Raw genomic sequence first — 67,166 nt, 5'->3', positions numbered from 1 at the left:
GCTACTTTCTGTTGTGTAGATGTCCATGAAGAGACAAGCAGCAAATAAACCAGTGCCACAGCTGGGTGTGTGTTGTTGATCCAGTGTGCGGTTGTTGATTCCATATGTGGTGGCAATGTGATTGGGCTGTTACCTTTTGGGCCAGGTGGTACAAGTAATGTCACCAGGGTTAGAAACAGAAATTCCCGTGAGCCTGAAATCGTGTTACTAAATTATTTACCCATGATTTCTGATAAAAAACCAATTTTTGGCCTACATATGATTACAAAGTAGCAGAAATAAATGCCAAATCACTTTCCACAAAGGTCAACAGAGAAAATGAACCGAAAGCGTATGGGCAAAAAATAAATTTATTTCTGATCATTCTCAATGTGTTTGTTTGTTTGTTTTGCATCTCAAAATTAAATTAGAAGTAGGCAAGTTGAATTGTTTCCCAAGAAATATGAAATGCTTTTATGTTCAAAAAATGAATAATAGGGAGCCGAAATGGGTTGCCAGACTTGTTTATGCCAGATATTGCTGAAAGTTATCCCAAAAATTCAAGACGGGTTAATTAAAACTCAAGAATTATATGCTTTAATGAAATTAACGGCTTACCAAAACAATCAAGACATTTATTGGTTGGAATTTCATTGGTCAAGAGTAATGTCGATAATTGCTAATAATCTTGGTATATGTTCATAATATTTATTTATTTATTTATTTAGATTTTTATACCGCCCTTCCCTACAGCTCTGGGCGGTTTACATAAAACATTGTAGAACATTTAAAAAGAACAATGTCAATATAACAGATAACAATGACATACCAACTAGAATCATAGAATCATAGAATCATAGAGTTGGAAGAGGCCATACAGGCCATCTAGTCCAACCCCCTGCTCAACGCAGGATCAGCCCAGAGCATCCTAAAGCATCCAAGAAAAGTGTGCATCCAACCTTTGCTTGAAGACTGCCAGTGAGGGGGAGCTCACCACCTCCTTAGGCAGCCTATTCCACTGCTGAACTACTCTGACTGTGAACATTTTCTTTTCCTGATATCTAGCCTATAGAACAGTATTTCAACAAACAATAACATTGACAATCCATGAGTAGGTTCAACCTCTCCATCTGGGGGGGGGGGGGGGCTACCTGTAGATGTTTTGAGTCAGTCAGCCTCAAGTGAATGCCTGGCGGAAGAGCTCCCTTTTGCAGGCCCTGCGGAATTGTGGAAGTTCCAGCAGGGCGCTGATCTCTTCGGGGAGCTCGTTCCACCAGGTGGGGGCCAGGACTGAAAAGGCCCTGGCCTTTGTTGAGGTCCGACGTGCCTCTTTAGGGCCAGGGATCCGCAGCCAGTTGGAGGTGGCGGAGCGTAGAGCTCTTCTGGGGGTATAGGCAGGGAGGCGGTCCCTCAGGTACGCTGGGCCCAGACCGCGTATGGCCTTAAAGGTGATTACCAAAACCTTACGTTTAATCCGGAATTCACCTGGGAGCCAGCCAAGTTCTTTTAAGCTGATAAGTAAGCATGCAGTGCTTTCAGTATCTGAGATTTTTAAAAATGTACTTTTGAAATTTGTTTCTGGTTCTATATTAATTAAAAAAGAAGAAGAAGCGGAAACTAGCTAAAGTCTGTGACAAAGAAACCTTGATTGAGTTAAAGGGAAACAGCTGGAATGAGGTAATTCATAAAGGGTTTTATCAGGCAGCTGCAACATTTGCATTCATACATAATTGGTGTTTGGGCATGGCGGAGCCCCCATGTTAAAATGAGTTTGATGATCGGGTATGCGGGGATGGGAAAATTGCGGGTTAGTTAACTTAACTTGGGAAGAAATTAAGAAAATAATAGTTCCAGATGTTGAGATAGCTCTGAGGGCTTTCTGAGAGGATTAGCAAACTGCCAGAGTCCATAGATTCCTTTGAGTTGTTCCTGGGTGAAAGAAAGGTTGCTGATCAGGCCCCCTGAGAAATTAATTGTTACTCTTAGGGATGGATCATTTGACTCAGATAAGCCTGAACATATTTAAATCAATGCTGATTCAAGTACTTTTGGGGCTTATCTGGGTCGAATCAAACATCCCATCAGTTGAAATCAGCCGAATTGGAGAAGCCTGAATTGATCCAGACTTGATTCGGCTGATTCAAGATTCAGCTGTTTGAGAAACAGATCACCCAACAGCAGACCCTGAAGACTAGCTGTTGGCAGGTTCTTTAAATGCCTCACCCAAGGTTGTAGACAGCCCAGCAGGTTCCTTAAATGTCTCCCCCTCCCAGGCTGCAGACAGCCCATTCTCAACTGCCTGGAAAATATCCGGGAGGTGGGAAAGAGCCCACTAAACTAAGGTGACCAGATTGTCCCACTTTTGGAGGGACATCTGGGGGCACCTGGCAAATTGTACTTACATTGAAATTAAAATATATATATACTAGCAAGAAAGCCCATTGCAACCAGGAATGCAATGGGCGCTAGGACCCAGGGGACACCAGGAGGTGCTTTTTTTTTCTGCTGCGTGGAGCTGTGAAAGGCTCCTACAGGTTTTTTTTTTTTCTGCTGCTTGGAGCTGGGAAAGGCTCCTACAGGGTTTTGTTTTCTGCTGCTTGGATCTGCGAAAGGCTCCTACATGGTTTTTTTTCCTGCTGCTTGGAGCTGGGAAAGGCTCCTTCAGGGTTTTGTTTTCTGCTGCTTGGATCTGCGAAAGGCTCCTACAGGGTTTTGTTTTCTGCTGCTTGGATCTGCGAAAGGCTCCTACAGGGTTTTGTTTTCTGCTGCTTGGATCTGCGAAAGGCTCCTACAGGGTTTTTTTTTCTGCTGCTTGGAGCTGTGAAAGGCTCCTGCAGGGTTTTTTTTTTCTGCTAGCTCTCGTGGGCGTGCCGGCTTGGAGCTCCTACAGGGGTTTTTTTTCCTGCTGCTTGGAGCTGCGAAAGGCTCCTACAGGGTTTTTTTTTCTGCTGCTTGGAGCTGTGAAAGGCTCCTGCAGGGTTTTTTTTTTCTGCTAGCTCTCGTGGGCGTGCCGGCTTGGAGCTCCTACAGGGGTTTTTTTTCCTGCTGCTTGGAGCTGGGAAAGGCTCCTTCAGGGTTTTGTTTTCTGCTGCTTGGATCTGCGAAAGGCTCCTTCAGGGTTTTGTTTTCTGCTGCTTGGATCTGCGAAAGGCTCCTACAGGGTTTTTTTTTCTGCTGCTTGGAGCTGTGAAAGGCTCCTGCAGGGTTTTTTTTTTCTGCTAGCTCTCGTGGGCGTGCCGGCTTGGAGCTCCTACAGGGTTTTTTTTTCCTGCTGCTTGGAGCTGGGAAAGGCTCCTTCAGGGTTTTGTTTTCTGCTGCGTGGAGCTGTGAAAGGCTCCTGCAGGGTTTTTTTTTTCTGCTAGCTCTCGTGGGCGTGCCGGCTTGGAGCTCCTACAGGGTTTTTTTTTCCTGCTGCTTGGAGCTGGGAAAGGCTCCTTCAGGGTTTTGTTTTCTGCTGCTTGGATCTGCGAAAGGCTCCTACAGGGTTTTGTTTTCTGCTGCTTGGATCTGCGAAAGGCTCCTACAGGGTTTTTTTTTCTGCTGCTTGGAGCTGTGAAAGGCTCCTGCAGGGTTTTTTTTTTCTGCTAGCTCTCGTGGGCGTGCCGGCTTGGAGCTCCTACAGGGGTTTTTTTTCCTGCTGCTTGGAGCTGCGAAAGGCTCCTACAGGGTTTTTTTTTCTGCTGCTTGGATCTGCGAAAGGCTCCTACAGGGTTTTTTTTTTTCTGCTGCCTCTCGTGGGCGTGCCGGCTTGGAGCTCCTACAGGGGTTTTTTTTTCTGCTGCTTGGAGCTGCGAAAGGCTCCTACAGGGTTAATTTTTTTCTGCTGCCTCTCGTCGGCGCGCCGGCTTGGAGCTCCTACAGGGTTTTTTTTTTCTGCTGCCTCTCGTCGCGCTAGCGGCGAAAGGCTCCTCCGGGGGTGTTTCTTTTTTTTCTGCAGCTTCTCGGCGGCTGGAGTCTTGTGTTGTGTTTGCGGCGGGGGCTTCCTTGGGGCCGGCCTGACGCGGTGAGAGACGCTTCGCGCCTCTCACCACGTCAGGCCGGGAGCAACTGCGAGCCGCGCTGAGCGCGGCTCGCAGTTGCTGGGGCTGGGAATCGGAGGGACCAATCGGCAGGCGCTTCGCGCCTGCCGTTTGGTCCCTCCGGTTGTCTGTCATGAGGAAGGGTCCAATCCGGACCCTTCCTCATCCCGGACACATCCCGCCCCAGAACCCCTTACTGTTTTATTTAGTCCGTGGCGCCCGCGGCGCCACGGGCGGTGTACAGATTACAATAATATTTTTGCGTTCTATGCATTCTATGAAAAATTTTGTTGCTCCATATAGACCAAATTTTAATCAAGAACTGCCCCACCCCCCGGTCAATAGTATCCCGCTTTATCAATGTTAAAATCTGGTCACCTTACACTAAACAGCTGATCCTGAGGCTAAAGAATTTGGTAGGCTCTTTAAATGTTCCTTCTAGCCTGCAGAGAGCCCGCTCTCCAGAACCTCAGAGGGGTTTGCAGCAAGACTTTTAAAGACCCCACGGAACAGCTGATCCTGAGGATCAGTTGTTTGTCAGGGTATGGAGGCGTTTAAAGGGACTCAGTTCCCTTTGAACGCCTCCAGAGCTGCCAAACAGCTGATCCTCAGAGAAGCTTCTCTTCACAGCAGGACAGGTAGACAGTTCTTATCTCTCTACTCTCTTTCTATAGAAAGTCCTACTTTTCTTCCCAATGAAACTGTTTTATTCTTTTAAGGAGCCTGGTTCTGCACATCTTCGCATGTTTAAACTCTGCCAACAGTTCCAGCATGGAGGCAGGATGGGTAAGGCATTTACATGCCCCTCTGCTTTGCCATGCAGAATATGATTACATCCCTGCTGCAAGGGGTTCTTCACCAAAGCCATGTGACCCGTTTTCCTTTGAATGGACAACCCCTAAGTATCATCTGTGATCCTTCAAAGCAGCCTGACATCCAGTCAACTCAGGATGTGCCTCCAAGAAGGCAATTTAAGCTATATTTTGCACCTCCTTCTATGTTGAAACTTCCATCCCTGGGAATGTTATGGGCTAACTCCTCATCTTCCAGTCAAACTTGGACGACAGTTACCGTCAAATGGCCAAGTCCAATTTAAACTTGGACTTAATCCAAGGGACCAAGCCCTATGAAGATAGGTTGAGGGACTTGGGAATGTTCAGCCTGGAGAAAAGGAGGTTGAGAGGGGACATGATAGCCCTCTTTAAGTATTTGAAAGGTTGTCACTTGGAGGAGGGCAGGATGCTGTTTATGTTGGCTGCAGAGGAGAGGACACGCAGTAATGGGTTTAAACTATAAGTACAACGATATAGGCTAGATATCAGGAAAAAAATTTTCACAGTCAGAGTAGTTCAGCAGTGGAATAGGCTGCCTAAGGAGGTGGTGAGCTCCCCCTCACTGGGAGTCTTCAAGCAAAGGTTGGATACACACTTTTCTTGGATGCTTTAGGATGCTTTGGGCTGATCCTGTGTTGAGCAGGGGGTTGGACTAGATGGCCTGGATGGCCCCTTCCAACTCTATGATTCTATGAGTCTATCACTTTCCTGGGGAAGTGGGTTCCTATGTCAAGCTATGGAACTTCCCTGCATGAAAGGACTAGGATACTCCTGCATCCACTTTCTAGGATCCTCCCTTTTCTCCTCAATACTCTGCCGAATTCTGCTGCATGGACGACTCATGATCCTCTGCTTCCCATGCATAAGAGGGGCATTGCCCCTTCTGAACTTCTCTCCTTGGGCTAGTCTCTTCAGTGTGGTGTGGTTAAGAGCAGCAGTCTCTATGCTGGAGAACCGAGTTTGATTCCTCACTCCTTCATATGAAGCCAGCTCAGTGGTCTAGGGCCAGGTCCATTCAGAGCTTTCTCAGACCCACCTACATCATAAAGGGTCAGTTGTGGATAGAGAGGAAGGCGACTGTAAGCCACTTTGAGACCCCTTCAGGTAGGGAAAAGCAGGGTCTGAAAAGCAGCTCTTCTGGAATCCATGTAGAGAATTTGGAGAAAAAACCCATAAAGGTATCCATAAAGCATTTGAATTAAGCCATACTGATTTTAATTAAGTGAAAACTGAAATTAAGTTGAGCGCGCAGAAAGTTGTGCATTAAATTGTGCATGCTCTTCCTTTCCTGGGCCCCTAGTGATTGCAGTGAGAACAGGAACTGGCAGGGAACAGGAGAAACAGTTGCCATATCCAGGGTGGGAAACTTCTGGAAGTTTGGGAATGAGGCCGGAGAGGACAAGGACTTCAGTGGGGATAAAGCCTCTATTTTTCTCCAGGAGAACGGATTTCTGTAGTCTGGAGTTGAGCTGTAATTCCGGGTGAACCCCAGCTGCCACCTCCAAGTGGGTGGGGCTGGCAACCCAAACTTCATGGCATCACATCCCTCCCCAGACTCCATCTTTCCAAATCTCCAGGAATCTCCCAACCTGGAGCTGGCAACTCTAGAATGGAGAAGAAGAGTTAGTTCTTATATGCCACTTTTTCTACCCAAAAGAGGCTCAAAGCGGCTTACAATCGCCTTACCTTTCCTCTCCCCACAACAGACACCCTGTGAGGGAGGTGAGGCTGAGAGATCCCTGATATTACTGAAGAAGAAGAAGAGTTGGTTCTTATATGCCGCTTTTCTCTACCTGAAGGAGTCTCAAAGTGGCTTAGAGTCGCCTTCCCATTCCTCTCCCCACAACAGACACCCTGTGAGGTGGGTGAGGCTGAGAGAGCCCTGATATCACTGCCCGGTCAGAACAGTTTTATCAGTGCTTTGGTGAGCCCAAGGTCACCCAGCTGGCTGCATGTGGGGGAGCGCAGAATCGAACCCGGCATGCCAGATTAGAAGTCCACACTCCTAACCACTACACCAAACTGGCAGGAAGAAAGAGGTGACAGGAGCATTCCTTGGGGCAAAACCAAGAAAACGCGCCAATAAACGAGTCACCCGAAAGGACCGCCGCGGCTGCAGATTAACGTGGCTCGCTGCTACGACCCAAGCTGCCATGTCCAGTTCCTGATAGGCTTTTCCGGCTCTGTTCGGAACGAGCCAAGTTTGGCCTCTGAATGAAACTGCCGCGGCTGCAGTTCCAGCAGCCCGTTTGCTGAACGGAGTACTTTTCCACCCGCAGTGGAATTTTCCTCCCCGGTTCCCTCCGGCCTGGGAGGCCGGCCGGGATTCATCGCAGCTACCTGGGGCTTGTTCCCAGCCAGGTAGCGGCACTCCTAGGCTTAATCGGGACCAATCAGCCTAGCCCCACCCACTTGGAATATTGTCTGCAGGGAAGGAGCCCGTCAGGACCAACCAGTTCCTTCCTACTCAGCCGATCACGAGCCGGAGGACGGGACGCGTTGGGCTGGGTTGCAGGGAGCGGGCCAAAAGAGGCTATGCCCTTGCGAGCTCAATGTTTCTGACGCTATTTTACTGGATTGTCCTTTGCACGTGGTCCAGCGGAGGCATGTTAGGCCCCTTCTGCCTACGTGGCGAACTCATCAAAAAGACTTGATCTTATAATTTCTACTGAATGATATCGATGTCAAGATTTAATATGGCTGATTTTTTTGTCTACGGTTTTAAAATCTAAAACGACTGGTGCATTATGACTATGCTGTTTCTGTTTCCCCTGCTCCTAACTTGCTCCTATCTTGTTTTATGCCAATAAAGTTATTGTGTATGTGTGCGTGTGTGTGTGGGGGGAGGGGGAGGGGTTAGAATCATAGAATAACAGAGCTGAAAGGCACCTCCTGGGTCATCTAGTCCAACCCCCTGCACTATGCAGGACACTCACATCCCTATCGCTCATCTACTGTAACCTGCCACCCCCTTGAGCCTTCACAGAATCAGCCTCTCCGTCAGATGGCTCTCCAGCCTCTGTTTTAAAAATCTCCAAAGATGGAGAACCCACCACCTCCCGAAGAAGCCTGTTCCACTGAGGAACCGCTCTGACTGTCAGGAACGTCTTCCGGAGGTTTAGATGGAATTTCTTTTGAATCAATTTCATCCTATTGGTTCTGGTCCGTTCCTCTGGGGCAAAAGAGAACAACTCTGCTCCATCCTCTCTATATGGCACCCTTTTAAATACTTGGAAGATGGTTATCAGATCCCATCTTCTTCTATCAGATTCTTCTTCAGTAATCTCAAGGCTCCAAGGAGTGCCCTCCCCCTCCTTCACTTCGCCCTGGCTGCCTGGCAGAACTCTCTGTTTTGGAGCACATACAAAGAGGCCTATTATCTGGCCTACGAGAACAGTTCTCTCCTTTGGGACATTCCAGCCCTCGCTGAAACAGGCCCACTGAGCTGCCTCACACATCACTTTCCACTTCCAGTCTTATCGCCATGGTTTCTCCACCTGCCCCTTTTTTACACCTGGCCTTGCCCTGCTTGCATCATGTCCCATTCCCTTGGAGAGGTCCCTGGCCTCCTGTTGCTAAGCAACCGCGTCTCCACCTGCATCCTCAGCATCCTGTTTGTTCCCCTGCCTGCATCAAGGCAGGTGGAAAATGAGAAGGGGGAAGAGGGAAGGTTTTCTTCCTTCCCTTTTCAGAGGGATGCTGTACACTAGGGGTTCCCAAACTTTAAAAAAATCTAATCCTCCATTTAAAGCTGTTTATTCCTGTGGCCATCACTACTTCCTCTGACGGCGAATGCCACGTTTTAATCACTCTCTGTGTAAAATAGTATTTATTTATTTATTAGATTTCTATACTACCACTTCTTGAAAGACTCGTGGCAGCGTACAAATAAATCATGAAACCCCATAAACCCCATTCAACAATCCTTCCCCAAGCAATGCTACTAGATGTTGAAATTCCCTGACCCACGCCCACCCAGACGGGTACCCCAGGCGGGAGTCGCAGGTGTTAATGCAAGGACCTGGCCTCACAAAGGTGCCCAATTGATCTTAGCCCTGGCCTCACCCAAAGACCTGGCGGAAGAGCTCCGTCTTATAGGCCCTGTGGAACTGTGAAAGCTCCAACAGGGCCCTTCGCTTTTCTGGGAGCTCATTCCACCAGGTCGGGCCCAGGACCGGGTTGAGGCCAGACAAACTGTCTCGGGGCCAGGGACCTCCACAGCACCCGTCCTGAACCTACTGCCCATCTTGAGTTCTAGCACCTTGGGAGAGGGAGAGGAAGTTCTCTTTTGTCCACTTTCTCTCTCCATCCAATGCATAATTTTATATATCTCTCAGATGTCCCCCATCAGTTGTCTCTTTTCTAAACTGAGAAGTCCCTGATTCTTTCTTTCTTTCTTTCTTTCTTTCTTTCTTTCTTTCTTTCTTTCTTTCTTTCTTTCTTTCTTTCTTTCTTTCTTTCTTTCTTTCCCTCTCTCTCTCTCTCTCTCTCTCTCTCTTTCCTGTCTGTCTGTGTCTGTCTTGACTTATTACCCGCAACTCCCAGAACTGGCTTGTGGCAGGGTACAATATGTCCATATAAAACCTTTAAAACCCCATAAAAACTTGGCTGTCTTCAAGTTTTGGGGATTGCATTTCCTGGCTAATTTAACGTGTTTTCCTCTTGACAGTGTTCTTCCATCTTTAATGACCGCGTGTTGGATAGAAGCCTGCCGGGGGCTGTCTTGTCTGGGGTGCGGACCCCATGAGAGATACAGCTTTACCTGTTGCGTTTCTGTCTGCCAAACGCAGAACCCCCGTTTGCGGGGTAGGGTGGGAGAAAACTGTGTGGTTACCTTAAATCGTACCTAAGGCCCAGAGACAAAGAAGGATGATTGCAGAAAACAACCAGAGGTAAAGGTGGGGAAGCCGGGTGGTCTCCAGAGATGGTTCCTAGCAACGCCACGGACAAACAAATTTCCTCTCTTGCTTACCGCTTGCATCCGTCTCTGGGGAAAGGCCCCAAAGTACATCGAAGAGAGGGAAAGCACCACACTCCTCTCTGCCTTTCAAGGGTGTAGCCGAAAGGTTTTTTTCTCATCCGGTGAGTCCCTGTGATCTTACATTATATTTGATCTTTTGTTAATTGCTTCTCCTGAAATTGCTTCCTATATGCCGCCTGACTGTCCCTGTTCCTGGAATGGCTCATTACAAAGAGAGCATTTGTCTCATGTTGGTATTTTGAGAAGAGTTGTATCTTTTTTATAACCTGCTTTTCACTCCCCAAACGAGCTCCCTTCCCTTCATCGCCCCAACAAAGTTTAATTCAGGGTATCAGCTTTCGCAGGCATGCACAGTTCTTCAAATTCAACCTTTCTGCAGGGCCGCAGGAAGCTGATACCCTGAATTAAACTTTGTCGGGCTTCAAGATGCCAAATGGACTCAAACTTAGTTCTCACACCTGTTTGTTGGCTCTTGGTTGTAGTGGTTTAGGGCAGCTGCTTCTAATTTGGTGAGCCGGGTTGGATTCCCTGCCCCTCCACAGGCAGTCAGCTGGGTGACCTTGGGCTAGTCACAGTCCTGATAGGCTGTTCTTACAGAACAGTAATGTCGAGGCTTTCTCAGCCCACCTAACTCAGAGGGCACCTATTGTGGGGAGAGAAAGCAGGGCATAAAAAACAAGTGCTCAGTTAAATGTGGCTAGGAATGAGGGCTTCTAATCTGGCGAGTCGGGTTTGATTCTGCACTCCTCCACAAGCAGCAAGCTGGGTGACCTTGGGCTCGCCACGGAATTGATAAAGCTGCTCTGACTGAGCAGTAATCTCAGGGCTCTCTCAGCCTCACCCACCTCACAGGGTGTCTGTTGTGGGGAGAGGAAAGGGAAGGCGACTGTAAACCGCTTTGAGACTCCTTCGGGTAGAGAAAAGCGGCATATAAGAACCAACTCTTCTTCTTCTTCAGTAATCTCAGGGCTCTCTCAGCCTCACCTCCCTCACAGGGTGTCTGTTGTGGGGAGAGGAAAGGGAAGGCGACTGTAAGCCGCTTTGAGACTCCTTCGAGTAGAGAAAAGCGGCATATAAGAACCAACTCTTCTTCTTCTTCGGTAATCTCAGGGCTCTCTCAGCCTCACCTCCCTCACAGGGTGTCTATTGTGGGGAGAGGAAAGGGAAGGCGAATGGAAGCCGCTTTGAGACTTCTTCGGGTAGAGAAAAGCGGCATATAAGAACCAACTCTTCTTCTTCTTCAGTAATCTCAGGGCTCTCTCAGCCCCACCTCCCTCACAGGGTGTCTGTTGTGGGGAGAGGAAAGGGAAGGCGAATATAAGCCGCTTTGAGACTCCTTCGGGTAGAGAAAAGCGGCATATAAGAACCAACTTCTTCTTCTTCTTCTTCTCTGTTAAATGTTTATCTTACCTCTAACGAGTCCTTCCTAGAAATGATTCTCATCACCCTCTCTCTAGCTATACGTAAGGTTTGAGCAAGTCTATTTCGATGTTTTGGATGAAGTGTGCCTGCCCACAAGAGCTTTTACCCAGAATTAAACCTTCTTGGTCTTCAAGGTACCAATCAGACTCAGTTCTCACATCTGTTGGTTGCCTGTTTTATTGCTATGCTAATTTGCTGCTGTTGGCAGGTCATGCCACCTTAGTGATACTTATTGCTCAGTGATTTATGTGTCTGGATGCCAACTAGCCCTTTCTGGCAACTCCCCCCTCCCCTATTTAAGGCTTGAAAAGTGTTTTAATATATTTGAAGAGGTGTGCATCTGCACATGGTAAATCACTCAATCACTGGGCTGAATCTGCACTTACTTAGTTTGTTATGTTGTGGATCCTGCTGAATTCAGATTGATTTGAACTCGGGTCTTCCTTTATCCTTTATTCTGTGTGCGAATTCACTGCTATTTACAGGTCTTACCGACTGCATTAATCCAATCTTACCCAGCTTCATTGTTCAGTTACTTATGCATTTGGACTCAAACTAGCCCTTCCAGGGAACTAACCCCCCCCCCCCCCCATGTAGGGCTTATTGCATGCACGTGAAAGCTTATATCCAGAATTAAACTTTGTTGGTCTTAAAAATGTTCCACTCGATTCAAATGTTGTTGATGTGGAAACACATCTACTGGCATACTCCCTGAAGCGGAAATGACTACGGATGTGATGTCTGTTTGTCCCACCCCAGGGAGCGCACCTGTAGATGGAAAGGAAGACAGACAGTGGTGGCTGGCCAAGTCCGGCAATGAGTTCCACTTGCTGCACCATTGCTTCTTCTGCCACCCATCTTTTTTGGCCTGTCCCGCCATCAGGAGGTGGAGGTGGAACAACGAGCAGGACTCAGTGCTGGGTCTGGACAGCTGCTGTGCCTATTCCTATTAAACCTGCACTCAAGATGGCAAGGCTGGCCATAGTATTAATTTCATCTCTCCTCTCAATCTTCATGGTAATGAGGTAGGCTAGGCTGAGAGTGAATGGCCCATGCTCTCCCAGCAAGTTTCCGTGGGAGTGTGGGAATTTGAACCTGGGCTTCCTTGATTCTATTCTGTCTCTAGGCCATTTTGATGACTACTTGGTGACTCCTTATGTCTGGGGCTCATAGGGCCAAAGTACGAGCTTAAAAGGTATCTCTTAGTATTTCTTATTGTTCGCTTGGCCATTTCTTTCAAAGGGGTGAGTACCAGCTCTGAGCTATGGGTATGTGTTAGCACAGGATTTAGGAGACTCGAGTTCAGATCTGCATTTGCTATGAAATGACCTTTGGCTGGGCACTATATATTCACTTGCCTACCTCACTGGGATGTTGTGAAAACAAAGTGTGATGTATACTTGGAAGACTGCTTGGGAAAAAAATGGGATGGAAATACATGAAACAAATACGTGAAGCCCTGGCCGCTGTACTCTGATCTGAATAAGGGCCGCCAATGACAGCCTCAGATTCTAATCAGCCCCCCCCTCACAAACTGGCGGTAGAGAACGTCACCCCCCTCCGTAGATGAGGGTGCGGAGAGCAAATGAGTAGATTACGCCATCGCTGTTACAGTTACTGTAAATTATTGGTTTTTATTGTCATTTTATGGTTTTAGGGGACGGGGTTATGTAAGCCGCCTCGAGCCTTCGGGGGGAGGCGGGGTATAAATATAATAATAATAATAATAATAATAATAATAATAATAATAATAATAATAATAATAATAATAATAATAATAATAATAATAATAATAATGTCAAGCTCCAGCTTTGATTATCTTGCCTCCCCTCCCTCCTCCCTCTAGAGGTGGGGGTTGGGGTTTTTCCACCATGTTGTGGACTATTAGTTTTACTGTATTGGTATTTTTCTGTCCATTTTTAACGGGGTTTTAATGGGGCTTTTAACTGGACATCTGTAACCCGACATGAGCCTGCTTGGGAGTGGCAGGTAACAATAACAGTAACAGTAACAATTTGCATCCCCAGAGCTTGGGAGTGCCTCTGAGCACGGGCAGAACAATTTTCATTGCCACTGGGTAGCTTTTTCATGCCATCTCTCCCGCACCTGTTTGTGCACAGGATCTCAAATTTCCCTAGCGAAAGGGAGTGCTGAGCAGTAAGCTTTCAACGGCCTCTTGAGATCAACCTCCTGTTGCTCAGAGATCTCGGCCCCTTTTGCATTACTGCTCTACACTGAATGTTCTTTGTTCCTGTCCCAGTTCCAAGTAAAACGATACAGGGTCAGGGACAGAGGCTTCCTACAGACAATTTCCTCCCGTGAATGAGCCATCTCTCAAGTAATCTGGCCATTTCACACAGCGCCGTACAATCTCCCCTGAACTTTGTTTTGACTATTCTGCTGGACCAATATGATGATGATGTTAGCCATGCAGTTGTGTCTGACTCTTGGTGAGCCTATGGATCAACTGTCGCCATGTTTTTCGATCTCACACCACTTATTTTAGTTGGATACTACTACTACTACTACTACTACTACTACTACTACTACTACTACTATTACTATTATTATTTCAATTTATTTCCCGCTGCTCCCAAACGGCACGTTGCAAGTTACAAAGTCTGAATAAAATCCCCAATAAAACCCCAGACAAAAAACACAGATCCATAAATACAATTAAGAAAAGATACGCTGAAGAAAACAATGCAGCCACATTACATTCCCCCCCACTAAGACTCCCATAGAGGGAGGCGGGAAGAAGGGGGCAGATGGAATCCGCAGCTGCCATTCACACTGCTCTATCCTGGAAGGGGGCCATGCAGATCTTCCTTGCCACATCGGGCTCAACCACAGACCTGGAAGAGCTCCGTTTTGCAGGCCCTGCGAAACACCAGAACCTGGATAGCTGGTGTCCATTTTGATCGTATCTAATCACCGTGTTCTTTGTCGGCCTGCTTTCCTTTTACCACTAACCAGTCCTAGCACAGTTCCTTTCTCCAATGAATTGGATTGCATGATAAAGCCAAAGTCAGTGAGGCGGAGTTTTATGATTTTGCCTTCCCGTGATAGACCAGGTTTTCTGCACTCTCGTATTTTCTTTTTTGTGAATTTTGCTGTCCACGGAATCTGCAGAAGTCTTCTCCTGCACCACAGTTCACACAAATCAACTCTCCTCCTGTCCGATTTTTTCCTCGTCCAACTTTCATAGCCACAAATGGCTACTGGAAATATGATAGATCAAACTAATCTTTGGTAATGAGGCTTACAATCTTGCTATTCCATGCTTGGGTCAACCTTATCATTGCTGAGCAACCCAGAGCAATTCGACACTTAATTTCCATTTGTGATCCAAAAAAAAAATACATACAATCTCTTCGCCATCAATTTCTATTGTGACATGTCTGTTTTTTGCAGGGATATAGCTATTCTTAATGGGCACTTTCCTGCACACTAAAATTCCCAAATCCACTTGCAAATGGCGGCTGAAGGGGATCAAAACCGCATGATTTAGCAGGTGTGGAAGTGCCTGATGTATTGCTATGGTGCCAAGGCATCTCAATAGTGTTCTGTATAGAATAGTAAATAAAAGAGCTCATGGAAGATCGCATGGCGAAAATGCACGGGGGGGGGGGCAGAATGCACGGTGCTGTTGGAACCACTGAAGGCATTCCAAACAGCACCCAAGAGAGATTCAGAAGTAGAATGCAGTGGTGAAAACAGAAGCAAACTGTTGACCCCAGGAATGGCTCTGTCAAGTCTGTGGGTTTAGAGATGGACAAGGACACCAGAAGTGATGCAAGCTTAAGACCCCAACATAGTTAAAAAGTAACTGAGCCAAACCGAAAATCCCCAGAGACACAAGCAAATGCTGGTTCTTCCCACCAGTGTATAAGAACCAACTCTTCTTCTTCTTCTTCTTCTTCTTCTTCTTCTTCTTCTTCTTCTTCTTCTTCTTCTTCTTCTTCTTCTTCTTCTGTATGCGATTGGCCAGTTCCAGTTTAAACTGACTGGATCTGGCAGACGGGACCTAGCATCGATCAATTACATTGTAAAGAACGATCCTGCCTTGGACTTCAAGTTTGGTCCTCAGCAGGTCTGTAGATGCAACAAGCTAACTGGATCCAAACAGCTCTGGAGGCAAAGGGAAATAACGCCCATTCGCAGCCAGTTGTTAAAACAATTGTCTCTGAAATAACGCAAAAAATCCGGTCGCAACTGGCTACCAAAACGGATTATGAAGGCTGTTTTTTTGTGGGTGTGCTAGTTAGAATCTATATTCAAACACCTTCTCAGCCAAAGCTGGAGGCATCGCCATGGCCATCTCGGTCTGGTCTACCTCGTGGGGATGTTGTGAGTGCAGAGGAGCACTTGCATGCTCCCCGGTGCTCACTGTGGGAAGAGCATGGTAAAAATGCCTGGAGCTTGGTCTGAAAGAGGTTTCGGTTTCAAACTGCCAGCTGTTCACTGGCTTCCAGATGTGCAAGTCCCTTTCGACCCTGCTCCACACGTTGATTCGAATTCAGAGTTTAGAATTAGCAGCACAGTTTCATAGCTGGTAGCTCCGGGCCGGACAACGCCCTCCCCATCCCACAACAGTTGCTTTCTGAGTCAGAGCAGGCATCCGGCTCGATGATTCAAGAGGCTCCTTTGGATTTTGGCTTGGCACACTCCGTGAGGCCTCGACCTTCACTTGTGAGCAGGGATTTTATTTCTGGCTGCTTGGAAAGCACAGCTTCCTCTGTTTCACTTTAGTGCAATCTAGAGCAGCTTTTATCAACCTTTTTTACAGTTGAGGAACAATAAAAGTGGGTATCTGAGGGAGTGTGTGGGCACACGAAAAGCTCATACCTTGAATAAAACTTTGTTGGTCATAAAGGTGCCCCTGGACTCTAAATTTGTTTCCCTGAAACATTCTTCAGGCTTCGAGAAAGCCCAGAAGTGGAGCAATCATGCAGAATGTGGTTGGGAGGAAGAGCTGTGGACACGCCCACCCGGGGCCCCTCCCCTTTCTTCCCCCTCCAGGCCCATCATGGCCATTTGGAGCAGGGGGTGGGGTCAACATGACCCTATATGGTCATATCAGCCAATACATGTTTTATAAATTTGAAAAAATATATTAAAAATGAATTCACTTCCACCCATTTGGGAAACCCTTCCAGGGCTGTCAAGAAACCCCAGGGTTTCACGGACCCCTGGTTGAGAAACCCCAATCTAGTGGCTGAAGGTGGCCATCTCTGATTGCCAGCCCTGCTCTGTTTCTTGAAGGGGATTTTCTTGCCCTGTGGCTGGCCCTGCAGAGAGACTGGCTGGCCCCTGGGTGAGGCAGGAGGCTGGACTGGAGGGACCCTCCCTGGTCTGACCCAGCAAGGCTCTCCTGTGTCCTTATGAGGGGAAGGCCTCGGCCTCCCTGCCCTGTTGCTGGCCCTGCAGAGGGACTGGCTGGCCCCTGGGTGAGGCAGGAGGCTGGACTGGAGGGACCCTCCCTGGCTTGACCCAGCAGGGCTCTCCTGTGTCCTTATGAGGGGAAGGCCTCGGCCTCCCTGCCCTGTTGCTGGCCCTGCAGAGGGAGTGGCTGGCCCCTGGGTGAGGCAGGAGGCTGGACTGGAGGGACCCTCCCTGGTCTGACCCAGCAGGGCTCTCCTGTGTCCTTATGAGGGGAAGGCCTTGGCCTCCCTGCCCTGTGGCTGGCCCTGCAGAGGGACTGGCTGGCCACTGTGTGAGATCGGAGGCTGGACTGGATCAACCACTTCTCTGATCCATCTGGGCTCTTTTGATGTTTTATATTTCCTCAAACAACATCAGGGTTCTTTAAAGGCCAGCCCAGCCCCTCTTTGGTCACAGTTTTACTGTCTTTCTGTCACAGTCCTTTATCCAGTTCCTGAGCGATTAATGCCCCACCCACTCCTTTGCTAAAGCAAATACCAGTCATCTTTTCAAATGTCCATTTATTTCTGAGCTTAGAGCGCCCTTTGTTCCTCTCATGTATTGGGGCAGTGCCCAGTGGGCATATTGATCGGCAGTGACTCATTGCACACAATCCCATAGATCTCCTGGTGGGCAGGCTTTAGCTGTTTGAGCTGCGTGAGTGAACATGAAGTGCCGAAACTAGGCCTGTATGTCCGTGACCGTCCACTGTGACTGGGGGCCGGGGGAACGATTTATTTATTTACTAACTTTATTTACATCCTGCTTTTCACCCCTACGTGGACCTGAAGCAGTTTACGTCATTTCCCTCTCCTCTCCTGTATTCACACAACACCCCTGCCAGGTGGCTCTCCTGATGTCCATGGACTACAATGACCATGAGGCCCTGCCGGTTGGCCGTGTTGGCAGCCACTCATGGTAATTGTAGACCCTGGACATCTGGAGAAAGGCACTGTTTGGCTGCCCCTGGTATACCCTGCCTTGACTTAGAGCAACTCTCCTCTCCTCTGTTGTATCCTCACAACAACCCTGTGAGGTAGGTTACCCCGAGAACCTTGCCCAGCCAGTATGAGTGAGAATTCAAACTCAGATTTCCCTGATTCTACCTGGACGCTTTAATCACTACACCACACTGGAGTAGGATTGCCAAATGACCACAAATCCCCCAATGGAGTGATCTTCTACTTATGGTGTGACCCGTAGAAAGCATTGCATTCTAGGTTAATATTGGCAGATTGAGGCTGTTGCTGTCTTGCCAACCTCCAGGTGGGGCCTGGAGATCTCTCAAAATCACAATTGACAAACTACCGAGAGATCAGTTGAAGAATCATAGAATCATAGGGGGCCCCACAGGTCACCTAGTACAACCCTCTGCTCAATTCAGGGTCAACCTCAAGCATACATGATAAGTTATCTAGATGCTGATTGAAGACAGTCAGAGAGGGGGAGCTCACTACCTCCTTAGACAGTCAATTCGTCTGCTGAACTACTTGAGTCCAACCGACTCAGAACACCTGCTGGTCCCCCCCAGACGCCCCCCCATGACTCTCTCAATGCTACTGTTAATTGTTATTTATATTATAAATGTGGTTTTGTAATCTTTTGATGTTTTATTGAATCATAGAATCATAGAATCATAGAATCATAGAATCATAGAATCATAGAATCATAGAATCATAGAATCATAGAGTTGGAAGGGACCTCATGTGTCATCTAGTCCAACCTCCTGCACTATGCAGGACACTCACAACCCTCTCGCTCATCCACTATCACTTGCCACCCCCTTGAGCCTCCACAGAATCAGCCTCTCCATCAGATGGCTTTCCAGCCTCTGTTTAGAAATCTCCAAAGATGGAGAACCCACCACCTCCCGAGGAAGCCTGTTCCACTGAGAAACCGCTCTGACTGTCAGGAACTTCTTCCCGATGTTTAGACAGAATTTCTTTTGAATTAATTTCATCCCATTGGTTCTGGTCCATCCCTCCGGGGCAAGAGAGAACAACTCTGCTCCATCCTCCATATGGCTCCCTTTTAAATACTTGAAGATGGTTATCAGATCCCCTCTCAGTCATCTCCTCTCCACTCTAAACAGACCAAGCTCCCCTAACCTTTTTTCATATATCTTGGTCTCCAAACCCCTCACCAACCTCTTTGTTGCCCTTTGGTGAAAGTTGCTTTGATTTACTTACGTTCCATGTAAGTTATTTAACGTTCAATGTAAACCGCCCAACGCTGCAAAGAAATGGACGGTAAAGAAATATAAATAAATTAGCAAACAAACAAACAAATATTCAGTTTACAGTTCCCCTGGAGGAAACGACATTTTTGGAGACCAGACTCTATGGTATGCCATCCACGCTAAGGTCTTTCCCCAAACCCAAGAAATTTCTCAACCCGTATTTAGCAGCTCTAACAGCCTTTGCAGGGTCTAATAAAAAGAATGTAGCAATGACAGCGTGGGAGGCTAAGGATGCAAGAGGCAGGCCCAGACATGGTTTGTCACAAGCATGCACATAACAGCTGGTTGCCAACTTCCTGGTAGGGCCTTATCAATCTCACCGAACCAAATCTGATCTCCAGACAGCAGAGATTGTTTCTGGAGGAGAAGCGAGAGCAAAATATTGGGTTTTCCAAGGCCAACTTCCGAAAATAGCACAGAGAACCTGCAGAATCCCCTTGGAGAAGACACAGGTGGATGCCAATTTCCTCCCCTGCCAGTGTCTCCCAAGGCCACCATCCCTCTGCTTCTAGACTCTCTATCTTGGCTTGTTAGCAAAGGAGCAAGCAGGTTTGCTAATTGGTCGCAAAGGCTAAAGAACGGAGTCGGTAGTGGAGAAGCCTTGTCCATAGGGGGAATGGCTTGGGTCTACTCAACTTTCAAATAGGTAGATTCAGAAGCATGGTGAAGTGTTGGCATTGCAAGGAATTTGGTGGAGAACCGTGAAGGGTTATTGTTAAGCTGTTAAACAGCTAAGCTGCTCCGGTGTGCTCACTAGTGACACCAAAAGGTCATGACTGGGATTGCAGGGACTTCAAGCCTGGGAGAGCCTTTTGTTAAAGCCACCACCCACTTCTGGCTCTCCAGGAAGAGAAGGATCTTGGCTGGCCAGGCGGAAGGAATCTTCCATTTGTCTCTCAGCTCTCTCCATTGGCTGATGTATGGGCATGCATTCCTGCTTGCAGCTTAGCCACAGGAGCTTGCTATGTGTTTCTTTGTAACTACTCGCTTTTGTGCACTGTATAATCGTTCTATTAAAGATTATTATAATCTTATTATAATCTTTCTACTAAAGGTTATTCATTTTAAACCTCAAAGCACTGTAAGTCTGGATCCGTGCCTAATCTATAGAAGGTAATCAAAAACTGCAAACGCTCTGTAAAACCTCCATTCTTCTGGAGGGATATAGGGCCGCATCTAGCCCAAAAGTCCCAATAAGGATGAAGGATGGAGTGGGGGCAGAAAAGGCTGAGGGACTTGGGAATGTTCAGCCTGGAGAAGTCAGGGCGAGGAGGGAGAGCCAGTTTGGTGTAGCAGTTAGGAGTGTGACATGCTTCTAATCTGGCATGCCAGGTTTGATTCTGCACTCCCCCACATGCAGCCAGTTGGGTGACCTTGGGATTGCGCTGATAAAGCCGTCCTGACCGAGCAGTGATATCAGGGCTCTCTCAGCTTCACCTCCCTCCGCAAGCCTCTTTGAGATTCCTTCAGGTAGTCAAAACCTGCGGTTCAAAACAAACCAACCAACCCACAGCTCTTCTTCTTGGTACAGAAGTTAAGAGTGGCAGCCTCTAACCTGGAGAGCCGAGTTTGATTCCCCATTTCTCCTCCACATGCAGTCAGCTGGGTGACCTTGGGCTAGTCACAGTCCTGTTAGAGCTGTTCTCACCGAGTAGTTCTCTCAGAGCTCTCTCAGCCCTACCTACCTCACAGGGTGTCTGTTGTGGGGAGAGGAAGGGAAAGCAATTGTAAGCTCCTTTGAGACTCCTTCAGGCAGCGAAAAGCAGGTTATACAAACCAACTCTTCTTCTTCTTGGTCTGAAGGAACAGAATGCCGTTTGAGTCCCATGGCATCTTAAAGAGTGACAAAGTTCATTCAAGGCATAAGCTTCTGTGTGCAGCCACCTCTACTGTGGGGACATCTTGATTTTTCCAAACATATCTCTAATCTAAACACCTGCCGATCTCTAGCCATTTGAATCAGCAGGGGTGAGGCTCTCGTGGAGTAAACCGAAGGAGCCTTTAGCAGTCTCCTCCTGTGCAAGGAAAGGGCTTGTTCAGTGATCCCTGATATGAAAATGAGGATGTATCAAGCTTATCTCATCTCTGCTTTCGTCTGGGAAATGTCACAGAGTACGTACTGGCAGAACAGCAATAGTGGTTTCTTAGGGAGAAATGCCAAAAAAAAAGAGACTCTCCGTGCCAAAGAGAGGCATTTTGTAGGCTCTGCATTCTCCCATCGCAGAGATCCCGTAGAAAAGCTTTGAACCGACAGAGACTTTGGAAGTTCTCGCTGCAGGGTTAGGCCCATTTCCCACGAACACCTTCTGGTAGCTTTTCAGAAAAAGTTTTCACTTCCAAAAGGACATGCTTTAGGATGCTTTGGGCTGATCCTGCGTTGAGCAGGGGGTTGGACTAGATGGCCTGTATGGCCCCTTCCAACTCTATGATTCTATGATTCTATGAACAAAATGGAGAGGGGGCAGAAGAGAGTGACAAGGATGATCCGGGGCCTGGCAACCAAGCCCTGTCAGGAAAGGCTGAGGGACCTGGGAATGTTCAGCCTGGAGAAGAGGAGGCTGAGAGGGGACAGGATGGCTCTTTTGGAGTATCTGAAAGGGTGTCCCTTGGAGGAGGGCAGGGAGCAGTCCCCGTTGGCAGCAGAGGACAGGACCCGCAGGAAGGGCTTTCAACTACGTGTAGAACGTGTTGGATATCAAGGGCCATTCCGCACGACTTAAATGTAGCAGAATTCTTACCTTTGGGAAACGCTACAAATTCAACGTTCCGCATGACGTCACACACAATCTGCAACACTCCTGCAACACTCCCGCAAAAAGCGCTTTGTTGTAGCGCTTTTCGGGGAATTGGGAAAAGTGGATTCCCCCTGAAAAAACCACTATACTTCTGCGCACAAACCAGGAAAAGATATGTGCGTTCTCAATGTCGCGGTAGAAAGAAAGTCCCTCCCCCGTTCTTGCCCCGAATTTCCGGAGAAGCGATCGCCTTTCCCCCCCCTTTACACCTGCGAAAGCAACGAACGAGCAAGGCTTCTCTAGGGTTTTCTTAGTTCAGTTTTGGCTCTTATAACCTCATGCTGAGATCAGAATAAGGAACTGATTGAACTCCCGGGGCCCTGGTTTCCTTGAACCCACGATCTACTGCCTAGATATCAGGATAAAACATTACACAGACAGAGTAGTTCAGCAAAGGAATCAACTGCTTAAGGAGATGGGGAGTTCCCCCTCACTGGCAGGCTTCAAGCAGGGGCTGGACAGAGTCTTATCATGGATGTTTGAGGCTGGCCCTCCATTGAGCAGCTGGTGGGACTAGATGGCCTGTAGGGTCCCGTCCTGCTCTATGGTTTGATGATAGAGGACTGTTCTGTCTGTTCTGGAAGCAGGCAGGGAGGAAGTCTGCTCAAATGTTGTGAATTTCATGCATCCTGCAAGGGGTTGGACTAGATGACCCTGGAGGTCCCTTTCAACACTATGATTCTATGATTCAAAGGAGCAGGAATCCTCCTGGTGAGGCAACCAGTACACTGACATCCGATCCCATGCACCATTTGTACCTCTCTGGTGCATTTGTACTGCAGCTACAATAAAACTCCCATACATTCCTCACTCAGGGGTGAGAACGTCACTTGTGGTGTGTTGGGGGGTAGCATCCAATATATATATATATATATATATATATATATATATATATATATATATATATATATATATATATATATATATATATATATATATATATATATATATTTTGTTGTTATGTGCGAAGTCGTGTCCGACCAATCGCGACCCCATGGACAATGATCCTCCAGGCCTTCCTGTCCTCTACCATTCCCTGGAGTCCATTTAAGTTTGCACCTACTGCTTCAGTGACTCCATCCAGCCACCTCATTCTCTGTCGTCCCCTTCTTCTTTTGCCCTCGATCGCTCCCAGCATTAGGCTCTTCTCCAGGGAGTCCTTCCTTCTCATGAGGTGGCCAAAATATTTGAGTTTCATCTTCAGGATCTGGCCTTCTAAAGAGCAGTCAGGGCTGATCTCCTCTAGGACTGACCGGTTTGTTCGCCTTGCAGTCCAAGGGACTCGCAAGAGTCTTCTCCAGCACCAGAGTTCAAAAGCCTCAATTCTTTGACGCTCTGCCTTCCTTATGGTCCAACTTTCGCAGCCATACATTGCAACTGGGAAGACCATAGCCTTGACTAAACGCACTTTTGTTGGCAGGGTGATGTCTCTGCTTTTTAGGATGCTGTCTAGATTTGCCATAGCTTTCCTCCCCAGGAGCAAGCGTCTTTTAATTTCTTTGCTGCAGTCCCCATCTGCAGTGATCTTGGAGCCCAGGAAAATAAAATCTGTCACTGTCTCCATTTCTTCCCCATCTATTTGCCAGGAATTGAGAGGGCCGGATGCCATGATCTTTGTTTTCTTGATGTTGAGTTTCAAGCCAACTTTTGCACTCTCCTCCTTCACCCGCATCAACAGGCTCTTTAGTTCCTCTTCACTTTCTGCCATTAGAGTGGTATCATCTGCATATCTGAGGTTGTTGATATTTCTCCCTGCAATCTTGATCCCAATTTGTGACTCCTCTAATCCCGCATTTCTCATGATGTGCTCTGCATACAAGTTAAATAGGCAAGGTGACAGTATACAGCCTTGCCGAACTCCTTTCTCAATTTTGAACCAGTCAGTGATTCCATGTTCAGTTCTCACTGTTGCTTCTTGACCTGCATATAAATTTCTCAAGAGACAAATAAGATGCTCTGGTATTCCCATCTCTTTAAGAACTTGCCACAATTTGTTGTGCTCCACACAATCAAAGGCTTTAGCATAGTCAATGAAGCAGAAGTAGACGTTCTTCTGGTACTCCCTAGCTTTCTCCATGATCCAGCGTATGTTGGCAATTTGATCTCTAGTTCCTCTGCCTCTTCGAAATCCTGCCTGTACTTCTGGAAGTTCTCGGTCCACATATTGCTGGAGCCTAGCTTGTAGGATTTTGAGCATAACTTTGCTAGCATGAGAAATTAGTGCAATGGTGCGGTAGTTTGAACATTCTTTGGCATTGCCCTTCTTTGGAATTGGAATGTAAACTGACCTTTTCCAATCCTGTGGCCATTGTTGAGTTTTCCAAATTTGCTGGCATATTGAGTGTAGCACTTTTACTGCATCGTCCTTTAAGATTTTGAATAGTTCAACTGGAATGCTGTCACCACCACTAGCTTTATTGTTACTCAGACTTTCTAAGGCCCATTTGACTTCACATTCCAGGATGTCTGGCTCCAGGTCAGTAACTACCCCATTGTGGTCATCAGGGATGTTAAGCTCGCTCTTGTATAGTTCTTCTGTATAATTTTGCCACCTTTGTTTAATCTCTTCTGCTTCTGTGAGGTCCCTACCATTTTGGTCCCTTATCATACCCATCTTTGCATGAAACGTTCTCTTCATATCTCCAATTTTCTTGAAAAGATCTCTGGTCCTCCCGATTCTATTGTTTTCTTCTATTTGTTTGCACTGTTCATTTAAGAAGGCATTCTTATCTCTTCTAGCTTTTCTCTGGAATTCTGCATTCAGTTGGGTGTATCTTTCTCTTTCTCCCTTGCCTTTCACTTCCCTTCTCTCCTTAGCTATTTGTAAAGCTTCCTCAGACAGCCATTTTGATTTCTTGCATTTCTTTTTCTTTGGGATGGTTTTAGTTGCTACCTCTTGTACAATGTTGCGAACCTCCATCCATAGTTCTTCAGGCACTCTGTCTATCAAATCTAATTCCTTAAATCTATTTGTCACCTCCACTGTGTATTCGTCGGGGATATGATTTAGTTCATACCTGAGTGGCCTAGTGCTTTTCCCTACTTTCTTCAATTTAAGCCTAAATTTTGCAACAAGAAGCTCATGATCTGAACCACAATCAGCTCCTGGTCTTGTTTTTATTGACTGGATAGAACTTTTCCATCTTTGGCTGCAGAGCACATAGTCAATCTGATTTCTGTGTTGACCGTCTGGTGATGTCCATGTGTAGAGTCGTCTCTTGGGTTGCTGGAAAAGAGTGTTTGCTATGACCATTGTATTCTCTTGACAAAATTCTACCAGCCTGTGCCCTGCTTCATTTTGTACTCCAAGGCCAAACTTGCCTGTTATCCCGGTTATCTTTTGGCTTCCTACTTTAGCATTCCAATCCCCCATGATGATAAGCACATCATTTTTGGGCGTTGCTTCTAGAAGGTGTTGTAGGGCTTCATAGAACTGATCAACTTCATCCTCTTCAGCAGCAGTGGTTGGGGCGTAGACCTGGATCACTGTGATGTTGAATGGTTTGCCTTGGATTCGAACTGAGATCATTCTGTCATTTTGGGGATTGTATCCCAAGACTGCTTTTCCTACTCTCTTATTGATTATGAAGGCTACTCCATTTCTTCTGCGAGATTCTTGTCCACAGTAGTATACCTGATGGTCATCTGAATTAAATTCACCCATTCCTGTCCATTTTAGTTCACTGATTCCTAAAATGTCGATGTTCAGTCTTCTCATTTCTTGTTTAACCACGTCCAGCTTGCCTTGATTCATGGATCTGACGTTCCAGGTTCCTATGGAATAAAAATCTTTACAGCATCGGACTGTCTTTTCGCCACCAGTTACTTCCACAACTGAGCGTCCTTTCGGCTTTGGCCCAGCCGCTTCATTCATTCTGGCGCTACTCGTACTAGCCGTCTGCTCATCCCCAGTAGCATATTGGACACCTTCCGACCTGGTGTCGGAACATTATATATTATATACATTATATATATAATGTACACAATTGCACCTATTGGAGCTGTGCAGTGACCTCCAGCAAGCAAGTCCTCTTGGTTCAGATTTCTCACTAAACTTAGTTCATTGAATGAAAAGTAACACAAAGGAGCCTGGGAAAAGTGTGTGTGTGTGTGTGTGTGTGGTGGGGGGGAGATGCTGAACCAAACCAGACTTTTTTGGAAACTGACAAGACACTATTTCTGTATTGGCAAATGCCAGGGGATTCTCTGCTCTGTTACTGGCCACTGTAAAAAACAGGGGAGAGTCACATGCTGTCATGATATTTTAATTAATTTATTATTTGATTTCTACCCTGCTACCTCTCAAGGACATTAAAACCATAAAACCCCTTCAAACCCCAAAATAACAACCCCCTCCCAAAAGACAACAAGAATGATGGGAACGTTCTACCTCCCCCCCCAACAGCCCTCCTAGGCGGGACACCCAGATGATAAAGCGGGGACCTGATCCCATGGACTAGCCTAGTTGATCTTAATCCCTGGCCTCACCCAAAGACTGGCAGCTCTGTCTTGCAGGCCCTGCGGAACTGTGAAAACTCTGAAAAGGCCCTCAGCTCTTCCAGGAAGCTCCTTCCACCAGGTGGGGGCCAGGATCAAAAAGGCCCTGGCCCAAGTCGAGGCCAGGTGAACCACCTTGGGGCCAGAGACCTGTACTGAATGTACAGAATGCACAGTAGAAAGCACTGACATGGAGGTTTTGCTTAAAAATTAGGAAGCCTTTTCTGATGTGGAGGGTTGGAATATGCTGCCTCAGAGGGTGGTGGAGTCTCCTTCATTCAGTTTTGAGGAGGAGATGGGATGAGCACCTGTCAGGAAGATGTGACTTTTAAGTCCCTGAGAAGCTGGGGGGCTGGACTGGATGGCCTTTTGGGTTACCTTCCAGCTCTGTGTGATTCAGGCATGTTGAAGATAGCAGGGATGGTGTCAAAAGAACTTCCTCGGGAAGGAACAGCTGCAGCTTCCGGGTGTTCTTCAAGGGAAGCCCCAAGCAGAGTGCATGGCAGTAGTCTAGTGTAGATGGAAGAAGGGCAATCCATCGTCACACCCCGCCCCCACCCCAAGTGTCAAAAAGTGCTGAAACTCAATGGATTTTGATTAGTTTTGCATCAAAGTACATGTCCTTTTTTTCTGTGGCTTTTGGTAGGTTCAAAAACACTTAGAGAGCTAAATGTCAATTTGTGCAGTTAGCTGATGCTGCTGAGGAGTGCATTCCCCACTGCCAGCAATCTCAAGGGAATATACACCCAATCTTTTCTCCGCGTTTCCACCCTTTTTAATTGGGCAATTTCCCCCTCCTTCTTCTGAAGTCTATTTCCCAAGCTCCTTTTATGTCATCCTCCTCTGAGGTCTTCCCCCGCTACTGTGCCCCACCCGGCAAGGTGTCTGCTTTCTTATATGCCAAAGACGCCATGCCTTTTAAAGAAGAAATGCCCAGAGGGGATGACAGTCTAGATAATCAGAAGAGCCCTGCTGGGTCAGACCAAGGAGGGTCCCTCCAGTCCAGCCTCCTGCCTCAAACAGGGGCCAGCCACTCCCTCTGCAGGGCCAGCAACAGGGCAGGGAGGCCGAGGCCTTCCCCTCATAAGGATACAGGAGAGCCCTGCTGGGTCAGACCAGGGAGGGTCCCTCCAGTCCAGCCTCCTGCCTCAAACAGGGGCCAGCCACTCCCTCTGCAGGGCCAGCAACAGGGCAGGGAGGCCGAGGCCTTCCCCTCATAAGGACACAGGAGAGCCCTGCTGGGTCAGACCAGGGAGGGTCCCTCCAGTCCAGCCTCCTGCCTCACCCAGGGGCCAGCCAGTCCCTCTGCAGGGCCAGCAACAGGGCAGGGAGGCCGAGGCCTTCCCCTCATAAGGACACCGGAGAGCCCTGCTGGGTCAGACCAGGGAGGGTCCCTCCAGTCCAGCCTCCTGCCTCACCCAGGGGCCAGCCAGTCCCTCTGCAGGGCCAGCAACAGGGCAGGGAGGCCGAGGCCTTCCCCTCATAAGGACACAGGAGAGCCCTGCTGGGTCAGACCAGGGAGGGTCCCTCCAGTCCAGCCTCCTGCCTCACACAGGGGCCAGCCAGTCCCTCTGCCGGGCCAGCAACAGGGCAGGGAGGCCGAGGCCTTCCCCTCATAAGGACACAGGAGAGCCCTGCTGGGTCAGACCAGGGAGGGTCCCTCCAGTCCAGCCTCCTGCCTCACCCAGGGGCCAGCCAGTCCCTCTGCAGGGCCAGCAACAGGGCAGGGAGGCCGAGGCCTTCCCCTCATAAGGACACAGGAGAGCCCTGCTGGGTCAGACCAGGGAGGGTCCCTCCAGTGCAGCCTCCTGCCTCACACAGGGGCCAGCCAGTCCCTCTGCAGGGCCAGCCACAGGGCAGGGAGGCCGAGGCCTTCCCCTCATAAGGACACAGGAGAGCCCTGCTGGGTCAGACCAGGGAGGGTCCCTCCAGTCCAGCCTCCTGCCTCACCCAGGGGCCAGCCAGTCCCTCTGCATGGCCAGAAACAGGGCAGGGAGGCCGAGGCCTTCCCCTCATAAGGACACAGGAGAGCCTTGCTGGGTCAGACCAGGGAGGGTCCCTCCAGTCCAGCCTCCTGCCTCACCCAGGGGCCAGCCAGTCCCTCTGCAGGGCCAGCAACAGGGCAGGGAGGCCGAGGCCTTCCCCTCATAAGGACACAGGAGAGCCCTGCTGGGTCAGACCAGGGAGGGTCCCTCCAGTCCAGCCTCCTGCCTCACACAGCAGCCAGCCAGTCCCTCTGCAGGGCCAGCAACAGGGCAGGGAGGCCGAGGCCTTCCCCTCATAAGGACACAGGAGAGCCCTGCTGGGTCAGACCAGGGAGGGTCCCTCCAGTCCAGCCTCCTGCCTCACCCAGGGGCCAGCCAGTCCCTCTGCAGGGCCAGCAACAGGGCAGGGAGGCCGAGGCCTTCCCCTCATAAGGACACAGGAGAGCCCTGCTGGGTCAGACCAGGGAGGGTCCCTCCAGTCCAGCCTCCTGCCTCACACAGGGGCCAGCCAGTCCCTCTGCAGGGCCAGCCACAGGGCAGGGAGGCCGAGGCCTTCCCCTCATAAGGACACAGGAGAGCCCTGCTGGGTCAGACCAGGGAGGGTCCCTCCAGTCCAGCCTCCTGCCTCACCCAGGGGCCAGCCAGTCCCTCTGCATGGCCAGAAACAGGGCAGGGAGGCCGAGGCCTTCCCCTCATAAGGACACAGGAGAGCCTTGCTGGGTCAGACCAGGGAGGGTCCCTCCAGTCCAGCCTCCTGCCTCACCCAGGGGCCAGCCAGTCCCTCTGCAGGGCCAGCAAGAGGGCAGGGAGGCCGAGGCCTTCCCCTCATAAGGACACAGGAGAGCCCTGCTGGGTCAGACGAGGGAGGGTCCCTCCAGTCCAGCCTCCTGCCTCACACAGCAGCCAGCCAGTCCCTCTGCAGGGCCAGCAACAGGGCAGGGAGGCCGAGGCCTTCCCCTCATAAGGACACAGGAGAGCCCTGCTGGGTCAGACCAGGGAGGGTCCCTCCAGTCCAGCCTCCTGCCTCACCCAGGGGCCAGCCAGTCCCTCTGCAGGGCCAGCCACAGGGCAGGGAGGCCGAGGCCTTCCCCTCATAAGGACACAGGAGAGCCCTGCTGGGTCAGACCAGGGAGGGTCCCTCCAGTCCAGCCTCCTGCCTCACCCAGGGGCCAGCCAGTCCCTCTGCAGGGCCAACAACAGGGCAGGGAGGCCGAGGCCTTCCCCTCATAAGGACACAGGAGAGCCCTGCTGGGTCAGACCAGGGAGGGTCCCTCCAGTCCAGCCTCCTGCCTCACACAGGGGCCAGACAGTCCCTCTGCAGGGCCAGCAACAGGGCAGGGAGGCCGAGGCCTTCCCCTCATAAGGACAGAGGTGAGCCCTGCTGGGTCAGACCAGGGAGGGTCCCTCCAGTCCAGCCTCCTGCCTCACACAGGGGCCAGCCAGTCCCTCTGCAGGGCCAGCCACAGGGCAGGGAGGCCGAGGCCTTCCCCTCATAAGGACACAGGAGAGCCCTGCTGGGTCAGACCAGGGAGGGTCCCTCCAGTCCAGCCTCCTGCCTCACACAGGGGCCAGCCAGTCCCTCTGCAGGGCCAGCCACAGGGCAGGGAGGTCGAGGCCTTCCCCTCATAAGGACACAGGAGAGCCCTGCTGGGTCAGACCAGGGAGGGTCCCTCCAGTCCAGCCTCCTGCCTCACACAGGGGCCAGCCAGTCCCTCTGCAGGGCCAGCAACAGGGCAGGGAGGCCGAGGCCTTCCCCTCATAAGGACACAGGAGAGCCCTGCTGGGTCAGACCAGGGAGGGTCCCTCCAGTCCAGTCTCCTGCTTCACCCAGGGGCCAGCCAGTCCCTCTGCAGGGCCAGCAACAGGGCAGGGAGGCCGAGGCCTTCCCCTCATAAGGACACAGGAGAGCCCTGCTGGGTCAGACCAGGGAGGGTCCCTCCAGTCCAGCCTCCTGCCTCACACAGGGGCCAGCCAGTCCCTCTGCAGGGCCAGCCACAGGGCAGGGAGGCCGAGGCCTTCCCCTCATAAGGACACAGGAGAGCCCTGCTGGGTCAGACCAGGGAGGGTCCCTCCAATCCAGCCTCCTGCCTCACCCGGGGGCCAGCCAGTCCCTCTGCAGAGCCAGCAACAGGGCAGGGAGGCCGTTTCTTTTATATGCATGAAGAAACAACCATAACGGTTTCCGGATAATTTCCGATTTCAGTGACTTCTTCAGTGGTCGAGTCCTCCAAAATCAGTTTTTTGTACAATAGTGGAACAATCCTAGAGTCTTTCCTTATGTAACTGGTTTAATATCAATAGGCCATTGGCTCACATTCCCCGGTACCTTTGAGCCAATGGCCTATTGATAAAAACAGTTATATAGAGAGACCATGTCAGTTCCCTCTCTTTGTCAAATTCCAGTGCACGTCAATCATACCACGTAAAAACCTTACTGTCTTTCCGACGACGTGCCAAACCTCTGATTGGTCCCCACTAGGGAACATTCCCCCCAATAGGGCCGTAAGGCAGTCCCTGACTGAGGGCCAATAAGAGGCTCTTCTTCCCTGATCCTCTCTACCACTGGAGGTTAGCCCAGGAGCTGGGAATGTCCATGTTTCTCCATGGTTATGTTTCTTGCCCAAGAGGCTCGTGGCTGTGGGGAGAGCTTGAGGTGCATGTGTGTGTCCTAGGTTGCTGCCTGGCCCTCATCCATGCTCTGCAGGAGAAAGGGTGCAAGGTGAAGGGTGTCAGTCCTCATGTAAAGAGTCCAGTGGCCCAGCCGGTCAGCTTGGCTTCCTTGCTGTGCAGGTGCCCTTCTGCCCTCACACTGTTATACGGTCTGTTTTAAAAACACGCTTTGGTACCACTACTACTACTACTACTACTGCTGCTGCTGCTGCTGCTGCTGCTACTACTACTACTTTGGTACTACTACTTTGGTACTACTACTACTACTACTACTAGAATTGAAAGGATACAGAGGAGAGCGACGAGGATGATCTGGGGCCAAGGGACCAAGAACTATGAAGATAGGTTGAGGGACTTGGGAATGTTCAGCCTGAAGAAAAGGAGGTTGAGAAGGGTCATGATAGCCCTCTTTAAGTATTTGAAAGTATTTGGAGGAGGGCAGGATGCTGTTCCCGTTGGCTGCAGAGGAAAGGATGTGCAGTAATGGGTTTAAACTACAACTATATAAGAGCCTCTTGTGGCGCAGAGTAGTAAGGCAGCAGACATGCATTCTGAAAGCTCTGCCCATGAGGCTGGGAGTTCGATCCCAGCAGCCGGTTCAAAGTTGACTCAGCCTTCCATCCTTCCGTGGTCGGTCAAATGAGTACCCAGCTTGCTTGCTGGGGGGTAAATGGTAACGACTGGGGAAGGCACTGGCAAACCACCCTGTATTGAGTCTGCAAGAAAACGTTAGAGGGCGTCACCCCAAGGGTCAGACATGACCCGGTGCTTGCACAGGGGACACCTTTACCTTTTACCTTTACAACGATATAGGCTAGATATCAGGAAAAAGATTTTCACAGTCAGAGTAGTTCAGCAGTGGAATAGGCTGCCTAAGGAGGTGGTGAGCTCCCCCTCACTGGCAGTCTTCAAGCAAAGGTTGGATACACACTTTTCTTGGATGCTTTAGGATGCTCTGGGCTGATCCTGTGTTGAGCAGGGGGTTGGACTAGATGGCCTGTATGGCCCCTCCCAACTCTATGATTCTATGACTGTATAAATACAGTTTCATAGAAGCTACAGCAGGGATACCAATTGTAGGTTGGATAATACCTGGATATTTGGGGGGTGGGTCCAGATGAGGGCAGGGTTTGGGATGGGGAGGGACTTCAGTGGGGTCTAATGCCTGAATGGAGTCGCCCTTCCAAAGCAGCCATTTTCTCCAGGGGAACTGACGTCTGTGGCCTGCAAGTCGGTTGTAATAAAGGGAGATCTCTAGCTGCTATCTGGGGGTTGGCAACCCTAAGCTCCAGGCTAGGGAATTATCCTAGAGGTCTCTGGGGAAAGGATCTAACTTTTTTCTAATGTGCTTCATTTACCTACCCACAGCACATACTGGGGAGGCGCTGAGGTTCAATCCTCACTCAGCATGCAGAAGGTCCTAGGTTCAACCTCTGGCCTTTCCAGTTAAACGGATCAGGCAGAAGGAGATGGGGAAAACCTCCACTTGAGATCCTGGAGAATTGCAACTAGCCTCAGTAGGGGCTGTGGCTCAGTGGAAGAGCCTCTGCTTGGCACACAGAAGGTCCCAGTTCAATCCCCAGCATCTCCCGTTAAAAGGACCAGGCAGGAGGTGATGGGGAAGACCTTAGCCTAAGGCCTTGGAGACCTACAGCTAACTTCAGTAGGGGCTGTAGCTCAGTGGAAGAACCCCTGCTTGGCACACAGAAGGTCCCAGGTTCAATACCTGGCTTCTCCAGGTAAAAGCATCAGGCAGGAGCTGATGGGAAAGATCTCTTTCTGTGACCTTGGAGAGCTTCACCTAGGCCTAGTCTGAACACATGAGATAATGCACTTTCAATGCACTTTAGAAGTAGATTTTCCTGTTCTGCACAGGAAAATCCAGCCGTGAAAGCACATTGAAAGTGCATTATCTATTGTATGCAGACTAGGCCCTAGTCTCAGTAAGAACTATGGCTTATCTGCTCGACAAACGGGAAGGTCCTCGATTAATCTCCAGTTAAAAGGACTCAGCAGTAGGTGATGCCAAAAACCTCTACTTGAGCCCCTAGAGAAATGCCATTGACCTTAGTAGGGTGTTGTGGCTCAGTGGAAGGGCCTCTGCTTGGCATGCAGAAGGTCCCAGGTTCAATCCCCAGCATCTCCAATTAGAAGGACCAGGCAGAAGGTGATGAGAAAGACCTCTGCCAGAAACCCTGCAGGGCAAGAGTGACTTTGGCGGTCTGATTCTGTAGAAATTAGCTTCACGTGTCCATGCGTTCCTGTGGGCAGACAGCATAAGAGGGAGCTCTTGAATCCAGCCTCGGCCAACGCCAGCGAGATATAGTCACCCCTCTTGCGTCCTCCTGGTTGCCTGTGTTGAAATTCACACTGTTAAAACTGCCTGTTCCTCAGACACCCCACCCTTGAACAACGCAGGCCCACACCCCGCCCCTAAAGGCAAACTGCTTATTTAAGGGAAACCAGATCAGCTAAACTCCCTGGGAACTATTTAAACATTCTGCGGGCACGCCCCTAATTAACTACCGAGACACACTTTACGTAAACGCTAGCGTGGACATCAAGGCAGCCAGACTCTTGATTTTCCCTGTTTTGTATGGCATAAGCCCAAGGTTTATGTCCAATGGCACTGGGAAGGTTTGGGGTTTTTTGCACCCTGCTTTTCACTACTGAAGGAGTCTCAAACTGGCTTACAGTCGCCTTCCCTTTCCTCTCCCCACAACGGGCACCCTTTGAGGTCGGTGAGGCTGAGAGAGCTCTGAGAGAACTGGGACTGGCCCGAAGTCACCCAGCTGGCGCATGTGGAGGAGGAGGAGGAGGAGTGGGGATTCAAACTCGGTTCTCTGGAGTAGAGGCTGCCATTCTTTACCACAAGGCCAAGCTCGCTTGCTAGGGATACCAGCCGCCAGGCGGGAAAACAAACCGATGACCACTCGGTTGTAAGATAAGTCAACCTCGGTTGTAAGGTAGTCGAAGATAGCTGAGGCTCCCAAATTAGCTGGGATGGGTGAAACTATCCAAAACAGCGGCTGAAAACGACACCGGGTGAATTGGTTTTTTCGATGGGCCTTTATTGTATTTATAACAGGCAGAATATGTCGAATGTAGACAAGAACCAAAAGCGAAAAAAGAGAGAGTCTTACCCCCAAATAATGAAAACATAATCCTAGTATAAGATTCAGTTCTATAGTTTAAAATCTCTTCTGGGGGACGGTCTACCAACAGAACATCATCTTGGAAGTGGTTTTCGGTCTACCCAAATTGTCAGTACTGGAGGCAAATAAGAAAGCTGGGTGGCCATCAGGTCCCACCTGGCATCCCTAAATCCCCCCTCCCAAGCAGCCCTTTTCTCCAGGGGAACTGACCTCTGAAGTCTGGAGAGGAGCTGTAATTCCAGGGGATCCCAAGGCCCCGCCTGGAGGCTGGCATCCCCACCATGTATGCTCAGTATTTAACTTTGTTGGTCTGAATTGTGTCCCTGGACTGAAATGTTATTCAGAAACTCAGAAAACCTTTATTGGCACACAAAAACGTTATTCTATTGCTTCCGAGCCTCACGGTGACCCATCTGCATCTGGTTACAGTATAAGGAGATCCTTCCACACCCCCATGATTTTATTGAATGTGGGGAGTGCGGATTAAGGGGATCAGGCCACTCCTCTGGAGGAGGGAGGGATGCCCAAATGTGTCAAGCATTTGGAAGGAGGATTTATGTTAACCCCCCCCCCCAAAAAAAAAAAACAACAACAGGGAAATGATTCAACCTAGGACTGCAGCCCTGGTCAGAATTGCAGCTGACCTTTTGGTAGTTTTTTTTTTAAATGTGGAGGTTCAGTTATGAATCTCCCCAATCTTGTTTAGTGAAGGTTGTTGGCAGCATTTAAATATGTACAGAGGAGAAGCACCAGCTACTTAAAGAATAGCTTGATTATTAAGAGAAACAACTTTGTAAAGAGAATGGCTAGAGATAGTCCCTAACAGTCTAACTGACTGTTGTTCTGGAATGCAGAGAGGAAGTGGACTCAAGGGAACAGAAAGTCCCCAATTGAGCCAATCGGGAGATGATTTGAAAAATACCAGGCAGTTCCTGATCTAAACATTTTAATTATACATCTCTCCCGATGCCCCCATAGGATATTCTTCATAGAGTCATAACATCACACAGTTGGAAGGGACCTCCTGGGTCATTTAGTCCAACCCCTTGCTCTATGCAAGACACTCACAACTCTATTATCCATTGTAACCTGCCACCTCCTTGAACCTTCATGGGCTTGTTGTATCAGGCATACTACAGATCTTGCATATCCCAACAGAAGTTGCAAACTTTGGGCTGGGAAATTTGGGGATGGAGGCTGGAAGAGCAGAGATCGGGGAGGGAGCTCAGCAGAGATCCGATATGTAGCATCCACTCTCTGAAGCTGACATTTTCTCCTGCGGAACTGATCTCTGCATTCTGGAGATAACTTATCATTTTGGGAAAATTCCAGACCTCACCCAGAGGTTCAACCCCCCCAAAGATGCCAAGGCTAACTTGGGTAGCAGGCATATATCAAAGGTATAAACAGCCTTTCTCAAACTTTTTACCATTGAGAAACCCCTGAAACATTCCTCAGGCTTCAAGAAACCCAAGAAGTGACACGATCATGCAGAATATGGTTGGGAAGCAGAGCTGTGGACACGCCCACCTAGGTCCCCTCCCCTTCCCACCCCCTCCAGGTACATTTTGGGAGGGCGACGGTGGAGTGACATGATAGTACAGGGTCATAGAATCATAGAATCATAGAGTTGGAAGGGGCCATACAGGCCATCTAGTCCAACCCTCTGCTCAACACAGGATCAGCCCTAAGCATCCTAAAGCATCCAAGAAAAGTGTGTATCCAACCTTTGCTTGAAGACTGCCAGTGAGGGGGAGCTCACCACCTCCTTAGGCAGCCTATTTCACTGCTGAACTACTCTGACTGTGAAAAACTTTTTCCTGATATCTAGCTTATATCGTTGTACTTGAAGTTTAAACCCATTACTGCGTGTCCTCTCCTCTGCAGCCAATGGGAACAGCATCCTGCCCTCCTCCAAGTGACAACCTTTCAAAAAAGAGGGCTATCATGTCCCCTCTCAACCTCCTTTTCTCCAGGCTGAACATTCCCAAGTCCCTCAACCTCTCCTCATAGCACCCAATAAATGCCTAGCAAATTTTAAAAAATATTAAAATTAACTCCCACCAATTAAGGAGAACCCTTCTGGGGCCGTCAAGAAACCCCTGAAACCTTGGTTGAGAGAGCCTGGTATAAACCAACATCGAGTTTTATACAGTGTACAACTCTGTAATATATTTAAATACAAGTAAACTGGCATAGGATTGCAGTGTAATACAGAATACATGGGAATATAGCTACTCTATTGTAAAAAACAGTCCTTCTCCTTAAACCAGAGCATCCAGGCATCTGGAGAAGGGAAACCAAGTTGTTTGTGTTTAGGGAAGCTGGCTAGTATCTGTCTCATTTTGCTCTCTGTTCCGGAGTTAGCTTCCTCAAGCCTTGAAATTCTGTGTTAAATAAAAATACCATGCAACATATAAAGGCCTGATAAGAACATTCTAATAATAAACATATTTGGTGTACAGCAACAATTGACTCATTCTTGCCCATGTTTGTGAAACAACATGCAATTTTCAAAAGATAAGAGCTTCCTGTGTGCGTAGTAAACTCACTTTATTGAGGAGAGAAACAAACTTGGTAAACGAAGAGAGAAAGAGAGAATCCCAACAGTCTAACTGTTCTGGAGGCAAGCAGGGAGGACGTGTGCTCAAAGGAACAGGAAGTCTCCAGTGGAGTCAATCAGGAGGAGATTATTTGAAATAGCACTTCACCTGTTCTCCAAGAATTATCCAAAATACTGGAGAAAGGCTCAGAAATCACACCTGCAAGTTCTTTTAGTACCTTGGATGCATCTGTCCCAGAAGATTTGGCTTCATTTAAAGAAACTAGGTGCTTATTCGCTACCTCTACAGTGATCCTAAATGCTTCCTGATAGCCCTGAAGCAAGGGGAGGAGACTGGCAACCCTAGTTCCACCTTTGGAATCTCTAAGACAGGGGTAGTCAAGCTGCGGCCCTCCAGATGTCCATGGACTACAATTCCCAGGAGCCCCTGCCAGCATTTGCTGGCAGGGGCTCCTGGGAATTGTAGTCCATGGACATCTGGAGGGCCGCAGTTTGACTACCCCTGCTCTAGGACTTTTCCTTCCTGGGATGCCAGCCTCCAGGTGAGACCTGGGGATCCCCTGGAATTATAGCTCATCTCGAAACTAGAGAAATCAGTTCCCTTGAGGGAAATGGCTGCTTGGGAGCATAGCATAATACTGCACTGAGGTCCCTCCCCATGCCAAAATCCTGCCCACTCCTGGCTCAGTTCTCCAGGTATTTCCAAATCCAGAACTGGCCACCCTAGCTGGCAATCCTACCTGCCTCATGCCAAGGAAGTATGACTCAATGCATCACCGTTCCCTTGTTGGAATGCTAAAATCCTGTTCACTCATCTCTTGTGTCTTCCAGGCCCTGCCTAGCCCCTCACCATGGAGACACCCTTGGAGAAAGCCCTGACCACCTTGGTGTACACCTTCCACAAATACTCCGGGAAGGAAGGAGACAAATTTACTCTCAGCAAGATGGAGTTGAAGGAGCTGGTGAAGAAGGAGCTGGCTTTGGGAGAGGTAAGAGGCGAGAGATTGGCTGGCAGGGCAAGTGGAGGCGGGGCTAAAGCTGGCTTCGAAGTGGGAACTCTGTGCAGATCTGTTCAGCCATCTGAGGAAACATCTAATCATTAGGGGCATTCGTTGACCAATCAATGTGACCAAATTTCCATGAATTTGTGCTTTCTTGGGATTATTTGACACATGGGCATGTCTCAGAAGAAGCATTCCCTTCTAGTGGTGGCCAGAACATTAGAACATCAGAAGAACGCCTCTGGATCAGACCAGGGGTCTTTCTAGTCCAGCCTCCTGCCTCATCCAGGGGCCAGCCAGTCCCTCTGCAGGGCCAGCAGCAGGGCAGGGAGTCCGAGGCCTTCCCCTCATAAGGACACAGGAGAGCCCTGCTGGGTCAGACCAGGGAGGGTCCCTCCAGTCCAGCCACCTGCCTCACACAGGGGCCAGCCAGTCCCTCTGCAGGACCAGCAGCAGGGCAGGGAGGCCGAGGCCTTCCCCTCATAAGGACACAGGAGAGCCCTGCTGGGTCAGGTCAGGGAGGGTCCCTCCAGTCCAGCCTCCTGCCTCACACAGGGGCCAGCCAGTCCCTCTGCAGGGCCAGCAACAGGGCAGGGAGGCCGAGGCCTTCCCCTCATAAGGACACAGGAGAGCCCTGCTGGGTCAGACCAGGGAGGGTCCCTCCAGTCCAGCCTCCTGCCTCACACAGGGGCCAGCCAGTCCCTCTGCAGGGCCAGCAACAGGGCAGGGAGGCCGAGGCCTTCCCCTCACAAGGACACAGGAGAGCCCTGCTGGGTCAGACCAGGGAGGGCACATCTAGTCCAGCCTCCTGCCTCACCCAGGGGCCAGCCAGTCCCTCTGCAGGGCCAGCAACAGGGCAGGGAGGCCGAGGCCTTCCCCTCATAAGGACACAGGAGAGCCCTGCTGGGTCAGACCAGGGAGGGTCCCTCCAGTCCAGCCACCTGCCTCACACAGGGGCCAGCCAGTCCCTCTGCAGGACCAGCAGCAGGGCAGGGAGGCCGAGGCCTTCCCCTCATATGGACCTCAGGAAAGGCCCTCTGGATCAGACTCAGGGCTCCTTTTGCATCCTGTATCACACGGTGGCCAGTCAGCTCTGGAGAGCCTACACCAGGGCAGAGAGGCTGAGGCCATCACCTCATAAGCTCCTGGGGAAAGGTACATATGGGAAAGAATCTTAGGCAGAGGTTGTTCACATTATCTTCTACCTGATCCTTTTCAAACTGGAGATGACCAGGAGTTGAATTGAGGACCTTCTGCATGTCAAGCAGAGGCTCTTCCACTGAGCCACAGTTCCTCCTCAAATATATTTTTTTGATCAATACTTGAGATATGTGACATGCTCTCCCGAAACACAGCATCCCTACATCCAGTTTCTTCGGTCTGCGTGTGCCCTGGGTTCAAATCCAGCCCCAATGATAGCTAACCCTGTTTCTAGAGAGACTGAATCTTGCAGGGTCAGTTTTAGGTTTTGGCAAAAGTCCTTTCTCTCCCTGTTTCATTCTCTCTCTCTCTCTCTGTCTGTCTCTGGCAGAAGCTTAAAGACAGTGGGATAGATAAGCTCATGGGGACCCTGGACAAGAACAACGACGACGAAATTGACTTCAAGGAGTACACGGGCTTCCTCTCCGCCCTCTGCATGACCTACAACGATTTCTTCCAGCAGGAAGCCAAATAGGGGGAGAACAGGGCCTTCGGTTAAGGCCCTGCGACGTGAAGACCCTACGGCAGCTTTAAATAAAAGAGTTCTCTCTCCAGCAACATCAAATGCTCTTTCCTTCTTAGGGGTGCTCACAGGGATACCTCGGTGCCCATATCAAAAGTGCCCTTTGAAGGAACTACTGCAATGGGATTGAAATGACAGGGATGCCAGTATCCAGGTGGGACCTGGAGACACCCCCCCCCCCAGTTTTAGAGCTCATCCCCAGGCGACAGAGATATGCTCTCCATGGCTGCTTGGGAGGGTGGACTCCGTAGCATTATACTCCACTGAGGTCCTTCCTTGCCCCAAATCTCATCCACTCCTGGCTCCAAACCCAAAATCTCTAGGCATTTCCCAACCGAAAGCTGGCCATCCTAGGAAACGAGGTCCTGTGGGACATGATCAGGCAGCAAATCTAACAGATGGGGGCAGACAGGAAGTACAGAGAAGGTAGACAGGGAGGGTCAGCTCCCCGGCCTCTCCATTAGGTGGCGCCCTACAGAAATCCAGGCCTCATGCTCAGGACCTTCCGGGTTACCCCTACCCCGAGAAAGACGGAGACCAAGCCCATGTTTGCTTAGCGTCTAATCCTACTTTGTTTAATAAAGCTTCTTGCTACAAAGGACGTTTACTTAGGGCGGTAGCCTTAATAGCTGAGCTAGAGGGAAGTCGACTTGGACGGAGGCCAACTTAGAGAATGGACGTTAGAGCTCCTCACTGGCAACCAGCAAGGGGTTTGAGGGCAGGGGACATGAGTGGGCGAGGTGTCATTATGTGATAAATGGGGAAAAAAACCCTGTGGTGATATAGGGTAGCTCTAGGAATTGCTGCACACTCTATGGTAAATCAAAGAGTTCTTGGCAATTCCTAGATTTAAGCTCCTCACTGGCAACGAGCAAGGGGTTTGAGGGCAGGGGACATGAGTGGGCGAGGTGTCATTATGTGATAAATGGGGAAAAAACCCTGTGGTGATATAGGGTAGCTCTAGGAATTGCTGCACACTCTATGGTAAATCAAAGAGTTCTTGGCAATTCCTAGATTTACCCTATGTCACTTCTTTATGAGCCACAGTAGGCAACAGGAACTGGCAGTAGGGTTGGGTGTTTTGGGGCCCGAAGCGGCTACTCATGCCCAAAGTAGCAACACCGCAGTGCGGGGGGAAGGGTAGGGAGGCGTTTTAGGCTCAAACGGCTGCTTAGGACACTAAAGTGCCCAACCCTAATAGGCAGAGTCCATTTTCAAGAGCTGTTAATGCATTAGAGGGCAATGACTTGGCATTTCTTTCAGCCAAAGCAGCAGCACTTTAATTGTTCCTCAGTTGCTACAACAGCGAGGAAACTAACCCCGTGTAACAGAGGCCGAGATCTAACATAGGTTGTAGTGGGAATCACTAATGAAAGCCACTAGAAAGCCATTGTAGTGTGGTGGTGAAGAGCGGTAGACCCTAATCTGTAGAACTGGATTTGATTCCCCACTTTTTCACTTGGGCCAGTCCCAGTTCTCTCAGAGCTCTCTCAGCCTCACCTGCCTCACAGGTTGCCTGTGGTGGGGAGAGGAAGGGAAGGTGATTGGAAGCCACTTTGAGACACATGAGCCAAGCTGGGTGACCTTGGGCCAATTCCAGTTCTCTCAGGACTCTCTCAGTCCCACCTGCCTCACCAGGGCCCTGTTATGGGGAGAGGAAGGGAATGGCAATTGTAAAGTGCGTTGAGACACATGAGGACTGCAGGGTGACCCCAGACCAGTCCCAGTTCTCTCAGACCTCAGCCTCCCCAGGCTCACAGGGTTCCTGTTGTAGGGAGAGGAAAGGAAGGTGCTTATAAGCTATTTTGAGACACATGAGGCCAGCTGGGTGACCTTAGGCCAGTCCCAGTTCTCTCAGAGCTCCCTCAGCCCCACCTGCCTCACAAGACTCCTGTTGCTGGGAGAGAAAGGGGGAAGGCAATTGTAAAGTGCTTTGAGACCAATGAGGCCCACTAGGCGACCTTGGGCCAGTCTCAGTTCTCTCAGAGCTCCCCCAGCCCCACCTGCCTCACAGGGTGCCTGTTGCAGGCAGATTCAAGGGGATAGCCCTGTTGGTCTGAAGCAGCACAAGGAAATTTGAGTCCACGAACTTTGCGTGCAGGGAAAAAAAAAGATCTTTCTTGATCTTAAAGATGCCACTGGACTCCAATTTACTTGCAGGGAGAAGCTGCTTAGTGACTCCTCCGGGCAGCGACCAAGCAGAGCTCAACCCCCCCCCCCTCTTTGACTCCAAGCCCTTGCAGAGCGAGGGCATTTTGGCCAGCGGCCGCTTTCCCCTCCGCGACCAGCCCAGGGCTCCAGGGCCGGCCGTGCGCAAAAGGGGCCGGGAGCGCATGACAGAGCCGAGCCTCCAGACCTCCAGGCGGGGAAGGCGGGCCGGAATTTCGAGCAGCCAATGAGGGCGTCGCAGCTGAAATATGCAAACCGGCGCCCAATCCGCTCTCTTCCAGCGGATCCCCCCCCTCGAGACCCCACCCTTGCCTATAAGAGGCGGCTCCCGGGCGATGCCCGCTTCTCTCCCGTCTCCCGGCACGGACATCTGCCTCTCCTGGTTACTCTCTCGGTAAGTCGCTTTCCCCATCCCGGACGACGCCTTCTTTCTCGCAGGAGAGGAGGCGGAGGAGGATGCCGAAGCCTAACGGGCCCTTCGAAAGCCTTTTTCTCCCTGCTCCTGGCTTCTTAGGGACGGTTGCGCCGCTTGCCAACAGTCCGGGAGAAAGCAAAAAAAAAAAGCGCTGCGCATTTGAAACGGCGCTTTTGCGCCCGTCCAAACGAGAGGGGAATTTTCCCCCGTGTAGGGGAGTCCCTGATATCGGGCGGAGGACATCTATTGAAAAAGAGCAGGATAATTTGGGTTTATTTATTTATTTTTTTGCTCTCTCCAGGCAGTTGGCAACCTTCTAATGCTAGTGCTTCCAGAGGGGGAGTTTTGTCTCCCCCCCTCCCCCGCAGGAAGGGTGGAAATAAGACAGAAAGGAAAGAAATCGCTCTTTCCCCCCTCCCTCTTTGGACTTTTCCTTTTCCTAAGATGGAAAGTTTTGCAGAATTCAGCTGCGAAAGTCCAGCCCGGAGCATGCGCAGGACGCCTTTCTCCCAGCTGAGCGCTGCAAAGGAGCGCAGAGAGAGAAGCGCTATACAAAAGTTTTTTGGGGGCAGCGACTGGTGGCTTCCAGCCACGCAGGAGTCCCATCCTGGGGGGGTTTATCCCCGTGGAGATTTCCTCCGCTGCACGTTTTTTCTTTCTTTGCATGGCTGATTTCTCCTGGGGATTTTAAAAGGCATTTTAAAGGCTTGCAACAGATAGGGTTTTTAGGGGTGGAGGGTGGGAGTGAGTCAGGGAAGAACACGCGATGGCTGCTGTGGAGCCCCGAGCAGAACTGCCAGGCTGCGGGGAGAAGGGCGGAGGGACTCTGCACGGGTGGGGCTCTCTTCTTCTTTGGGCGCGGCGCCGAATTAACCATCGGCTCAGAAAAGCGGAGTTGGCAGACGACGCGTGCCTTTCCCCTGCTCTCCGGCGACACCTGGTGGCGACGCCTGTCTTGGGCATGTGCAAAGATCTGCAGCTTTGATGAACGGGCGGGGGTCGGGGTGGTGTTATGGGTGTGGTTTCCTTTTTTTCTTTTTTTGGCAGTGATTAAGCACCTTTCAGGACTAGGGATGCCCGCCTCCAGGTGGGACCTGGGGATCTCCCGGAATTTCAGCTCGTCTCCAGACAACCAAGATCAGGGGATGCTTTGGAGGGTGGAATCTACTAGCATTTTACCCCACTGGAAGTCCCAGTCCTCCCCAGGTACCCGCCATATCCCTCAGGATGCCAGCCTTCAGGGAAGACCTGGGGGTCCCTAGAATTGCAGCTCACCTCCAGACTACAGAGATCATTTCCCCTGGAGAAATTGGGTCCTTTGGAGGGTGGAGTCTACGGGGTTGTACCTTCTATCCTCCCCAGGCACCATCCCCAAATCTCCAGGAGTGGAGCTGGGAACCCTGATACTCTCCCATCACCTATTTCTGGCTGGGATGGGGGGGAGGAAACAGACAACCTCGTTAAGGATTGTGATTCTTCTCTTTGCTGCTGCATTTCTGGAAGGGGTGAGGTGCAAGCTATACTGGTTATAGTTTTGCCTGGCTGGCAATGGTGAAAAACTCAGGAGAGAAGAAATAAGGCAAGGGGGGGGGGGCTGCCTTTTACACAAAGGGCCCAGGTAGCCAGGGCTGCTGATGGCACGCCCAGCTGCACCCGGATCCAAGTGGCTGGGTGATTCCACTTGACAGGGGTAGTCAACCTGTGGTCCTCCAGATGTCCATGGACTACAATTCCCATGAGCCTGGCAGGGGCTCATGGGAATTGTAGTCCATGGACATCTGGAGGACCACAGGTTGGACTACCCCTGCCGCAGGACACAACTCCTTTTCCCGGCAACCGGTCCCAAGGTGGTTAGCTTACGGGCGGGGGCCGCAGAAGCTGGTAGACGGTTTGCGCCTCCTTGCCTCTTCTTGAAGAAGAGTTGGCTTTTATACTCCGCTTTTCACCGGCTGAGGGCGTCTCACGGCGGCTTACAATCACCATTCCTTCCTCTCCCCACCACGGACACCCTGTGAGGGAGGTGGGGCCGAGAGAGCTCTAAGAGAACTGCTCCGTGAGAGCAGCACTATCAGGCCCAAGGTCACCCAGCCGGCTGCATGTGGAGGAGTGGGGAATCAAACCTGGATTGCCAGATTAGAAGCTGCCGCTCTTAACCGCGACACCATGCTGGCTATTCCCTTTCTGGAAAGCTCCTGTCGATCCCCTATAATTTGGTCCATTTCAGGTAACTCGCTCTGGGTCTATCTCGAGGGAGGAACCGTGCAGGGTGGGGTGGGGCGTGCAAAGTTTTTCTCCCAGGTTTAATCCTGAGCTTTTCCAATAACAGGCAGCTTGGAGGTGGTTGCAGGGGTTTGGATGCCCCCCCTCACCTCCAACCCTGGATAGGTGAGCCAACATGATCTGAGGGCTAGATAGAGATAAGAGCGTTAGAGAAGCCATGTTGGGTTAGACCGATGGCCCATCCAGTCCAACATAGAATCGGAGGATCATAGAGTTGGAAGGGACCTCCTGGGTCATCTAGTCCAACCCCCTGCACTATGCAGGACATTCACAACCCTGTCGCTCATCCACTATCAACTGCCACCCCGTTGAACCTTCACAGGACCAGCCTCTCCGTCAGATGGAGAACCCACCACCTCCCGAGGAAGCCTGTTCCACTGAGGAACTACTTTAACCATCAGGAACTTCTTCCGGATGTTCTATTAAGCTGCAGGGGTGGGCAAACTGTGGCCCTCCAGATGTCCATGGACTACAATTCCCACGAGCTCTTGTTAGCAAATGCTGGCAGGGGCTGATGGGAATTGGGAGTCCATGGACATACGGAAGGCCACAGTTTGCCCACCCCTGAGCTATAGTGTAGTTCGGTGGAGAAGAAGGGGGGAAAACCCCTATAAAAGGCCAAAACAAGGGGCATTGCAGAGGTTCTGACAATTAGAAGGTGTAGCTTAGTTTGAATCCCGCCTTCTCCAGATTGCTGGTGGAATATCCTTTGGGAGGCTATTCCCCCCTTTGCTCCTTCCTCTGACTCATCAGCTTTAAAGGGAAATTTCTGGAAGTCGGCTGAGTCAGAGCTGAGCCCCGCCCCTTCTGAAGGCAGAGTTTAGCTCCGCCCCCCACACCAGTCCCAAAAGAACCGTTTCCTTAATCCAGTTTCCAGCGGAAATCTCATGGGAGGCCAGAGGGTTGTGACATCTGATTTAAATCAGGTCTTCCTGGCTCCCGTGTAAGGTTGCCACTCCAAATTGGGAGATTCCTGGAGGTTGGAGGGCAGAGCCTGGGGGGAGAGCATCAGCAGGGTATCATGTCTTCAAACCCAGCCTCCAAAGGAGCTGTTTCCCCCCCAGGCAACTGCTCTCTGTCGTCTAGTTGTTGTCAGTCTGTTGTCAGTCCAGATCTCCAGGCCTCACCTGGAGGTTGGGAATCCTCTGTGATCCTGCAAGCCAACGTAACTTTCTTCCAACTATGAACCCTGTGAGAGGGCATCCTGAATTCGGGAGACTCTTGGGAACAGAAAAGCCCCTCCTGTTGAGGTAGTCGTAGAGAATTCATCATGCAACTCCTGGCAGAGAGCCGGTGCCATGTTAGGAAAGTTCTGGAGCTATTTTGGGTTTAAACTTCAAGTACAACGATATAGGCTAGATATCAGGAAAAGATTTTTCACAGTCAGAGTAGTTCAGCAGTGGAATAGGCTGCCTAAGGGGGTGGTGAGCTCCCCCTCACTGGCAGTCTTCAAGCAAAGGTTGGATACACACTTTTCTTGGATGCTTTAGGATGCTTAGGGCTGATCCTGCGTTGAGCAGGGGGTTGGACTAGATGGCCTCTGTGGCCCCTTCCAACTCTATGGTTCTATGATTCTATGATCCTGCGTTGAGCAGGGGGTTGGACTAGATGGCCTCTGTGGCCCCTTCCAACTCTATGGTTCTAGGATTCTATTTATTGGCAGAAAACACTGAGAAGGAAGAGCTGGGGGGTTTTGGTATCCTGCTTCTTATCACCCAAAAGAGTCCCAAATTGGCTTACAGTCATCTTCCCTTCCTCTCCCAACAACAAGCACCTTGTGAGGTAGGTGGGGCTGAGAGAGCTCTGACAGAACTGGACTGGCCCAGGATCACCCAGTTAGCCTCATGTGTCTCTAAGCATCTTACAATCACTTTCCCTTCCTCTCCACACCACAGACACCCTTTGAGGCAGGTGGGGCTGAGAGAGCTCTAAGAGAACTGTGAAGACTCAAGGTCCCCCAGTTAGTCTCATGTGCCTCAAAGCAGCTTACAATCCCTTTCCCTTCCTTTGTATGCCGCAGACACCCTTTGAGGCAGGTGGGGATGAGAAAGCTCTGAGAGAGCTGTGACAGGCTTGAGATCACCCAGTTGGCTTCATTTATCTCAAAGCAGCTCACAATTGGTTTCCTTTCCTCTCCCCACAACTGATATCCTGAGGGGTAGGTGGGGCTGAGAGAGCTCTGAGAGAACTGTGACAGGCTCAAGGTCACCCAGTTGGCTTCATTTATCTCAAAACAGCTTACAATTGCTTTCCTTTCCCCACAATTGGTACCCTAAGAGATAGATGGGGCCGAGAGAGCTCTGAGAGAACTGTGATAGGCCTCACTTATCTTAAAGCAGCTTACAATTGTTTTCTTTTCCTCTCCCCACAACTGGTACCCTGAGAGGCAGGTGGGTCTGAGAGAGCTCTGAGAGAACTAGGACTGGCCCAGGGTCACCCAGCTGGCTGCACGAGGAGGAGGAGTGGGGAATCAAGCCCAGTTCTCCGGATTAGAGGCTGCCGCTCTTTAACCACGGTACCACGCTGGCTCTAGGGAGACTGCAGAGAGTTGCTTGATTCTGCAGTTTCACACGCCGTCTTTAAATGGGGGAAGAAGGAAATCCCCTCGCAGAAACGGGTTTAACTTGGCAGACCTTCCCCTCGCTTCCTGTTTGCTCTGCATTCCGGTAAGTTCCGCCCAGAATTGTTTGCAGAGGGCTTGTAACCCGAGAGTCTTCGGCGTCAGCTTTTGGACGACGCAGACCATAACATTCCACTAACAGAAAGAGGCCTCTGTTTTTCTCCTAAACAACCAGCCAGTCGGCCAGCCTCCTGTTCTCTTGGGGGGAGGGGGACGCTTGCAGAGAACAACAAATAAAATAATTTCCAGTTTGCAATGCGTCTGGGCGTCTCTCTCTAAGCTGCGGCAGGCTGCGGTTAAAGAGAGACAGACTCTAATCTGGAGAGCTGGGTTTGATTTTCCGCTCCTCTTCCGCACATCATGCTTTAGGATGCTTAGGGCTGATCCGGCATTGAGCAGGGGGTTGGACTAGATGGCCTGTATGGCCCCTTCCAACTCTATGATTCTATGATCCTGCGTTGAGCAGGGGGTTGGACTAGATGGCCTGTATGGCCCCTTCCAACTCTATGATTCTATGATCCTGCGTTGAGGATGATGGCCTGTATGGCCCCTTCCAACTCTATGATTCTATGATCCTGCGTTGAGCAGCGGGTTGGACTAGATGGCCTGTATGGCCCCTTCCAACTCTATGATTCTATGATCCTGCGTTGAGCAGGGGGTTGGACTAGATGGCCTGTATGGCCCCTTCCAACTCTATGATTCTATGATCCTGCGTTGAGCAGCGGGTTGGACTAGATGGCCTGTATGGCCCCTTCCAACTCTATGATTCTATGATCCTGCGTTGAGCAGGGGGTTGGACTAGATGGCCTGTATGGCCCCTTCCAACTCTATGATTCTATGATCCTGCGTTGAGCAGGGGGTTGGTCTAGATGGCCTGTATGGCCCCTTCCAACTCTATGATTCTATGATCATTCGGCTACAGCTGGCTGACTTGTGACCCCTAGCCTCAAAGCGATGTGGCTTGCCTCGACCGGCCAGACCGGTCCGAAGAACATCGGGGCCCTGACGGAACTAGCGCATTTCCGCCGGGCCTGGAAGATGGAGCTCTTCCGCCGGACTTACAGTGGAAGCCAGCGCACATGGGAAAAAAAACACCATATGGGTCTTCCCTGCCAGTACACCCATCTCCTGCTGGTCCCTCCCTTCCTGGAGAGACCTGTCAGGTAATTAGCTCTGGACAGTGGAGGATAATATTTGAAAAATCTCAGGAACTTCTGAGTCTTAACTATGCTAAATACACATCTCCTCTGGTGCCCCCTGCAGGACATTCTCTATATCCCGTTCAATCATTGCATATTCCGGTACTTTGTGCGCGGAAATATTTCCAGTTGGTGCAAGGCTGGGAATTCTGCCCCTGCCAACCAACCTGCTATTGGGCAGGTGGACAGGACCTTATTTTCTTATTCGGCTCTCCCCGAAGGCTCGAGGAGAGTTACAGCATATAAAACCCCAATAAAACTGTACAGTCAAACCCATAAAAACAAGAAAACATGCAGTTGGCAAGTACCGTGGGCAGAGGCGCAGCCGAATCGCACAAGCCTAAAGCCAACATCTTGGTAGGGTTTGGGTGATCGGAAAGCCTCCCCTCCCCCCCCCCCATAGGGCTGGCCACGCTGTGGCTCTCCAGATGTCCATAGACTACAATTCCCATGAGCCCCTGCCAGCAGGGGCTCATGGGAATTGTAGTCCATGGACATCTGGAGAGCCACAGTGTGGCCAGCCCTATCGAAGGTGTGTGTGTGGGAGGCTTTTTAAAGTATTGGCCACCCTGCTCTAGGATCTCTGCTAGGCGAAATGCTTCTTCTTTCGGTTGGCAGCTCCTGGGGTTTGCTCTCAGATGTAAAGGCCTGTGACTGGGTGAAGTACGATATGCAGATATGGGGTGTGGCAAAATCAGCATTGGTGACGAGACAGGAAACCTACATCTCGATTCAGCCCAGGGGGGTGATCAGAAAGAGATACTGCTGAATTGCAACTAATAACGAAGCTCAAGATCAGGCATCCTCCTGGACCGAATCAAGACCTCAGTTTCTTGTCTCATTATCAATAAGCATTATATTTTCAGAATAGTTGAACATCTTTTGTCACATAGGTTGGGTTGGCAACATTGGGGCGGGAAGCACACGGAGATCTTCGGGTGGAGCCTATGGAGGGAGGAGTTTGGGGCAGGGTGGAAACTCTGGAGTATAATGCTATGGAGTTTACCCCTCCGAAGCAGCTGTTTTCAACCGGCGGAACTGATCTCTGACACTTGGTGAGAAGTTCTAATTCTGGGAGCCCTCCACCTACCCAACACCACTTGCAGGGGAGAAGTGAGTTATGGACGTTATTGATATTAGCCAATACGCAAACCTCCTTAAATATTCAAATGGAATTCCGCAGAGTAGGTTCTTCAAACATTCCCTTGGAAGCACATTGCATGATGGGTATGTAATGCAGCAGGGAGATTTTAGGATTGCCCGGTAGCCAGGGAAGAGACTTTTGGAGGTCGTCTGCCCTCATGTCATGGCCCTGGCATTCCTTGGTGGTCTCTCTTCCAAATACTAACCAGGGCTGACCCTGCTTAGCTTCCGAGATCTGACAGGATCGGGCTTGCCTGGGCAATCCGGGTTGGGTTGGTCATGGGGGACTCCAGTCAGGTTTTGGTTCTCTGGGACCATTTCCGCATTAGGAGACGTGCTTGTTGAATTTCCTTTGGATGCTGAGAATTAACTCCAGCCTTTTCCACCTTTGGGCCTTCCTCCAATTATTTCCCAGGCTAAGATTCATGACACGCTTTCTGCCCTGAGCCTTCCGTCATGCTTTGCTCCCCTCCCTTTTCCAAAAAATGTGTTTGTTTGTTTTTTGCCAAATGGTGCCTGCTTGTACCTTTGTTTTTGTTGTTCCCCTTAATCCCACCATTCTGCACCTTTGATTGCTTCCCCCCTCCCTCCCCCAAGATGTCCTGAATGTAATAAAAAAACAAACCTCGGGTTATAATATTATAACGGTATAACGCTGCTGTGTAAGACTGATTTTTTTTAAATTTAGAGAGAGCGATATAACATAATCGCCCTCTCCTTAAAAAATTTTTTTTGGGGGGTGGAATGGAATGGAATGGAAGGAGGGAGGAGGAGGAATGGGGGGAGGAGGGAGGACAGCAAGGAGGAAAAGGGTGTGCCCCAAGGGAAAAACCCAGTTGCACACATTTCTGCACTGGGCAGCCCCACATTAGACCCCATTAGACCCCACTTGGAAAGACGCAATCCAGTTGTCTGGGGATTCCTTTGCTGCGAGGCAAATGGGGACAAATTTGGAACGGCGCCCGAAAAAGCAAATTTTAGTGTGGAAACGGATGAAAGAGTCGACTCTTTAACAATGCAAACGATATCGCGAGCGTGGAAACAGTCTGGGAGATAAGGAGCTTGAAGCCACCTAAACCGGATTTAGGATTACCCGGATATTGGTGGAATGGCACATAGCCCTCTCCAGGCCCAAATAAGTTTGCTTTGGTTTTCTTCTTCTCCAGATCCTCTTCCGACATAGACCGGGGACATGGCGCACAACCTGGACCAAGCTCTTTGCACGATGGTTGTCGTTTTCCACAAGTATTCGTGCAAAGAAGGTGACAAGAGCACCCTGAGCAAGAAGGAGTTGAAGGAGCTGATCACAAACGAGCTGGCCATCGGACCAGTGAGTGTTACGAGGAGTTACTGAGAACCATGCAAAGTCCTGCTTTAGGCTACAGCCGGCTCTCTGACTTGGTTCCAGCCAGGACAGCTGGGTGTAGTGGTTAATATAATGGCTTCTAATCTGGCAAGCTGGGTTTGATTCCCCGCTCCCCCACGTGCAGCCAGCTGGGTGACCTTGGGCTCAGGAAGGTCCTGGTAGTGCTCTCCGAGCTTTCTCAGTCCCACCTCCCTCGCAGGGTGCCTGTGGTGGGTGGGGGAAGGGAAGGCGATTGTAAGCCACTTTTGGGACCCCTTCTGGTAGTGAAAAGTAGGATATAAAACCCAACTGTTCTGTCATCAATGCTTCTAGCGCCCCCATTTTGTCGCTGTGCCCTGTGCCCCAATGGCCAAGAAACTAAAAAGGTCAGAATCGGGGAAACGAACTTAAGCCTATGTAGGGTAGAACACAATTAAAAAATATATAGTACGAATATTTAAGTTAAAAACCCAAGCCTCAATAAAATTAATGCATCCATGCATCCCAAGGTCTCCACTGGCCAGTCGTGTTTTGGCGTTACCGCCTTTATCAGTCCTCAGGCATCAAATAAAACCTGCATACATAAAATACAATCAGTACTAGAACTGTTATAGCCAGTTGGCTCCTACATGTAAAATAAGATGACATAAAATAATATACTTGGGACTTGAAAGACCAGAGTCAGCTTTGTGGACCAGAAGTCCAGATGACATTAATTGAGGCCTGTAATGTTTCTAAAAGAGCCTCTTGTGGCACAGGGTGGTAAGGCAGCCGACGTGCAGTCTGAAGCACTGCCCATGAGGCTGGGAGTTCGATCCCAGCAGCCGGCTCAAGGTTGACTCAGCCTTCCATCCATCCGAGGTCGGTGTAATTAGTACCCAGCTTGCTGGGGGGTAAACGGTAATGACTGGGGAAGGCACTGGCAAACCACCCCGTATTGAGTCTGCCATGAAAACGCTAGAGGGCATCACCCCAAGGGTCAGACATGACCCGGTGCTTGCATAGGGGATACCTTCACCTTTTAATGTTTCTAAAGCAGGCCCTGGTTAAGGCGAGCCCTTTCAGCAGCCAGCAAGTGTCAGGTGGTAGCCAACCTTCAATCCCAAAGGTGCCTGCAGGTTCAGAACTGCTGAGGGAACTGGGAGTTATGTCATGAAATAGTGGTGTGTCCCCTGGATAGCCCTGGAAACCTGCAGTGGAAGTCCTGGTAGCCCTGGAATTATAGCTCATCTCCAGCCGACAGAGATCAGTTCCCCTGGGGAACACGGCTGCTTGGGAGGGTTTGCTCCATAGCAGGGGTAGTCAACCTGTGGTCCTCCAGATGTTCATGGACTACAATTCCCACGAGCCCCTGCCCGCGTTTGCTGGCAGGGGCTCATGGGAATTGTCGTCCATGAACATCTGGAGGACCACAGGTTGACTACCCCTGTTCCATAGCATTAGACTCTACTGAGGTCCAGGTGGGACCTGGGGATCCCCCGGAATTACAGCTCATCTCCATACTGAAGTGATCAATTCCCTTGGAGAAAATAGCTGCCTTGAAGAGTGGACTCCATAGCATAAGGTCCCTCTACTGAGGTCTCTCCCTGCCACACATCCTGCCCACTCCCAACTCTGCCCCTGCCCCCGAAGCCTCCAGGTATTTCCCAACCCAGAGCTGGTGACCCTTTGTTCTTAGGTGCGAAAATAAAATCTGTCACTATTTCCATTGCTTCACCATCTATTTGCCAGGAATTGAGAGGGCCGGATGCCATGATCTTTGTTTTCTTGATGTTGAGTTTCAAGCCAACTTTTGCACTCTCCTCCTTCACCCGCATCAACAGGCTCTTTAGTTCCTCTTCACTTTCTGCCATTAGAGTGGTATCATCTGCACATCTGAGGTTGTTGATATTTCTCCCTGCAATCTTGATCCCAATTTGTGACTCCTCTAATCCCGCCTTTCTCATGATGTGCTCCGCATACAAGTTAAATAGGCAAGGGGACAGTATACAGCCTTGCTGAACTCCTTTCTCAATTTTGAACCAATCAGTTATTCCATGCCCGGTTCTCACTGTTGCTTCTTGACCTGCATATAGGTTTCTCAAGAGATAAATAAGATGCTCTGGTATTCCCATCTCTTTAAGAACTTGCCATAATTTGTTGTGCTCCACACAATCAAAGGCTTTAGCATAGTCAATGAAGCAGATGTTCTTCTGGAACTCCCTAGCTTTCTCCATGATCCAGCATATGTTGGCAATTTGATCTCTAGTTCCTCTGCCTCTTCGAAATCCTGCCTGTACTTCTGGAAGTTCTCGGTCCACATATTGCTGGAGCCTAGCTTGTAAAATTTTGAGCATAACTTTGCTAGCATGAGAAATGAGTGCCATGGTGCGGTAGTTTGAACATTCTTTGGCATTGCCCTTCTTTGGGATTGGAATGTAAACTGACCTTTTCCAATCCTGTGGCCATTGTTGAGTTTTCCAAATTTGCTGGCATATTGAGTGTAGCACTTTTACTGCATCGTCTTTTAAGATTTTGAATAGTTCAACTGGAATGCTGTCACCACCACTAGCTTTATTGTTGCTCAAACTTCCTAAGGCCCATTTGACTTCACATTCCAGGATGTCTGGCTCCAGGTCAGTAACTACCCCATTGTGGTTATCAGGGATGTTAAGCTCGCTTCTGTATAATTTTGCCACCTTTTTTAAATCTCTTCTGCTTCTGTGAGGTCCCTACCATTTTGGTCCCTTATCATACCCATCTTTGCATGAATCATTCTCTTCATATCTCCCATTTTCTTGAAAAGATCTCTGATCCTTCCCATTCTGTTGTTTTCTTCCTGGCAACCCTACGCCGTCCTAAGTGTATTTTCCTTCTGGGTGACGCACCAGGGGATCTGACCGAATGCACATTAACGGCAGTGCTTTGGAGATGAAAGAAATGCGACAACAAAAAGAGGAATGTCTTTCTCTCAATCTTGTGGTTTGCTGTTTGTATTTTTCGAAGGTGGCTAACCATTTGGGTTTTCTTCTGGGGGGGTTGTTCCCGTTTGCACCCTAGAAATTGAATGACTCTGAGATTCAAGGGCTGATGGCCGACCTGGACAGGAACAAAGACGAGGAGGTGAACTTCCAGGAATACGCGACCTTCCTCGGTTGCCTGGCGATGGTTTACAACGAGGCATTGAAGGGCTAATTCATAGAGCGACCCTCTAGGTCCAGACAGCATGGCCTTGACGAACCACAAGTGCTTCTGTCAGCAGTTTTGTGTCTAATAAAAAATTTGATTTTTGTAACGTTTGGATGGCGTATACGGCTTGCGTTTTTGGACGACAGGGAAGGTGTTAAAACAAAGACTTTTTTACTATTGAAAACCCCCTGAAGCATTCCGCAGGCTTCGGGAAATCCCAAAAGCGCCCGAGATCGTTCAGAGTATGGCCGGGAAGCAGAGCTGTGGAAACGCCCACCTGGGGCTCCTCCCCTTCACACCCCCTCCAGGCCTATCCTTGGCCATTTGGGGAGGGGAGGGGAGGGGCAGGTCGCCATGACCTTATATGGTCATATCAGCTGATAAATGTTTAACAAATTAAAAAAAAAACATTCAAAATTAACTTGCACTCATTTGGGAATCCCTTCAGGGCCGTCAAACTCCAGGGTCTACACAACTGTGATTGACACCCCGGATCTTAACCACTACACCATGCCGGCCCCCGTGAAACACACTTTGTGAAGGAGAGAGAAGGGAGAATCCTAATAGGCTAACTGGCTAACTGTTGCTTTCATTCGTTCTGGAGGCAAGCAGGGAGGAAATGCACTCTGAGGGACAGGAAGTCTCCAAAGGAGCCAATCAGGACCTAGGGGGGGACTCTCTGAAAAAAAGTCAAGGGTGGTGTTTAGGGCAGGGGGTACAATGCCGATAGGGCCCACCCTCTAAAAACGAGATTCAAGTCCCTATCTCAGCTCAACACAGGGATTCCCAACCAGGGATTCCCAGACTCCCCGGGGGTCTGCAGAACTTTCGGAGGGGGTCCTCAGCCTCTCCCCTTTTGCCTTAATGGGGGGTTAGGGAGCCCTCTGATTTCATTGACCCCCCTCCCAAGTTCTCTTGTGGTTTCTGCACCTGGGAGGGGGTGGAGCCTGCACACCTACTCCTGGCCTAAACCCTCTCCGCCCCTCAGCCTCCTCGAGCCTGCCTGTTAACGCAGATGGTGATGTCACTTCTTGGGGGTGTGGCAGGGAGGCGTGGCCAGCTGACACCCCTTCCAGGGCTCCTCAGAGCCCGAAAACGTTTTTCAGGAGCTCCTCCATGGTGAAAAAGGTTGAAAAACCATTCGACTCCACTGCGTCTCACCAAGCCGTAGCGGTGATGCGAAAATAAATACACCTCCCCTGAGATTTCTGGGAGCTGCTGATACAGCCTCTAAGCCACACAGGACATCCTGAGCCAGCGTGGAGGTGGCAACTGTCAGAAAAACTTTTATCAGTGAGTCATTCTGGGTTGGTCCATTTGAAAAAAAATTGAAAGGACATGTCTAGATATTGCACATGAATATAATGCCTAATCCAGCTGCGGGATGCAACTCACAAAAAGAAGAAAAAGAAGAAGAGTTGGTTCTTATATGCCGCTTTTCTCTACTTGAAGGAGTCTCAAAGTGGCTTACAGTCGCCTTCACATTTCTCTCCCCACAACAGACACCCTGTGAGGGAGGGGAGGCTGAGAGAGCCCTGAGATTACTGAAGAAGAAGAAGAGTTGGTTCTTATATGCTGCTTTTCTCTAGCCAAAGGAGTCTCAAAGCGGCTTACATTCACCTTCCCTTTCCCCACTACAGACACCCTGTGAGTTAGGTGAGGCTGAGAGAGCTCTGACAAAATTGTGCTGCAAGCACAGTTCTATACAAATCGAATCACCAAATAAAATAACTGCGATCAGCCCAAGGTCACCTAGCTGGCTGCATGTGGAGGAGCGGGGAATCAAACTCGGCTCTCCAGATAAGAAGCCACCGTTCTTAACCACAACGCCAAGTGGAAGTGAAAGTCCTAGAGAGCCTCTGCAAGTCTGAGTAGGGGCTGTAGCTCAGTGGTAGAGTCTGCTTGGCATGCAGAAGGTCCCAGGTTCAATCCCCGCCATCTCCAGTTTAAAAAGGACCAGGAAGTAGGTGATGGGAAAGCTTTGTGTAGAATGCTGCTTGTCTAGCTTGGGTTGCTTCATTTTGAAAAAGACACTTCCAATCCAAAGTCCCTGGAGAGCAGCAGCTAGTCTCAGTTGGGGCTGTGGCTCAGTGGCAGAGCCTTTGCTTGGCATGCAGAAGGTCCCAAGTTCAATCCCTGGCATCTCCAGTTGGAAGGACCAGGCAGCAGGTGATGGGAAAGACCTCTGCCTGAGACCCTGGAAAGCTGCAACTAGTCTCAGCAGGGGCTGTGGCTCAGTGGCAGAGCCTTTGCTTGGAATGCAGAAGGTCCCAGGTTCAATCCCCGGCATCTCCAGTTAAAGAACCAGGCAGATGGTGAAGTGAAAGGCCTTTGTCTCTGAGACAACCCTGACCTGGATGGACCAATAGTCTGACATGGTATGCATGTTCAGACAGAGTTAATGCTTCAGCAGTGGGCAGAGATACTACCGGGTTTAATCACCTAGGCTGGTCTTGGGGAGGAGGCTGCTGTTTGGAGATATTACTGAACCTCACGTATGGCCCGAACCCCAGATTGGAAAATCCCTGGAGATTTGGGAGAGGCAGGATAAGGAATAATGCTGAAGGATTGGATTGCTGCCCGTAACAATCTCGCTGCATCATTGCCTTGGGAGAAAGCTGGTTAAAGAATTCCTTTCCTTGCCAAGGTGAGAGATAACAAAACCGCACTGACCGCAAATTTTCTGGCGGCCGAGAGAGGGAGAAAACAGTTCTGGGCCTGATATCTTTTGCCAGTTTAAAGATGCAAAGGAGGAGCATGGGCTCCGTAAATAATAAATAGTTTTATTGAGGTGAGAAAGAAATTGTGTGTGCCGGAGAGGAAAGAGTTCTAACTGCCTAACTGACTAATGGAAGGCAAGGATCCTCCAAGGAGCAGGAAGTCTCCAGTTCAGCCAATCAGGACAGAAGAGGAGGTTATTTGAAAAAAAAAACCAGGAAGTTCCTAATCTAAATAAGCTAACTAAACCTCTCCTTCGATGCCCAGCGTAGGATAGATTTCCCCTGTTGTTGAACCATGCAAACTACAGATCTCGCACAGTCCTACATATGGAGAGATACATAAAAACATAGTGGCAAGAACACAGCCCCGATTTGGAATCTGGGATCTCCTCTCTTCAGGAATGAATGGTGCCCACTCTTCTTTTGGCAGAGATAGATACATGGAAACAAGGTAGGCAGGATGCCCCAGGGCAGTGGAAGAATCCAGGGGGGCAGTGACGAAATTGAGGGCAGAAGGGGACTCTGCTGCAGCAAGAAAGATGTTCTAAGGTGGCTTGCCAATGCTTGCCTCTGGATAGTATTGACCCTGGACTTCATTGGTGGTCCTTGGTTGGGATCATACTGCTGCTGAGCTCCTTCCCCTCCTCAGACTCTGCCCTTCCCAGGCTCCACCCCAGAGCTCCAGGGATTTCTTAACCCAGGATTGGGAATCCTGTCCTCAAAGTCTCCATCTTCGGAAGGCTGGAAAACCCTTGCAAGCAGCTTGCTTCTAGCCATGGGTGTGGGGTGGGAGGTAGTTATATTTCTGGGTTAGGCTTTCTCCTACAGGGCTCTCCTGGTGCCAGTGATCCTTGGAGTGTAGTGGGTTGGTACTGGATGGGATGCGGTTGAGAGCTTGGCCATCTGGTTAGTGTACCGCTCGCCCAACATCCCACCAGATGCCCTGTGGAGCCTGCTGGAGGTGGCGGCCACCTGGACATTGTGGTTTCCCAGGCTTATAATTCAACGTACATGTGGACTCACCTTCCTCAGCACATGGCTTGGATCTGGTGTCGGCCATGGTGACCCTAGGGCTCTCACAGTTTTGTTACCGGTCTCACCCATCTTGATGGCCACACCCTCGATCTGATCTTTGGTGCGGGGGTGGAAGTGGATCTGATGGTGACAACCGTCATCCCTTGGTCACACCTCTGCATCCTGCAGACCCGGGATTGGATACGGCCCCTTTCCTGTTTGGGCAACAGGTATATTTTAGCCTACTCATGGAGATGTATTTTGCATCTTGCGTTTCTGGGTAAGATAGTTGAAAAGGCTGCCACAGATCAGCTCCTGGCATTCTTGGCGCTCTGGCGCTCGACCCATACCAGTCGGGCTTTCATCATGGCCACGGGGTGGAGATGGTACTGGTTGCTTTGATGGATGACCTCCAGCACCAGCTGGATAGGAGTGGTGCAGCTCTAACTCCTCATGGACAGCTGCCTAGACTCCCCACTGGAAACATTCACGGGTCCTCACTGGAACACCTTGGAAGGTCCACATCCAGCCTGTGCTGAGGTAGCTGCATTAGCTGCTAGTTGCTGCTTGGATCAAGTTCAAGATTCTGGTTTTAACCTTTAAGGCCCTGGGTCTGGGACCCACATAAGTGAGGGACCACCTATTGCCTTAAGCCCCCCACGAGAACATTAATTTATTTATTGGATATGGTGTATATAGAGGAGTCAGGAGGCCCAAGGCTTGTCTTGAGAAGAGTTGTTTTTTTTTGTCTCCTGCTTTTTACTACCTGAAGGAGCCTCAAAGCAGCTTACAAACACCTTTCCCTTCTTCTCCCCACAATGGACGCCCTGTGAAGTAGATGAGATTGAGAGAGCTGTAGGAGAACAGTGACTGGCCCAAGGTCACCCAACTGGCTGCATGTGGAGGAACGGGGGAAATCAAACCTGATTCTCCAGATTAGAGGTTGCCGCCCTTCACAACCACTCCAAGCTGGTTCTCTAATTTTTTGTTTTTGTTTCTGCATCCTGACTCCTAGTGAGTCTTGGAGGGGCTACCACTCGAATCCTTGGAGGTCTCTCATCCAGATACAAGCCCAGGTTGACCCTGCTTAGCTTCCGAGATCTGGGGGCATTCTGCATTGAGCAATAAAAATCTTTGTGAAAAGCAACCAGTTTAAACGGGTTTATTTTACAACGGCTGTGGTCCTGCAGTTCTTACAACTTGCTGCCATACATCGGTCCAAAGTCCTCTGCACCAAATATAATCTACTGCAGCATTTCTGCATAGCCTCTTCCAACACTCTGTCCAGAGTCATTCTCTGAAATGCCCACCAGGTGTCGCTGAATGCTCATCTCCTGTTCTTAACACCAAGGTTTTATCAAAGGCTTCTCCAGCCCTGCCTTCTGCATACATGATACAGCAAACCGTTAATGCCCCATCCCACCCATGATTTTCCTTGGCAGGCTGGCTGGCAAGTCTCCTTAAGCCCTCCCCCTTCATAGCCAGCTTGGTGTAGTGGTTAGGAGTGCAGACTTCTAATCTGGCATGCTGGGTTCATAGAATCACAGAATCCTAGAGTTGGAAGGGGCCACACAGGGCATCTAGTCCAACCCCCTGCTCAACGCAGGATCAGCCCTAAGCATCCTAAAGCATCCAAGAAAAGTCTGTATCCAACCTTTGCTTGAAGACTGCCAGTGAGGGGGAGCTCACCACCTTAGGCAGCCTATTCCATGCTGAACTACTCTCACTGTGAAATTTTTTTCCCTGATATCTAGCCTATATTGTTGTACTTGTAGTTTAAACCCATTACTGCGTGTCCTCTCCTCTGCAGCCAACAGAAACAGCATCCTGCCCTCCTCCAAGTGACAACCTTTCAAATACTTAAAGAGGGCTATCATGTCCCCTCTCAACCTCCTTTTCTCCAGGCTGAACATTCCCAAGTCCCTCAACCTATCTTCATAGGGCTTGGTCCCTTGGCCCCAGATCATCTTCGTCGCTCTCCTCTGTACCCTTTCAGTTTTATCTACGTCCTTCTTGAAGTGAGGCCTCCAGAACTGCACACAGTACTCCAGGTGTGGTCTGACCAGTGCCGTCTACAATGGGACTATGACATCTTGTGATTTTGATGTGATGCCCCTGTTGATACAGCCCAAAATGGCATTTGCCTTTTTTACCGCTGCATCACACTGCCTGCTCATGTTTAGTTTACAATCCACAGTGTTACCTAGAAGCATATTCCCCATCCAGTAGGCATGCTTTTCATTTTTCTGACCCAGATGCAGAACTTTACACTTATCTTTATTAAATTGCATCTTGTTCTCATTTGCAAGTCATATCCTGAGGAAGGTGAGTTGAAGTTCCCCAGAATTATAAGCCTGGGAAACCACAATATCCAGGTGGCCGCCACCTCCAGCAGGCTCTACAGGGCATCTGGTGGGATGTTGGGCAAGCGGTACACCAACCAGATGGCCAAGCTCTCAACCGCATCCCATCCAATACCAGCCCACTACACTCCAGGGCTCAGCCAGCTGAATGACCTTGGGCTCACCACAGCACTGATAAAACTGTTCTGACTGAGCAGGAATATCAGGCCTCACCCACCTCACAGTGTGTCTGTTGTGGAGAGAGGAAAGGGAAGGCAAAAGTAAGCCTCTTTGAGACTCCTTCGGGTAGAGAAAAGCGGCATATGAGAACCAACTTCTTCTTCTTCTTCTTCTTCTTCTTCTTCTTCTTCTTCTTCTTCTTCTTCTTCTTCTTCTTCTTCTTCAGACAAAAGCCCAGGGCTGCAGCCGAGCACAGGGGCCCCTGAATGCAGGTTGTGGCTAGAGGTGGGTGAGCTCTGCCCTGCTGCTCTCCATCTTCATGTCATTAATTAACCCCCCAAAAGTGCATTCTGGTAATTATAGTGTGGGACATAGAGGGGCAAACAGCGGTTTCCCTTTTTCTCATTGGGAATAGGGACGGACTAGAGGTTGTCCCCTCGCCCCTTGGCGCGCGGCATGACTGGGGAGGAGTTGAAAAACACAGCGTTTCTCAGACCAAATCCTCTCTCACGTGCAGAGCTAAGAAAAACCATGTCATTTTAAGCAGTGCCATTTAGTCTCCAAATATGAGATTTAGGTGTCTTACCGTAATCCTGGTCTTATTGTGGTTAATCACCAGGCTATTCATTTGACAGTAGGCGTTTAGAGCTATTGAGGCTCTTCTCAGACCTACAGGGATTCTGGCAAATAAGGCTAAGTCATCAGCATATAGTAACAGTGAGATGTGTCTTTCCCCAGGCGGGTGGAAATTTGCTTTAATCAGGGAGTGGCCATATATAATTTATAAAGACATCGAAAAGGAATGGGACTAAGATACAGCCCTGCTTAACTCCATTTCCAGAGTTAATTATATTAGTTAGATGGCCTTGGGGAGTGCATTTTACTCTAATAGCTGTATTTTTGTATAAGGTTTTCATTAAGAAAAGTAATCGTCTATCGATGGATGTCCTTTCTAATTTGGCCCATAGCAAATTGCTGGAAATAGAATCAAATGCAGATTTAAAATCAACGAAGGCTATGGAAAGGGAGGACGCTCTTTTAGAAGAATATTTAGCTATTTTAAGCAGTGCTTTTGCAACGTTTCTGTAATGCTGATCCCCCCCCTGGTAAAGGTAAAGGTATCCCCTGTGCAAGCACAGGGTCATGTCTGACCCTTGGGGTGACGCCCTCCAGCGTTTTCTTGGCAGACTCAATACGGGGTGGTTTGCCAGTGCCTTCCCCAGTCATTACCGTTTACCCCCCAGCAAGCTGGGTACTCATTTTACCGACCCCGGAAGGATGGAAGGCTGAGTCAACCTTGCCCCCCCTGGTAAAGGTAAAGGTAAAGGTCTCCCCTGTGCAAGCACCGAGTCATGTCTGACCCTTGGGGTGACGCCCTCTAGCGTTTTCATGGCAGACTCAATACGGGGTGGTTTGCCAGTGCCTTCCCCAGTCATCACCGTTTACCCCCCAGCAAGCTGGGTACTCATTTTACCGACCTCGGAAGGATGGAAGGCTGAGTCAACCTTGCCCCCCCTGGTAAAGGTAAAGGTAAAGGTCTCCCCTGTGCAAGCACCGAGTCATGTCTGACCCTTGGGGTGACGCCCTCTAGCGTTTTCATGGCAGACTCAATACGGGGTGGTTTGCCAGTGCCTTCCCCAGACCCCTCTGGTAGGATCCGGTTTGAAGACCATGGACTTCATTGATGCATCACCTCTACTGACCACTAGAGGGCAACAGAGGACCGATGTTTTAAAGGTAGCCAAGGTACCCTTCTGCAATTCCAGCCTGCAAGGTAGATTCATCTGATTCGTGGGCAGAGGGCACAGAGAGCCGAAGGCTTCGGCCTGCCAGGGGGACCAGGGAAGCAGAAAAGCTGAACACGAAAGCAAAACCCTTTTCTCCACATGTGGTGGTCTTGTGGGAGGGTCAAAAGACTGGCTAGTGATTCTGTTTTATTTGGGGGGTTGGGCATCACCTGGGCATAGAATTGGGGTCACTGTGGGTGGGCAGGTAGTTGTGGGTTTCCTGCACTCTGCAGGGGGTTGGACTAGATGACCCTGGAGGTCCCTTCCAACTTTGTGATTCTGTGATTCTACGAGAGACCTAAAGAATTTGACTTTCACAGGAATGTGGACCTCGTGCTTTCCAGGGTGATGTGATGGAGGGCGTTTGTTAGCAGTCCATTTCTCATATCATGGTCCCTACTTTAAGCAGCCCTTCCCCAGATCTCTCCTTTAATGTACATCATCTTCTAAAGATAAGGTGACAACTAAGCTGGCTAAGATTTGTTCCACCACCATAAAAATCCGGTGCTCTAAAGTAGCACAATTTTAAGTTCTATTTTATGTTCTGTTTTAAATTGTATTATATTAAATGACCATATTCTTTTGGTCTTTTATATATTAATGTCATATAACTTGGTCTGAACGACTGTAATAAAATTTGAATCTTCAAATGATAAGGGTTTTTTTTTTTTTTTGCTGTTTTGCTGTCACAAGAAAGAGCTGATTGAACTCCCCGTGTCCTGGCTTCATTCGAACTCATGGATCTAACAGCCCTGTTTCTTGCAGAGGACAGGTGAATCAGCCACCAGGAAGGAAGATTCAGGAGGAAAAGTTTAAGGGTGTGTGTGGGTTCATACCTGGAAGGGTGGGACTTCTCGGAGGTAACAATCAGCGCCGCGAACTGAACCCAGAAACCAATTGGCCACAGATGCAGCTGTTGCAGCTGTCCAAGTTTTCTTTGTCGGTGGTTTTAATATGCAAAGGCTGCTTAAGATGATAAACAACTTCATTGGGAAGAGAAACAATGTTGTATAGAAAGACAATCCTAACAGTTTAATTGACTCTGATCTTTGGTTGTTCTATCAGGAAGGCCATGGTCTTCCCAGTTGCAATGTATGGCTGCGAAAGCTGGACCATAAGGAAGGCCGAGCGTCAAAGAATTGAGGCTTTTGAACTCTGGTGCTGGAGAAGACTCTTGCGAGTCCCTTGGACTGCAAGGCGAACCAACCGGTCAGTCCTAGAGGAGATCAGCCCAGACTGCTCCTTAGAAGGCCAGATCCTGAAGATGAAACTCAAATACTTTGGCCCCCTCATGAGAAGGAAGGACTCCCTGGAGAAGAGCCTAATGCTGGGAGCGATCGAGGGCAAAAGAAGAAGGGGATGACAGAGAACGAGGTGGCTGGATGGAGTCACTGGAGCAGTCGGTTCAAACTTAAATGGACTCCGGGGAATGGTAGAGGACAGGAAGGCCTGGAGGATCATTGTCCATGGGGTCACAATGGGTCGGACACGACTTTGCACATAACAACAACAATCAGGAAGGAAATGCATTCAAAGGAGCAGGAAATCTCCATTTCAGCTAATCGGGATGTAACAGGAATTTATTTGAGAACTACCAGAACACCCTAATCTAAATACGCTACCTACATATCTCTTCCAATGCCCCCTATATTCTTCATATGCTGTAGATTCTTGTATATTCCAACTGCCTTCAAGGGCAGCCCCATTACAGGCATCTAGCCTAGAGGTTACTGTAGCACAGATCGGTGCGGCTCCAGTGGAAGCTGCTTGAACCATGTGGAAAGGCAGGGTGTCAATGGCTCGAAAAACCAAGAAGTAAATATCTGTTGAATCTTGAAGGGAAGAAAGCTTCCAGACAGGGTGTCCTCAAGGGCATAGCTTCAACCTATTTTCCAAAGAGCAACAAAGAGACCCGAAAACCCCCAAGACTCCTGGTACAGCCAGGCATGGTTGGTTCACTTATAGGCCGTCCTTCTACTAGTTTTGCACAGTATTCAGTGCGGCTTCCAAAACTATCAACACACCATAACACATTGCACAGGGTCAGCCTTGAGAACTGATTCTCAAAATCATAGTGAGAGGGAACTACTTGGGAAGTCCACCAATATTTATGGGGATTGTTCCTTTAGAGAAACTCAAAATAGCTAGTCTAACGTTGAACTGGAATTTTATTTTAAATTAAGGGGAATTATGGTGTTGGAGACGAATGCTTCGAATCCCACGGGCAGCCAACAAGATAGTTTTAGAGAGGAGCAAACCAACTAAGTCATTAGAAGGGAAGATATTACGGCTAAAGCTCATTTACTTTGGACACATCATGCGATCAAACTCTCTAGAAAAATCATTAGTGCTTGGCACGTTCAGCCGCAAAAGGAAACGTGGTCGCCAAAGGATCTGCTGGCTCGACACGATCAAAGCCGATACAGGGATGACCATGAACCAACTAAAAGAAGCAGTCAGAGACAGGGGTACATGGCAAAGACTTTCTTATAGAATTGCCAAGGGTCGGACATGACTGAACGGATGACATCATCATTATCATCATCATCAGGGGTACAGCAAACACACACATAAGACACACACATCAAGGGGAATTAAAGGGACACAACAAATACACAAAAATACACAGAAAAACACACACACAAGGCCAACTAAGAAAATAAGGATGGAAAGGGGAGAGAGAGTATTTTTTGGAAGGTCAAGTCAATGAAAGGTCTGCAGATTCAGTAGCAAAACAACCAGTGTCCATCTGCCTCCATTTATCTGTGGACTTACTGGACAACACCCCTACCTAGACAACACTGAGCAAATTGCAAAACCTTCAATAATTAGGTGTAAGAGTTAAAATGTTGAACTGCCATCCCAAGCAGGGCAATCCACTTCTAAGTCTGCTGATCAATGGATTCTAGATCAAATCTAGAAGCGAAAATGACTCAACGAGGTTATTGTCCTTTGGCCGCATTGTGAGAAGACAGGAGTCACTGGAAAAGACAGCCGTGCTAGGAGAAGTTGATTGCAGCAGGAAATGACGGAGACCAAGCACGAGGTGGGTTGACTCAGTCAAAGAAGCCGTGGCCCTCGGTTTGCAAGACCTGAGAATGGTTGCTAAAGGTTGTTTTGGTGTTCATTCAATAGGGCCATCATAAATTGGAAACCACTGGAGGGCACTCAATACACTCGTTGAAATCTATGGGCTTAAGAGGATACAACTCTGCTTACGATACAGTTCTGCCCTGCCAGATCCCAGTTCGACATCTTATTTATTATACCAACCTAGAAAACCTTCCTTCAGCCTAAAACGGCACAAATGCCAAAACTTAATTCCTTTCCCTTCTCATTAGGGTCTCGAGAACGCATCCCCTGAACTGATTCACGTCACCCATCTGACCTCCAAGTGATGTTACCCAAAGTGGAGGTCTCCTAAATTGATTGTGAGTGTCCTGCATAGTGCAGGGGGTTGGACTAGATGACCCAGGAGGTCCCTTCCAACTCTATGATTCTATGATTCTATGACTGTGGAATTTAGCTTAAGCAGACATAGGGAAGGGGGGGGGGACTTGGGATCTTCACTAATGTCTATGGGGATTGTTCCTTTACAGAAACTCAAAATAACATATCTGATAGAATTGGAAGGAGCCATGCGGGCTATCTAGTCCAACCTCTTGCTCGGCTCATGGTCAGCCTAAAGTAGTGATCCCCAACCTGTGGGAAGCGGACCACATGTGGTCCTTCGACTAATTGGAGGTGGGCCGTGAAGGACGCCTTCTCCCCCCCCCCCCCGGCCCTTTACAACACACTTTGGGTGTCCTTGTCTCCCATCACTCCCAGATGGGACTATCTCGTTGCAGAGAAACAAGCTCAGGGTTCCCACTGATTTGTCATTGTCCTGAGTTAAAATTTCCATGAAAATAAAATGTTCCTTAGGTTCATTGTTGTGGCGTGTCTGTATCTTATTTTGAAGGGATGCTTAAACATTACCATAGCAATCAGAGAGCGTTAGGGCAGTGGTTGAGAGTAGAGGAGTAAACTACCCCCCCCCCCCACCGGGCCTCAGTAAAAGGCGTTGAGTCGTCCCCGGTGATAAAAAGGTTGGGGACCACTGGCCTAAAGCATCCATGAATGCAAGTTCATCCTAAAGAATCCATGAGTTACTGGAAATGTTTTTGACTAAGAAGAATTAAAAGTGTACGGCAAACACACAGAAACACACTGAAACACATACACAAGGCTAAGAGAATAGGGACAGAAAGGAGAGAGAAATTATACTTCTGTAACTCACTCTATGTGGGAATTCCCTTGTCTCTTTCCTGGAAATCGCAGTTGGTGAAAATTTGTCTGCTCGGGTCCTCATAACGTCATCTTGGAGGGCTCATATCCAGCCTGTGCTGAGACAGAGCTACCAACTAGCTTTCAGATCGGGTTCAAGGTTCTGGATCTTCCCTTTAAGGCCATCTCTGGCCTGGGTCCCGCATATCTGAGGGACCACTTGTCTCCTTATGCCCCTTGCAGGGCCCCTCGCTCTGTGGGCCTGAATCTGTTGGTTGTCCCTGGACTCTAGGGGGTATACCTGGCCTTGATGATGGATGTTTGGGCCTGGCCAAGACCTGGTGGAATGAGCTCCCAGAAGAGCTGTGGGCCCTGATGGAGCTGTCAAAATTCTACAGAGCTCTTCTGCCAGGTGTTTGGTTGAGGCCAGGCCAGGAAGATCTGATCTCTCCCTATATAGGCCTCTTTATAGGTCCTGTATAGGGACATGTCCTGACCATCTGGACATGGGTTATCTCTCCCAAGGGTGGTAGTGGATCATTGTGAACCATTGTCATTGGCTGTGGACGGGTGGGGGAGGAAGGTCATAGCTTAGTTTTGCCGCCAATATTGTTATTTTATGTGGTTATGTGGATTTTATTGTAAATCGCCACATGCCATCAGGGTCCGGAAGTGGTGGTTGAAAAATACAGGTCTATAGATTCCAGGGAACTGAAATTGAGAAACTGATGAGATTGATTGCTAGTTCCTAGGAAATCTATTGTCCTAAATGATGCATCTCCCTGGGGTGAAGGAGGTTGCCAGTGGGTCAGCTGTTCTTTGTCACATGTCCTAAACCAGGGGTAGTCAACCTGTGGTCCTCCAGATGTCCATGGACTACAGTTCCCATGAGACATCTGGAAGACCACAGGTTGACTACCCCTGTCCTAAACTACATACCCAGGGTTGTCCTGGAGACTGTGTCCTCTTGCGTCAGTATGTTTGCATTTATGATCTGGCTGACATTCATTTGAGCATCATATTTGGCCAAACAGTGGAATACATTTAATATTTGAAGGATACAGAAGGAAGGGTGTGGATGTAGTTTCTCTCGATTTCATTAAAGCTTTTGATAAGGTTCCACAAGATATTCTTGTTGACAAGTTGGTAAAATTCAGTATGGATCCTAATTCTGTCAGGTGGATCAATAACTGGTTGACAGATCACACCCCAAGGGTGCTTGTTAATGGTTC

General features: G+C 49.5%; 2 protein-coding genes and 1 non-coding gene across 3 annotated transcripts; all 3 read left to right on the top strand.

The window, feature by feature from the left end:
- Positions 1–9,756: 9,756 nt before the first annotated feature.
- Positions 9,757–39,312, top strand: LOC143829670 (protein S100-A5-like). The gene is made up of 3 exons (XM_077320919.1): positions 9,757–9,913; positions 37,394–37,551; positions 39,095–39,312. The coding sequence occupies exons 2-3, from the start codon at positions 37,414–37,416 to the stop codon at positions 39,236–39,238; spliced, it is 282 nt and encodes a 93-aa protein (XP_077177034.1). The 5' UTR covers positions 9,757–9,913; positions 37,394–37,413; the 3' UTR covers positions 39,239–39,312.
- A 2,384-nt stretch (positions 39,313–41,696) lies between these two features.
- On the top strand, positions 41,697–53,735 carry LOC143829677 (protein S100-A6-like). Its single transcript, XM_077320932.1, has 3 exons — positions 41,697–41,849; positions 50,279–50,442; positions 53,497–53,735. Exons 2-3 carry the CDS (start codon positions 50,305–50,307, stop codon positions 53,629–53,631), a joined length of 273 nt encoding a protein of 90 aa, XP_077177047.1. The 5' UTR covers positions 41,697–41,849; positions 50,279–50,304; the 3' UTR covers positions 53,632–53,735.
- A 2,113-nt stretch (positions 53,736–55,848) lies between these two features.
- Positions 55,849–55,920, top strand: TRNAS-GGA (transfer RNA serine (anticodon GGA)). The gene has a single exon. It is a non-coding gene; the product is annotated as a tRNA-Ser (tRNA).
- The last annotated feature ends 11,246 nt before the right edge of the window (positions 55,921–67,166 follow it).

This window comes from Paroedura picta, chromosome 1 (assembly GCF_049243985.1).
Source record: "Paroedura picta isolate Pp20150507F chromosome 1, Ppicta_v3.0, whole genome shotgun sequence".
In the NCBI taxonomy this organism is placed as follows: Eukaryota; Metazoa; Chordata; class Lepidosauria; order Squamata; family Gekkonidae; genus Paroedura; species Paroedura picta.
The sequence above is the reverse complement of the archived record's forward strand: the minus strand, read 5'-3'. Positions and strand labels throughout refer to the sequence as shown.

Bases quoted from the DNA above. Each gene is read 5' to 3' on its own strand.
- LOC143829670 (XM_077320919.1), top strand. From the start codon at position 37,414: ATGGAGACACCCTTGGAGAAAGCCCTGACCACCTTGGTGTACACCTTC. The intron at 37,552-39,094 runs GTAAGAGGCGAG...TGTCTCTGGCAG, and splicing joins AGGAGCTGGCTTTGGGAGAG to AAGCTTAAAGACAGTGGGAT.
- LOC143829677 (XM_077320932.1), top strand. From the start codon at position 50,305: ATGGCGCACAACCTGGACCAAGCTCTTTGCACGATGGTTGTCGTTTTC. The intron at 50,443-53,496 runs GTGAGTGTTACG...TTTGCACCCTAG, and splicing joins ACGAGCTGGCCATCGGACCA to AAATTGAATGACTCTGAGAT.